Here is a 72,089-nt window from a genome sequence, read left to right on the forward strand (position 1 = left end):
CCATTAATTCTACAAATAAAAGCAAGAATAAGGCTAAATAATAAACACCCAACCATAAACAAGCAATAAATCAAACACCGATTAAGTTTACATACTAGGGCTGGGTCACAACCCTAGTAAAAATCTAGCTACTCATGCTTAAAATGGAAGAAATAGGAGAAGAAATGATAATTAAACCCATATTGCTAATTAAATTGATGAAATCAATGTTCAATTAGCACAAAATAGCAAAAACTACTAAAAAGAGTAAAAGAAACCGTCTACTGTAGCAGATGATGTCAAAAGTTAACCTTAAAAAGTGAAACTCTTCTATTTATACAGGGCTGGAAATTTCGAACAAAAATGCCCTTTCGGAGGTTCTGCGGTCACACAATTCCATGTGTGGTACGCACTTATCTTCAACGTGACAGGATTAGAAATCTGCGGCCACATAATTCTGAATTGCTGCCGTACTGCACTCTTTTTGCGGTCCGCACAATTGTAAGTGCGGTCGCACCTTGCTCTTCTGCGGTCCGCATAATTATAACTGCGGCCGCATAGCTCTTCTTCTGCGGCCGAACAATAATTGTGCGGTCCGCACTTTTGGTAGACTTGAAATGCAGGTTCTCTAAACTTTTTCTTTGACCCAGCTTCTGCGGCCGCACAATTCATGTGCGGACCGCACTTTGCACCAATCTCTGATGGAGTTTTCTTCACAACCTGCGGCCGCAGATGATATTCTGCGGTCTGCACTTCTGAGCTTGTGTGCCTGTTTTTGTCCTTGAGTTCAAATTACTTCTTCTTGAGTTGGATTTCATCTTGGGAGCTCATCTTCCAATATTCGTGCAATTAAACACATTTTATCAGTCTTTGGGAACATAATTAAGCGCTTTTGGACTAAAACGAAAGCTATAGGGCGCTAATAAGTAGTCAAAATCCCCACTTATCAACAGGCCAAGACGCGCGAGTTCTACATGGAAGATGGGTTCCTGAAAGTGAAAGGGAACCGACTTTATGTTCCTAAAGGAGGAGATCTGCGAAGGACTCTTCTGATTGATTTCCATGATACTTTGTGGGTCGACCATCCCGGTGAAGAACGCACCATGGCATTACTTCGCCACCCATATTATTGGCCTCAAATGGCTGATGACGTCGCTCAATATATGAAGACTTGCCTAGTATGCCAGAAGGACAAGTCAGACTGCTTGACATAAGTGGGACTCTTGGAACCACTACCTGTCCCAAAGAGACCTTGGGAAAGCGTTTCTCTGGATTTCATCACCGGGTTGTCCAAGGTCGGAGATCTCAGAACTATCTTGGTTGTGGTGGATCGGTTTTCCAAGTATGCTACATTTATATCAACCACACAATATATATCAGCAGAATATACAGCTAAACTCTTCTTCTCTCATGTCGTCAAATATTGGGGCATGCCTAAAGACATCGTTAGTGATCGCGACTCACACTACACTAGCAATTTTTGGACCCAACTCTTTAAGTACCTCGGGTCAAAATTGAGTCACAACTCAAGTTTTCATCCGCAATTTGGTGGCTAGACGAAGCATTTCAATGGCATGCTGGAGGAATATCTCCACCACTTTGTAACCAGATCGCAGAAGAACTGGGTGAAGCTTCTGGATGCTGCTCAACCGTGTTCAATTCACAAAAGAGCTCTAGTACAAACAAAAGCACTTTTGAAATTGTTACCAGACAAAAACCGCTACTGCCACACACCGTGAATGCACCAAACATGTCAAAATCTCCTTAAACTACTAGTTTCTCAAAAGAATGGAAGCAAAATTTAGAGATAGTGCGAACTTATCTTGTCAAAGCCCAAAAGCGGAAGAAGAGGCATGCTGATCAAAATCGCCGCTTTGCTGAACACCAAGTAGAAGACAAAGTGATCATCAATATCCCAAAGCGGTACTTATTTGTAGGGGGTCCATGATCCTCATTTATTGCATTGGACCTTTGTCCATTGAAAGGCGCATTGGGAAAGTTGCATATCGGGTGAATACCCGGCTTGTTGGAAAATACATCATGTATTCCATGTCATTCTTCTGAAACCTTTTCGGGAAGACATGGAGGACCCTTCACGGAGCCAACTCACAATACCCAGTATTCGAAGCCCCAATTCAACCGGGAAAAGGCATGCTGGAGTTATTCTTGTTGATCAAGTGATTCACGCCTCAAGGAAAGATCACCAAGAATTCTTAGTGAAATGGCAGGGTTGTGATGCAAAGGAGAATACATGGGAGATGGGAACAAACCTCAAAGCCTACAAGAGCTTAATTGAGATTATCTTGCAAGGCATCGAGGACTTTGCCAACTCAGGTGGGGCAGAATGTCATGGGCGGCTTTCCAACCATGCCCCATGACCCCTTGGACGCGCCCAATGGCATCCTAGCAAGCCTTCCAACGCCTAGCGCCATGGTCGGCCTCGTGGTCTTGGCTGCGCCAAGTGACAAGCGCGCATGTGCCTCTATCGCCCCATCAATAGCCCTCGCCAGTGCCCAGCCACAGGCAGATGCCAACAGCGTCGCGCGCACAGACCGTGATGCCAAAGACGAGGTTGCTGACAACGAACCTGTTTATACCTTGTAAAACACTAAGTCCTTTTCATTGTAAATATAGAGTAGTTTTATTTCATGTATTTCCATTATGTTCCTCTAGCTTAGTTAGGTCAAGTCCTGTAACTTGGGTTTATTTTTTTAAGCATTATTAGGGGGATCAAGCAATCAAATATTCTAGCAAACAAGCAATTCTCTCTATTGGTGTCTCTCCCCCTCGACACCGTGTTACTTTTCTGTAATAGCTTTCATTAATGCAATCAAGCTTTCTCTCATTCTCAATTCTCTTTTGTGTTCTCTAAATTGCTCTTGATATTGGTTTTCCTGTACAGCACTGACAATCTAGTCTAACGTACGGAGGGACCCTCAGTTGGCGGATAGTAATTACACGGACATCGATTGCTTAACCTTACGTCGTCCTTCCAAGGAATTTCAGGAAGGCGCCACGTAACAGTAAGTATACTAACTACAAGTCCCGAAATGACCAATTTTCTAACTTCAAACTGTATACGGTCAAAACCGATTTGAGTCAATCGTACGGACTGATCGAGATGATAATGTTTCGATCAAAGGATATCTGCATGATAAGCTCGGTCGAGATCCGAAGTAAGGGCGGCGAGCTTCGAGCTCTAAGACCGATCAATGACAAGCTCAATATCATTATCGAGCCCATATCCAAATCGAACTACGAGGCAAAGCGGAGATTATCGAAGATGCATGGACTGACAAACACTCACCCCAAATACCGAGACCCCAAGTCAGAATCGAGCTCGGGCCAAGGCCGAGGGCTCGATCCAACACCAAGCTCGAGCCAGTATCGAGCTCGCAGACTAGGGCCGTTGCAACTGCATTATGGGACAGCATCTTGGCGGAAATCGAGGAAAAGACAATACATCATGGGTATCTTGGCGGAAATCGAGGAAAAGGCAATACATCATGGGCTCTCCACTAACGTATTTTTTATTGTATATAAAGTAGGATCTCTCTACTATAAAGAGGGACATGGATTGTAAGCAAAAGGGACACACTGTAACAAAATATCACTTCTCATATTGAAAGATATCCCTTTATGCTTGTTTTACTTTATCCTATTCATTCTTTTGCTCATTATTTGCATTCTCATAGTTAAGAATACACATATCTCTATTTCTGTACACGATTTATATCAAATTGTATCGCATATCCTTAGAACCATACACAAATTTAACGTTATCCAATTTTTTCGATAAATAGTTTGGCACCCACCGTGGGGCTAAGGATACAGTGATTGTTTGATATAAATCTACAGTACACACCAGCTTACAACTTCAAATCAGCAATGGCTTTACCTATCGACCACGAAGTCGGCCTTCAAGATGAAACCAACAACTTGGCACCCGGGGCCGGAAGGCCACTCGATGGTGGCACTGGGGCTCGAATCGAAGCAACCAAAATTCGAGCCAAAGTACCATTGGATGTCAATTCACAAATAGCTCTAGAGGCGCATCATCGTTCCGAACCGAAAAGAAGCATTCGGGGTGGTACTCGATCCGTAGCTCGAGGCACTCATAACGTGGAGGAGATCGGAGTCAGCTTACAGATGATCTTCGAGATGTTACAAGCCCAGCAAATAGCGATAGCTCAGTTGCAGAGCCAAACTCAGGAACAAAGCAGGCCAGAGTCCAATCCGCTTCGAGAAATCACCCACAGAACGGAACCAGCCATAGTGAAGTCAAATGAGCAAGAATCGGGGACTACTCCCGAAATTACTAAATTGCTCGAGGAACTCACAAAACGAGTCGAAGCCAACGATAAAAAAAGTAGAAACATATAATTCTAGGGTCGATCAGATCCCGGGAGCTCCACCAATGATAAAAGGGCTAGATTCGAAAAAATTCATTCAAAAGCCTTTTTCCTCGAGTGCAGCCCCAAAACCAATCCCAAAAAAATTCTGTATGCCCGAAATACCCAAATATAACGGAACGACCGACCCTAACGAGCACGTCACTTCTTACACGTGTGCCATCAAGGGCAATGATTTGGAAGATGATGAGATCGAATCTGTATTATTAAATAAATTCGGTGAAACCCTGTCAAATGGGGCAATGGTATGGTATCATAATTTACCATCTAACTCTATTGATTCTTTTGCTATGCTTGCAGATTATTTCGTAAAAGCACATGTCGGAGCCATAAAGGTCGAAATCAGAAAGTCGAACCTGTTCAAGGTAATACAAAAGGATAATGAGATGCTAAGGGAGTTCGTAGCTCATTTTCAAATGGAACGAATAGATCTGCCACCAGTCACAGACGATTGGGCTGTTCAAGCTTTCACTCAAGGTCTAAACGAACGGAGCTCAATGGCTTCACAACGGCTGAAGCAAAATCTGATCGAGTACCCAGCTATTACTTGGACCGATATGCATAACCGATATCAATCCAAAATAAGAGTTGAAGATGACCAGTTGATTTCTAGGTCTGTTACGAAAAAGCAAAAGTCGAACAGAGATCGATACCAGCCATATAGCGGAAACGATACTACTGCTGAGTATCCAAGGCCTCTTTAAAATCAACCTCGTATACAGGGGGGCTTTATCATTGAACACATCTGTGATGATTATCGAGTTCGGTGCAAAAGGAAGTTACTTCGTTATTTCATGACAAACAGTGTCTCAACAGGAAACGTTGTAAGAGCCAAATGGTCAAGGCGAACCATGCTTAAGTAGTTGGCCCGAGCCCTGACGCAAAATATGAACCCATGTATAATGACTTGCAAAGAAAGCCCTCTTCTTTACCGATATTCTATGTTTAAGATTTATTATGCAAACAGGATCGAGTTCGAGCAAGCGCTCACTCGACCATTACGCCTACGGGCTATATTATTTCGAGTTCGAATAATTCACTCGACTGCTAAGCCTACGGGCTATATTATTTCGAGTTCGAATCATTCACTCGACTACTAAGCCTACGGGCTACTTTTATTTTGAGTTCGAGCAAGCAGTCACTCGACTATTACGCCTACGGGCTACATTGCATCGAGTTCGAATCATTCACTCGACTGCTAATCCTACGGGCTACTTTTATTTCGAGTTCGAGCAAGCACTCACTCGACTATTACGCCTACGGGCTACATTATTTCGAGTTTGAATCATTCACTCGACTACTAAGCCTACGAGCTGCTTTTATTTCGAGTTTGAGCAATCACTAACTCGCTATTAAGCCTATGGGTTACTTTGACCATTACGCCTACGGGCTACGTTATTTCGAGTTCGAATCATTCACTCGACCACTAAGCCTACGGGCTACTTTTATTTCGAGTTCGAGCAAGCACTCACTCGACTATTATGCCTACGAGCTACATTGCATCAAGTTCGAATCATTCACTCGACTACTAAGCCTACGAGCTACTTTTATTTCGAGTTCGAGCAAGTACTCACTCGACTATTACACCTACGGGCTACATTGCATCGAGTTCGAATCATTCACTTGACTACTAAGCCTACGGGATGTTTTTATTTCGAGTTCGAGCAATCGCTCACTCGACCACTAAGCCTACGAGCTACTTTTATATCGAGTTCGAGCAAGCACTCACTCGACTATTACGCCTACGGGCTACATTGCATTGAGTTCGAATCATTCACTCGACTACTACGACTACGGGCTACTTTTATTTCGAGTTCGAGCAAGCACTCACTCGACTATTACGCCTACGGGCTACATTGTATCGAGTTCGAATCATTCATTCAACTACTAAGCCTACGGGCTGCTTTTATTTTGAGTTCGAGCAATTGCTCACTCGACTATTAAGACTACGGGTTACTTTAATCATTAAGCCTACGGGCTACATTGCATCGAGTTCGAATCATTCACTCGACTGCTAAGCCTACGGGCTACTTTTATTTCGAGTTCGAGCAAGCACTCACTCGACTATCATGCCTACGGGCTATATTATTTCGAGTTCGAATCATTCACTCGACTACTAAGCCTACGGGCTACTTTTATTTTGAGTTCGAGTAAGCACTCACTCGACTATTATGCCTACGGGCTACATTGCATCGAGTTCGAATCATTCACTCGACTACTAAGCCTACGGGCTGCTTTTATTTCGAGTTCGAGCAATCGCTCACTCGACCATTAAGCCTACGGGTTACTTTAACCATTAAGCCTATGGGCTACATTGCATAGAGTTCGAATCATTCACTCGACTGCTAAGCCTACGGGCTACTTTTATTTCGAGTTCGAGCAAGCACTCACTCGACTATTACGCCTACGGGCTACATTATTTCGAGTTCGAATCATTCACTTGACTACTAAGCCTACGGCTGCTTTTATTTCGAGTTCGAGCAATCGCTCACTCGACCATTAAGCCTATGAGTTACTTTGACCATTACGCCTACGGGCTACGTTATTTCGAGTTCGAATCATTCACTCGACCACTAAACCTACGGGCTACTTTTATTTCGAGTTCGAGCAAGCACTCACTCGACTGTTACGCCTACGGGCTACATTGCATCGAGTTTGAATCATTCACTCGACTACTAAGCCTACGGGCCACTTTTATTTCGAGTTCGAGCAAAACTACTCACAAGGCCCGAAGGCAACAGAGATCTAAATTCAAACTATCTATTTAGTTTGAAAGGCTATTTTTCTTCAAAAACAAGAAAGATTTATATTTATAAATTTTTTGTACAGAGGCGGCTACTCTTCTAAAAGGAGGTTCTTTATACAAAAACCGAAAGCGGTATCAAAAGAACGCAGCGATCGACCTAAGGCCCTAAATGACTCAATCTTCATCGGAGGTCATATTCTCAGCATCGCCCTCGTCTTCAGACTCCCCCGAGTCATCGGAGTCCTCCTAAGGAAATGCCAACCTCCGAGCTTTGTTCTCCTCCGCCCTGGCGACTTCAATCTCGGCCCCAACATCGAAGCCCTGAACTCTGACCATGCTCGCAGCTTTGGATTGATTAACCTCGATATCGATCCTGAACTGAGCCACTTTGGCATCGGCTCTTTTGTTGGCCTCGACCACTTCAGATCTGGCCACTTCGAGTTCTTTGGCCAAATCTGCTTTATCTAAACTGGCCGAACTCAACCGATGCTAGAGTTCTTTCATCTTTTCGATCAACCCCAAAGCATTTTCTTTCGCAGATCGAAGTTGGGCATCTGACAGCTCCAACTGAACTTCGACGGTTTCCTTTTTCGAGGCAAGGTTATCCATACACTTTTTAAATTCTTCTACCTCGGCCAGTAGCGCATCTACCTGTGAGTTAAGCCGTCCAATCTGCTCGATCCTCTGCCGAACCTGCACAATCAGATCGTTAGAGGTTATCTCTTTTTCATCTTCACTATCATGGAACATTCGGAATACCTGCTCAGCTATCTCCTCATGCTCTTCCCGAGCCGCTGTCAAATCTGCTCGAAGTTTTTCACTAAGAAGCTTGTACGAGTCACTCTTCTCAGTGAGGCTCTGAACCTCGGCGTCATGCTCCTCCCTGATTCAAAGAAAGGCCTCGTGATGTAACACCGAAGCCTGCAAATAAAAGGAGAAACATTAGAATTACCTGCAACTGTGTGTAAAAGAAGCGGCGAAAACGCCATCAAGAGTTACCCGATTCAAAGCATGTTGGGCCTCGTTGAAGAGACAGGCGGTCCCCACCGCATTCATCACTGATTGATCTTCTTCGGTCACCAAGGACCGAAGGTAACTGGCAATCCCCATAGGGGAAGGAAAAATTCGGGTATCCACAGGTACGGAGAGCACTATCTTCCGCCTTCGGTCGGGATCGATACTCGGGGCCGGAAATCGGTCCACCAGTTTATGAATCGATGAAGGCTCGGTGGAACCCGACCACGATGCTTTTTTGGGTACCGGCATTCCACCAAAACTGGTAACCTCCTCCGAGGTACCTGACTCGAGCCCCTCCAGAAAATCGTGGATATCGGTCGACTCCTGAATACCCTCATAGGACCGATCCTCCAACATGACGGCCTCTCAAATCATGGCATCCGAAATTTGAGGGGATCCGCCAATGTCAACTATCTTGAACTCATCCCTTGAAATATATTCTACCGCCCGAGAAGATCCACCCTCGGTATCCCTTCCAATCATCTTAGCTCGAGAAGGGATAATCTCGGCTTCTTCTTGTTCTGGGATTATGGCCAAGGTTCCCTGATCTGCTTCCACCAAATTGGAAGACTGTTGAATCACCACATTAGCCCGTACGCACGCTAAATTCTACTCTCCTTCTTCGGGCTCGTCCCTTGAATAGCGGACCGCTTCTGAAGACATAACACTAGAGCCCCCCTTCGGCTTTTGAGATCTCTTAGCCAGTTTCTTCTTTTTCGAGGTCTGGGAGCCCGATACGTCTTTTCTCTTCCTTTTTTTCACCTGCTTGAGGACAGGAACTTCTTCGCCGCCAGATGGTGGCCTCATGACTACATCTTTCCCAAGTCCTACAAAGGGGAAGAGGGAGATTTACCATACAAATCGATGAAGAGACAAAGTCGACAAAAAGATTTACCATGACTGCTGGCCTCCCATCGACCCTTTGATAATTCAATCCAAGCACGTTCGGAGTACGGTCTCTGCAACACCAGGCTTTCGACCCATTGTCTAAGATCCGGGATTGGTTCCGGCATTCGAGCTACGGTTGTGATAAGGAAAAGTGGATCAACAAAATAGAAAGCAATCACAAAATCAAAATGGGCAAAAAGAAACGTTTACTCACAGCTCATATTCCATTTCTCGAGAAATGGCAAGTTATCGGCAGGGATCAGATCCGAGGTTCTGATTCGAACAAAACGGCCCATCCAACCCCGATCCCGGGTCTCATCTATGCTCGAGAATGGCGCTTTGGTTGCTCGACAAGCAAGCTTGATCAGCCCTCATCTATAAAGTCGGGGACTGTAAAGACGCATAAGATGATCGAGGGTGAAGATACGCCCCTCGACCTTGCTCGAGAAAAATAGAAGAAGAATCACTATCCTCCAAAAGGAATGGTGGATTTGGCCGAGGGTCACATCGTACCTCTTACAAAAGGCAACGATGACAGGGTCTAGGGGTCCCAACGTAAAAGGATAAGTATAAATACTTAAGAACCCTTCGACGTAGGTAGTAATTGATTCATCGGGCGATGGGATTACTACGAATTTATTATCCCAGTTGCATTCTTGTATGACTTTATCGAGAACTTTTTCGGTGATTGAACATTGGTACCTCGACATCGGCTTACACCGACCCGGTCTCGAAAAAGGCTTTTCAATTTTAAAATCGCCTACGGTCGAACACCCAACCGGAATGAATTCCTTAGGGCGGGGCTCTTCCACATCCTCGCCATCAGCAGGTTGAGATGAAGAAGCGGTCTCTTTTTGCGGAACAGTTTTTAGACGTTTTTGCCATTTTAAATTTCGTAAACAAAGAACGGAAGTATTTGGTGTTCTAAGGAAGAGTTTGCAGTAAAGCTCACAGGTTTACAGGCAGAAAACTCAGAAAAGACGAAAAGGAACTTGCAAAATTCGGAAGATTGAAAACGTAAAAGTGATGAATAGTGGAAGGAAAGGCTATTTATAGATTAAAACAATGACGGTTCAATATCAGAGGTGGCCGACCGCCGTCTGACACATTAAATGTCTCGGTAAAACCGAACCGATGGGACAGCTATCACATACGCCATGGTCGGGATCGATGAAAACGTTAGTATATATCTGATCGAGCTGTTGGAAAATCATATCGTTTCTCGCCACATCCTTTTCTAAGAAACGAGAGGACTATCTGTATACGGTCAAAACCGATTTGAGTCAATCGTACGGACTGATCGAGACGATAATGTTTCGATCAAAGGATATCTGCATGATAAGCTCGGTCGAGATCCGAAGTAAGGGCGGCGAGCTTCGAGCTCTAAGACCGATCAGTGACAAGCTCGATATTATTATCGAGCCCATATCCAAATCGAACTACGAGGCAAAGCGGAGATTATCAAAGATGCATGGACCGACCAACACTTACCCCGAATACCGAGACCCCAAGTCAGAATCGAGCTCGGGCCAAGGCCGAGGGCTTGATCCAACACCAAGCTCGAGCCAGTATCGAGCTCGCAGACTAGGGCCGTTGCAACCGCATTATGGGACAGCATCTTGGCAGAAATCGAGGAAAAGACAATACATCATAGGCATCTTGGCGGAAATCGAGGAAAAGACAATACATCATGGGCTCTCCACTAACGTATTTTTTATTGTATATAAAGTAGGATCCCTCTACTATAAAAAGGGACATGGATTGTAAGCAAGAGGGACACACTGTAACAAAAGATCACTTCTCATATTGAAAGATATCTCTTTGTGCTTGTTTTACTTTATCCTATTCATTCTTTTGCTCATTATTTGCATTCTCATAGTCAAGAATACACATATTTCTATTTCTCTACACAATTTATATCAAATTGTATCGCATATCCTTAGAATCATACACAAATCTAACGTTATCCGATTTTTCTAGTAAACACAAACCAAAGACCCGAATGCCCAATTTGCTGTTGGTCCAACTTGGATTGATATTGATGCGCTCAAAAGTAACGGAATGAGCATTATATGGTGAAATTCTTTTTCAAAAAATCACACTATATCTTGTACTCATTTTGTTCCGGTTTACGTGAACTTTGTTTCGGTTTGCTTGAACATATTTATTTTTGGTTGTTTAGAAAAGAATCACTTTTTTTTAAATTTAAAAATAATTTAGCTTAAATTTTTTATTTTACTTTTAATAAGAAGGTTTTATAACTACACAAATACTCTGAACTCATTTTTGACTTGTTTAAAATCATAAATTTAAAAAAAAAATTATTTTTCTTAAATTTCGTGCCCAATTAACTAAATTCATTTGGATCGAAACGGCGACAGTATTAGCTTAGTTCCAATTCCAACTCACAGCAAGATTAAGATATAGTCAATAGATTTCCTTTTCCTCTGTATTTTTCATACAATAAAACAAAGGTTACTACAAACAGCACAACACTTTACATGTATCATACATGTAAAGAAAACCCCAAAAATCCAAAGAAAACATTACATCTTACTTATTTTTACAAGCTGAGTTAAGTTAAAATCTCTTACAACCCTAATTATTTAACTCAATAATCAATACTAAAAAAGACAGTCCGGCGCACTAAATTTTCAATATGCGCAAGATTCGGAGAAGTGTCGGACCACAAGTACCTATTGTACGCCGTCTTACCTTGCTGACGCTCGGACCCGTTACCTCCTTGTCAATAATCAATACCATCTTCTTTATTTCTTCTCACAAGTGCAAAATACCCAAGAACAGCACAAATTGCAGCAACTAAATTCCCTTCTCTAATCAACACCTTAATTATAAACCCAATAATCTCAGCAGTCATTTTCTTCCCTTCTAAAACCAAATCCTTTCTCCTTTTTCCAGCAAATGTTAATAAAACCAATATACTAATCCATGTCACAAGTGTAGCTGGAACAACAACAACTAAAGCTGCTACCATTGATAAAACCCCAAAAGCAACTCCTAATACCAAAGATGCATACAAAGCTGATGAAGTTGAGTTAAGGGGTACAGTTGATTCGTACCAAGAAAGTACTGATTTGAGAAAATTCCAAGAAAGTGATAACAAGATTGTGTAAACTGTAATAAAGAGAAAAACCCATGTTCTTCTTTTGCTCATAAGTTTTAAGAAAAACATAGAGGAAGTAGCTGATGGTGGTATTGGTGATGTTGGGAATAGAGGAGGTTCTAATTCTTGTTTAGTTTCAGCCATTGATTCTGTTGCTTTGGATTTGCTCTTTCTATTTCTCTCCTCTTTCCTTTCTTTTGATTTTTGTTGCTTGATGTGGTTTGTGGATATTTTTGGTGAATAGGGTTTTAAGGACATTAGTGTGAAACTTTTTTACTTTATTGAAGTGCTTTTAACATGTTAGACATTGTTAAGTTATCTTTTTTTATTAAGTCACCAATTTAAGTTTAAAATAAAGAGCTATAGCACTTGTTACTTTCTCAGTCTTAATTTATGTAATAGTATTGACCAAGTCAGAGTTTTAATAAAATAGACTTCTAAAATTTATGATTTAAAATAAACCAAAAACAATTATGACAACATATTATTTCACAAACGATAAAATGAAAAGTTTCAGGTATTAATTATAAAAATGTATTCTTATTTTTTTGCAAGTGAAAGAAAAAATATAACATAAATTAGGAAAGAAAAAGTATTACCTTATGATTTTAATTTTCTAACTACAAAATTATTTAAAAGAAAATTAAAGCAAACTTCTTTACTTCTTAAAATAAGTAAATATGTCATGTGATAGATAAAGTATAACATGCTATAAAGGTTCATTGTATTAGTTAAATCATTTTTTTATAAGTTATAAGTGATTTGCTTTAATAAATATTTGTTTTAAAATTGAGCTTTAATAAATATTAACTCGTGTTAGAATGGGATTAGAATTGAAACAGGGTATGACGTGCGTGTTAGGGAGTGGGCTGATATGCCATTATTACGAGTTCAATCTAACCATGTGTGTCTTTTTTTGGTTTTCCATCTGTCTTTGATATCTATTGAGATTCGATTAAATTCGAATTCAGTGCCAAAAAATCTTGCGTTAGTAGCAAAGAGCTTGAATTTGAAATCTCTTGATTAAGAATAAAAAAGTATTTATCATTATTATTGGTGTCTACCATATGAGACAATATCAATAAATTCAATCGTCGTTTACTAAAACTTGACTAGACACGTCTTCATCAGCACAAACTCTTTTATTCCATGTAAGTTTTTTTCAAAGATTCTCCAAATGGACAAGAAATTCGTGGTTTTATTTGTTGGGCTTAACGGGTCCAAATATACTTTTAATATGGTTTAATATTGTTCGTTTTAGACTAAATTGGCAAGATTTTCTTCAAAAGTCTAACACCATTTTTACACCTTATACGTAACTTTTCAATTTTTTAACTATCAATATAGAACTTTATTCGCACACGCAACACATTTTATATACAAGAACACACATAATTAACTATTGGTTAATATTTTTCGCTTGTTTATGGATGGTGTGAGTGTGCAGGGAAGGTGCAAAACACTCAATTTGGAGAGGGGCAAAAAGTAAGAGAGCAACAATCAACATGGTGTGGTGGCATTTTCACTCTTTTTGAAACATTTTCTTCTAAGACTCAGTCTGTGTCGTTCTTTACTTTAGTTGCCTAACTTTACACTCTGCCAGATTCTTTGCTGCTTCATTTCACAATCCAACTTTGAAGACAGCATGCCAATATATCATAGGTCAGTGCCCAGTTGAAAAAGAGAATAAAAAGAAGAGTATGCATTAAGTTGATGACTTAATATTGATCTCTCTTGAACTTCAATTTGGCTTCTTAGTCTGTGTGTTTACTCTAGCTTGCGAAGTCTAAAGGAAGAAAGAAAATTAGTAGACTTATTCCACCCCTTTCTTCATAACAAAGAAATGTATCAAACTGCCCTTGTAAAGGAGGATTTGAGTGAAAGTCTTGTTCTCTATCTAATATGAGGGTGTTTGGATTGGCTTTTAAGCCGGTCAAATCAGCTTTTAAGCTCTTTAGTTTTTTTAGTGTTTGTCAAAAACAACAATAACAACCCAATATAATCTCACTAGTGTGGTCTGAGGAGGGTAGTATGTACGCAAACCTTACCCCTAAATTAGGGTAAAAAAACTGTTTCCGATAAACCCTCGACTCCCTCTCTCCAAAAATTCCCTCTCTTGGTTGGAAGTGGAGGGTGCTCAAAATCAAAAAGTACATAAAATAAGTTTAAAAATGCTTAAAACAACCAAAAGCAAAAAGCAGGTCAATCCCAACTTGTTGCTTTTTGGCTTAAAAGCTATTTCTACTGAAATAGCCTCTCTTTTTTTAAGTCAATCCAAACGGGTCTAGAAATTTAATTTAGAGTATAGCTTAATTAACATCCTCTAAATTCTCCTCAGTGGTGCTGATCCAATGCTATATTGTTTCATCTCAAAGCTGCAGCTGCAGATAATGATAACTTTCCTAATAGTGGCAATATGAACCTGATCCAGATGGGATCTAAAAATCTAAATCGAACATACCTAATCATATTTCCTTTCAGAATCAACAAACACGCGATTGCCAATAGAGGTTCTTTCTCAGCTGAAAAAAGTAGAAAAGAGATGGTATCATTTATACCAATGAATTCTTTGGACAACTCTGTTTGACACTCATTGTGCCAAAACCAAAGAGCAAGCACCAATTTCTGAAAGCAACATTCTATAGACAAACAAGGCAGGAAAGACCATGAATCATGTTTTAAATTTGTCGACAAATCCTTACTCTAAATCTAACCACAATTCAAGGAATATAACATCCATAATACATCTCAAAAATTAATCTAGGAAAAAAGAGGATTTGTGAAATCCACAAACTATAAATAAAACTGCTGCTGACCATAAGTACTTGCTCATTATGATTTGTCTCTAGTTTGACAGATTCAGTGATGTAGTTGAAGTTATGTCAAATTAAAACTAATCCTAGCAGGAAACAGTGAACACAAACAAAGATTGAAAATTTCAAATGTTTTTACGCATCAAGACTTTTAGATCCTAGCCTGAAAATTCATCCTATATAATTGACCTCCACATATAATTGCAATTCTACAGCCCAAAATCAAGAAATGTATCATAAAATGATCTTTACTATGTGCAAACACTAACGTATCAGTTGAGTCAAACATCACAATCTGCAAAGACAAGAATGTAGTACCAATAAAGACAATCCATAATTTCAGACACAAAAGATAGCCAAACATAGAGCAAAAAAGAAAACTGGATTGTTTCTTATAATACTATCACTTTCCTTCACTTTAACAAGATCCTTAAACATTAATCCAACTCACATAACAAAAGGGAAAATACTAATCCTGTACTCAGAATATTTCACTCACTGCGACAAATAATCAAACACCTTCAACGCGACCCATGGTTCGACAATCTAGGCGATGTTCTCGTCACACTTGCTGGTGTCACCAACCCACTCTTCAAACCCTTCTTCAATCTCTTACCCTCAACCTTCCCCTTATTTACTACCTCAACCACCGCCTCTCTATTTCTCCCACTCCTTGTTCTCCCTTTCACTAACCCACTTACAGAAACCCTATCAAAATCAGCATCCAATTTCCTAGCTGGGCCCCTTTTTTCCACTCTCTTCTCAATTTCCTCTTCATTTTCATCCTCCGATTCATCAACCAATCGCATTTTCCGTTTCAAATTCAACGGAGCAGGGGGAGGAGATGGACTTACTGAGCTCGATGATGACAAACAAACCTTTACAGGCGACTTCTTTTGGGGTTTTTTCTCAAACTTTTCGCGCTCAGCTTTGAGTTTTTTAATGTTACCTTCGATCCGGCCTTGTAAACGGAGGCGTTTGAAGCTGAGACCGCCCATTGACCAGTGAGCTTCCTCTGCCCATGACATTAATGGATCCAAAACGGATACCGGTGGATCGACCCGTTGTTCGCCATTCGGGTTGGAGTAAAACCGTGGCCTAGGTAAGCTGCTGCCGTAGAACTTTCCCGGACCTAGGGCTACAACCATGGCGGCGCTGCTAATACTGAATGAAAACTATAAAAAAATTTATGTATAAAATGTTAAAATAAAGACTTTGAGAATTGATGCAAATTGGTGTATTATGTGGGAGTTATAAATAGTGGTTATTGTGTATTAAAATGGAGGGAAACCTTAAGGCGGGAAGATTGGCGCCAAAAATCTACCGCGCTCTTTGCAACTTTGAGTAGTTACGACTTACGAATATTTTCCGCCATTTTGGATCCGTAACTTTTGGCGGGGAACCCTTTAGGTTGGCGAGAGTAGAAACAATAACTTTAACGCATAATTCTTTTAATAAAATAATATAACAATGTTTGTTTCGTCATATAAGAAAAAATTAATTTTTACTTTACTAATGTAAAGTTGGTTGGCAGCTCCAATAATACATGCATTAAATTATGCAGTAATTTTAGACAATTTTATATGAAATAAAATGGGGAATAATGATATAGGAGCATGTGTTAGTAGTTTATAGATAAGTGTGTTCTTATTTAAAGACAAAAGTACATTAAATGTAAGTAACCTTTACATATATTACTACTTCTTCTATCTTATTTTATGTGACAAATTTACTAGAGGAACGTTAATGTGTATATAAGAGCCGCAAAATTGGTAATTGGATATTTAGTTTCTTATATTAAAATTAAGATGTATGCAATGTATGATCTACAATTTGTGAATGTGGTGGTTTTAAATTTGATAAAATGTTGCTTTCAATACTATCTTGGTCTAGATTAGATCATTTTATCCAATCTATTTTATTATCATATGATTAGCATAAGTTAATTTGTGTTATCACCAATTAGCATAACTAATTAAAAATTACATTTAAGTATAAAATTATCAGTTCTAAACATCTCAAATAAAGAACAAAGAGAAAAGTTAAAATAAAGACACTAAGATATGGTATTAACGAATAAATAAATCTTATCTTCCTTGTTTTAGCACTTTTTGTTCATTAATAAAGTCAGACTATAAAATATATTAGTACACAAATAATGTACTAAGTCGAAGTAGTTAGCTGAACAAGTAAATAGTATAAAGGACATCTTTGCGTTTCATGCACTCTAATACATGTTTTGTTCCATATCAATTAGGAACAAAATTCTAAAATAATTACCGCATAACTAATTTGGTATATCTTCAATACAAAAATAAAATACTGCGACCAAACCCAAGTCAAATAAGTTGGAGTCTGTTATATAAATTGGGCAAGACATACATTTGATTAGTCAGCCAAAAATAATTACATTTGTTAGTCAAATATACAAATATATATATATATATATATATATATATATATATATATATATATATAATATGTATATTATACTCTAATAAAAAGAATATTTTACTGATTATTATTTTCTGGAGCAACTATACTGTATAGTTTTCCATATAAAAGGCAAGTCACACTTTTACCATGTTGGTGGACATAGTGTATATACTATATAAAGTACTTAGCTTGCGTTTGGACATAGATTTGGTCGAAACTTAAAAAAATGAGATGCAAAATAATTTTTGAAAGTTGAATTTGTATTTGGACATGCATTATTTTATTTGAAAAGAATTTGAAATTTTATGAGTAGAAAACTTCAAAAACTACTCTTGAGTTATTTTTGGGATTTAAAGATTTTGTTTTCAACACCTGCCAAAAATGGTTAAAATATAGGCAGAATGGCCTAAATGGCACCTAAACTTGTGTCACTTTGTCATGTTGGTCCCCAAACTCAATAATTTGCCGATTGAACTTTTACACTCCTTCAAACCGTGTATAATAAATGCTTATGACATGAGGTTGTCAGTGCGCGTAACACAATCTCTTCCACGTTGGCTGCCACGTCAAAAAATAACAATGTGTAGATGCCATGTCACATGGTAGATTGAAATTAATTAAAATCAAAAAAAAATCAAACATTAATCCCCTAATCCCCTCCCTCAAATGGTGCGACTGCTGTGAACAATAACATAGCAACGGCAGAATGGCCACTGTGCCGTCGTCCGGAGGTGAAAAGCCACCGGACCAGTCCCAAAAGATGCGTCTCACCATTGCGCATAAAACCCACCTAGGCGCCCCTCTCATTTCTTCCCAAGCTGCTGTAGATTTCAACAAAGGTGGATCGAGTACTGCAGCGAAAAATTGCCTAGGCAAAACTGATATTTATCATATCGGCTCTGGTTCGAATCGAGTGATTCCAAGCAATGGATATTGTTCTCCACTTCAAATACCATCAAACCACCAAGTTTCCGACAATTTCAATGCTGGAATAGTCTCTTCCAACCAACTGAATATGGCCGGCGAACACGAGTTGATCGGTCATGGAGCTATAGGTGTCTAAATTGAACAAGACCAATGCCAATTGACTCTAGCTGAGCAAGTGATTGATGCAAAACGATCAAACAACAACTACAATGAACAAATCGTCACAACAATTCAAAAAACAAAATATGCAGAATTGCAGACACCAGGTGTTCGACGAAATGCTAAAGTCTGTTTTAACAAATCTTGCCTTGTTTGATTTTTGAAATTGGGAGTTAAATTTTCTCAAAAATCTCTAATCTTTTTAAAGGATTAATTGGTAAAAGATGTATAATTTGTGCTTCAAAATCCTTTATGGGTTAATTTTGAGGTGTGGTATTTTTTGAGAATTTTTCGGTTGACCTTCTTTTTGGTTTGTTGGTATTTTGATAATTTGATGTGTTTCCCTTCTACACAAAGGGCATATGATTGAATTTTAAAAAAGATCTGAATTATTGGCCAAAGAATTCTAAATTCATGATAAAGTTTCAGATTCGAAGGAAGAAACAAACAAAGAAGATAGGGGAGAGGAGAAAGAATTAGGCAGAAAATGTTGAAGAGAGAGAAAAGAAAGAATTGGACAGAGAAAAGCAATAAAGAAAAGCTCACTTTTGTTCAACAATGGAAGATGAACAATCAGGAAGAAGATGACAGCCAAAAGCTCTTGGTGCCTTTTTAATAGGCCTCACGCTCCTTAAACGAGTGTAGCACACGCACTTTAGTAAAAAAAATGCCACATAGGATGAGCGGGGTTTAAAATGCTCAGTTTTTAAGGGTAGAGAGGTTTGGTTGGCAAACTTGTAAGTACGAACACCGTCATGACAAAACTGGACAAGTACAAGGGCCTCCCAAACTATTTTGCTAAAATATTAAACAAACAGATGTTTGAAAGCAATTTTTTTTTAAAAAGACTCCCAAATTTTATGGCCATACGGGAGGTTAGTTCAAGTCTTGTACATTCAGGATATAATAATACTTTACATAATTAGATCACTTAAAAAGGTTAGTGCAAATAGCTACTTAATAAGCATGAACTAGTGACCTAAAATAAATACTAAATAACTTGCTATATAAAAATAAATTACACACAGATGGTGCAAATATCTTTACATTATTAGTGCAAATAACTTACAAGTTAAAATTCTTACTACTATAACTTGTTTAAATACATATCTAGTGTAAAAAAAAAAAAAAAAAAGAGACTTACGAGCTCATAGTAGGGCCGTGTATAATTTGGTAAATACCGAATTGCCATACCGAAATTGAAAATTTTGATATTCGGTATGGTATTTGATTTACGTTTTAAAAAACATTGGCATTAGGCATGGTATTTGGTATTTTAAAATGAAATACCAAAATATATATTATATTACACAATACATATATTATTAATTATAACATAAATATAAATAATCTAAAATTTTACTTTACTTTATTCTCTAAGTTTATCAATTAACTCTAAGCAAGCCACACGACATTTCTAGTGATCAAATTTATTTCTTTATGTATAGTTTTCTCTCTCTGGGTTGATATTTGTAGATTTTGGATAAAACTTTTGTCAACAAACGTTTTTAGTTTTGTACTTTTTAGTACATTAATTAGGAATATTACAGTCTATTACTCAATGCACTAGTTAATATTCGAACCGAATAAATCGAAGTTACCGAACAGAATAAACCGAAACCGAAAAAAGAAAAGTCGAATCATACTGAATTTAATTAGGTACGGTATTGGTATAGCATTTTAAGAAATCGAATACCAAAAATATCGAACCGAAATATCTAAATACCGTACCGATCGACGAACACCCCTCTCATGGTCTCTCTTTCTTTCATGAAAACCAACATGTGGAGAACTTTGACAGCGAGTCTTCGGAAAATATTTATCTATGTTTGTTGTTTACACCAAATCAAACAATTTAATCATTATTTTGCTATAAATTAAATTGAGAATACTTGTAAATTTTTTTCTCAAAATCTTCTATTGAAGTTGATGGCAATGGAGGGAACAGAAGACTTACCAGGGCCAAGTTGGAAACGCCTGAAACTTCCAGGCTCTCCTTCTCCTGGATTTATTTTGCTAATTTTATCATTATCTCTGTACATTTCCCATGCTTTTTCTGCACGTATGTTAAGCACAATTTCACCTTTCATTGCTTTCATCTCATCTATCTAGATATGGATGAGATATGTACTAAATCTTATTATATATTTCGACGCGAATCTGAATTAATCGAGTTAGTGAGTTTTAATTCAAATATCGAATGTGTAAAGCAAGGGGAAATAAACATCCCAACATATATTCCGTTAAGCCGTGAAAGCAGCCACTAATGTTTGCATTAGGGTAAACTGTCTACTAACACCCCTTGGGGTACGGTCCTTCTCCGAACTCAGTGTGAATGCGAGATACTTTGTGTATCGAGCTACCCTTATATATTCCATCTTTGTGATGCAGAACACCACTGACAAAGTGATTATGAAAGATTTTCTAGAAAAATTTCTGAATTTAAGGGCGATTATCCTAGTATGAATCCAACAACCAATGTAAGAAGGGTAAATTTCACAAATAGTCATATAACTATGACATTTCTTTTTAATCAAAGTCATATAACTTTGTTTTTTCACACAAAAATCATAAAACTTTCACTAGCTCACACAAAAATCATCACAATTTTCCGGTAGTATAAGCTTTAAGGTGATCCATTTCTTCAGTAGCTATAAAAGAATGTCACATAGTATTAGATATAAACTCAGATGCCCTAAAGAGTTTATTCTCCAAAAAGTTGCTTTTCTAACAACTTTAACAGCAACAGAAATCAAATCTAGGAGATAGAGAAAGAAGAGTGAGAAGAGAGAATAAGCATCTTGATTAAATGGTGACCGTCAAAATGAATAACTGCTGCACTCTAGAAAGTGAAAAACAACAGCTAGGAATGTACAGATTGTGAGAATAGTCATACATGGATTGCCAAAGACTATGAGGCAACATGAAGCCATTTAGGTGATTATTGACCAGCGGACCAAGTCAGCTTACTTCCTGCCGATCAGTGTGACTTACTCTACGGGCAAGCTAGCCACAATTCTTTCGTTCCCATTGGTGCCATTAAGGCTTCTTTACCTTCCGACTGTTCTCCAAAGTGCATATAAATTGAAGCAACACTTTGATTCATAGAAAGTACAGTAATTAAGTATAAGTAAAAAGGCGAATACGGCCAAAATATGATTTTTGGTTTACCACTCGGTGTCTGATACCTGCATTGGGGCCCCACTAAATCCTGATTGCGTATATAATGGAACAGCGACCGGATTAAAGCATAGCAAGCAAGGTCATTCCAATAACTCTAATGGGAATTGGGAAAGCCTTGTTATCCCATTGGTTCTGAAGTAATGACAATATCACATATTCTGGTTTTGAACACAGACGTTCAATCTTACAACGTTAACAAGCTAACCCTTTCTATTAAGCTGGGAACAACCACCACTAATCAAAGTATAACAATGAGAGAACATGTACAATCTTAAAAAGAGGTATTCAAAAGATCTTCTACATTGCAATATCTGAAAGCGTGTTGCCTTACGACCAATAAAACTTCAGAAGTAAGACATGGCAAATATACAACGTATAGCACGATAGCGCCATAATACACCACCGTCAAATGCCTACTTATATGACCCTTTATTCAGCAAATAGATAGTATTCAAGTCAAACTGTAGTTTCACCTTTTTAAACTTCTTGATACAATACATGGAACATAATTAGATTAGTTGGGCTGATCCCTACCATCCTCTCTGAGAAGCGCCTGAAGAATGTCCATTCAGCCTATCAAGCACAGCATTGAAATCAACCGTTTGACCACTCTCCTCAAGCCTCTGAATCACATTAACCACGTGATCACCCCTGTAGCCCATGCTTACCATTTTCTCAATTAATTCATTGTAGGGATGAGTACGCACCAACTGCGGCGGACGAACCATAATATTGGGGCTGGGGGTGGACTGCGGGTTCTGGGGAGCGAAGCTGGAGGGAGGATAACCACTTTGTGGGAAATTAGGTGGTTGTGATGCATGTCCCCTTGGGCCTTCACTGTCGTACATCAAATATGCATTTCCTGTAGAAAGGGACGGGTGAGGCCCACTAGCTGCATAGCCATCTCCTGGAGCACCGAACGAAGGCCTGAGATGCTGTGTTGGGGGCTGTGACTGAAGCAGCCGGCCAGACCTATCATACCCGTAGGGCATCGCCTCTGGACGGCTCGCAGCTGGTTGAGGGATTGCAGAAAATGACACTTGCATTGGCATGCTATTGTGGATCGCCTCAGGAGAAGGATTAGGTTGACTGGGTTGATAAGAGGGATAAACAGCAGGCGATGAGGGTCTAGCTTGCTGTTGCGGTTGTTGAACCTGCTGGGGTACCTGCTGCGCCCATTGCTGCTGATATTGGGGCATTGACTGGATCTGTGGAGTCTGATTCCCCTGAGGTGCTGCTGGCTGTGGTGGTACCCTAGACATATCTTGCATTTGAGAAGTTCGATACTGGGAGTCAGAGGGCAGATATTGACCTTGGGACAAGTGAGTTGGAGCTGGTGGATTTGACATCTGCGGTGGGGGTAAATAGTAGCCTTGCGACTGCGTCATACTTTGAGATGGAATTGGTGGTGGAGGTGGCTGTTGTGGCTGCTCCGTGGGTCGGCTAGTAATAGAACCCTGGGGTGCTACTTGATGGGGTAGAGCAAGTGCGAGTTGCTGCCCGTGCATGTCAGGTGAGTTCTCACTTTTTTTGGAATCAGACACAGGTTGAGCATTTCTGTCTTCATTCTGCTGAGAATTGCTGGGTGTAGCTGGTTCTTTCTGCGCAAGCTGAAGCTTAGCCAGCTCCTTCTGAGTTTCAGCAAGTTCTTGCTTATCTCTTAGAATCTGTACAGACCTGTGGACCTGCAGGAAGAATAGTAAAGAAATTAGTCCCTCAATACCTCTAAACTAGGATTTAGGACAAAATGTGAAGGGAAAACTCTGCTTAGCAACTAAAAAATGCAATGGATAAGATGAGTTCACCCCTACTACCTAGGAGCAATAGAAAGCTCTACACGGTATAAGAACATCGATGAGTCAGACACAAACAAACAGAAAAATGCATGTTTTTGCATAGAAAGAGGGACACAAACCATACCAGTGAATCCTTGTGATTGGCGACTCTGTAATAATGTGGTATTAATCTAATCACACTTGGCCTTCCACTCAAAATAGAATTTAACATGATCAAGGTATGAGTAACGTTTCACAACTGTTCATGTGTACCTAGTTTAGGAAATTCTCTAGGATCAGGTTACATGTTAGAGCAGAAAACTTCTCAACTCTTATTACAACACAAAAGTTTCTCCACTACAAGAGAAAATGTTCAAAGAAAATTTTAGCAGACATGAAACAATTCACTGCTAGTACTTAATAAAAAAGATACCGAAACTTGAGACGGGGGGCAGTGCTAAGCTTCGAAGAAAATAACTGTTAATACATATAAACTAAACCCTTACAAAAAACAGTTCTAGTTTATTGTCAAATTTTTTAATCAGAATCTTAGAATATCCAACCACTTGTATATCTGTATTAGTTTTTTCTAATAGTTTAGTTTATATGTATAATCTGTTTTAGTTTTCTTTAGGGTTTAGTTTAGTTTAGGAAACCTATTAGGACTACCCTGCTTTTCTAGGGCTCAGGATGGTGAGAATCTAAAAAGTATATGACATTTTTTAGGGAAAAAAGCAAGAAACTTAGAAAAAATAGGATTATCTTATTATACACCATGTCAAATATAACATGTAAGCAATAGAAACCATATTTTAAAAAAGTCAGACATTAATTTAGCACATACTACAAAGGACTTGGGAGAAGTTAACATTCAATTTCTGCAAGGAGGTACGTCTAAAAGTACAGCATTTAGTTGAAGAAATCACATTTAGACAGAACTCAATATGCATGCATGAAAATCAGTGAATTAACCTCTTGAACATGCTTCTCAAGTGCCTTCAATTTTGAATCTGCCTCCCCATGATCCCGAACTAAATCAGCACGCATTTCACCAATGGACTTGTCAAGATTGTAACAGTATAATTCCAATTGTGACAAGCGTGAACTGATTCCTTCTAGAAATCGCATGAGATTGTCTGCATATTTTTTCATGGTCTTTTCAACAGTACATATCATGTCTTGATTGAAGGAAGATTCTTCTGGTGGACTATACGTCGAAGTGGGAAACATTGATGATCTTGTCATTCTGCTTTTGTGGAACTCCTGCTTAATATAAGAGCATAAATGAGTTAAGAATCCAAACAGCTGCTGGTAGGTGAGATGAATGTAATGTAATTTTTATTTTTATTTTGATAATTATCTTCCTAGAAAGATTTAATAAGCACTACGATAAGATTCTTTCTTGATAAGAACACCAATTGCAAATTTTGTCTATAACTTCCATATAAAGTTGCTAATCTTGATAATTATTTTCAGTGAGCTAGGTCGAAACCATGACTCTATAGCATTTTCTAAAAAGGTTCACACCAAATCTAGAATCCAGATGCAACCCAGAGCTATTGAAAATATTCCTTTTGTGCTACATGGAGATTGACTTTAAGACAGTATTTTCTCCCTGTTCTATTCCTGGTCAAACTTTAACTAACCTATTGTTGTAGTCTCATGTCGTTTATTTATTCATTTACAGAACGAGGAGAAACATGTAAAAAGGAAGGATCTTAATAATTAAAAAAAAACGGTATAGGAAAGGTTAAGGAGCTCAGTCATCATTACTTTTAGGCTACAGCTTGAAACATCACCCTAGTAGCTTGAAAATGAGTGAGTCTATACTAACATCTTAAACTAAATCCCCCACACACCCAAAAAAAAAAAAAAAGAAAAAAAAAAAAAGCAAAATGTAGCTTGATCGCCAAATTTGTCAGTTCAACTGCTGATACTAAAAAGTTATGGAAACTAATAAGCCAACTGTTCTGTGCATTTTCACTCGCTTACAGAGTAATTTAATTCTTGGGATGTTGGCAAATTTCAGGGGCTGCAAATTTTCAAATCTTTGCCTTAACAAGTATTTCTTCTCATATTTCAAGTTTCAATCCTCCTCCAGCTTTCAAGAAGAGAGGCTTTTTCTGCTGATTTTCCTCTCTGTATAAAGTCGTCCAGTCCATGCTTCAAACAGAGCCCGTTCTCAAGATTTTACGATACGAGCAAGAGGGGAAAATACCTATAAAATATTTTGTCTTGATGCTATCAATCAACTCTACCTCTATTCCAAACTAGTTGGGGTTGATTATATGAATCCTCTGCATCAATTCTGCCCTTGATGAAGTGCAGTGCAGTGGAGTGTTGCAGTTCAGAAAAGTTTGCTCGAGGAAATGTAAATTGAAATCTTTCTGACAACTATGCCTCAATCCTAAAGGTAGTTGGACTAAACCTATATGAATCCTCTATGTACAGTGCAATCTAGTTGCCCCTTTTTATTCCAATACAAAGTGTGTGTATACGTTCATCGCGAGTGCGTATAACTAAAGAGTTTTAAGTACTATGCAATGACGGTGTCAAAATTATTTATACAATCAAGTCACTAAGAAGGTAATTGCAAGTAACTCTATTTAATACTCCACTGATTGATAACCTAGAGCAAATGGTAAGTAACTTACTATAACATGTCAAATTAGATTTGACCTGATAATGTAAAAAAATCATTATACTGTCAGGGGTCGTTTAATTGGTGGAATAAGGGATAATAATTCCGGGATTAGATGCGGGATTATTTATACCGCGTTTGATTGAATTTTCGAATCCGGGATTAGCAAATCCCAGGATTAATCTAAACTAAAATGGTGGTATTATTCTATCCCACATTGAGCGTGGGATAATAATGACGGGATTGAGCAATTCTGGGATAAAACACTACAATGACAAGATACCCTTTTCCAAGGCTCTTCCCCCAAAATCCTTTAAAAAATCGAAGGTTAAAATGGAAAATAAAAGTTTTCCCCAACTTATCTAAGTATATAACAAAGACACAGTTTATATTATACCTCGTATATCCCATTCTTAATCCAATGAACCAAACATCTACCAATAAAAATATATTCAATCAATAATTCCGGCACCATTTAATCCCCGTATTATAATCCCGGATAACTTGTTATCCTACCAAATGACCCCTCAGTATATATAACTTAAGTACTAATGTCTCCGAAAGTGTATAAATCAATTTACAGAAAACCCCATATTAACACTCACACAAGAACTTTACCGCGCAATAAATTAATCCAACTGGGGAAATTAAAACAAAAAAACATAGTAGTACCTTAGCAGAATTGTTAGCAGCGGAAGGATCAGAGTGGGAGCCATTAGAGGGATCGTGACGGGGGAAATCTTCATAGGAACAGAGAATATCATCGGACCCAAAATCAAAACCCTTTGAGCCCGATGAATTACTTGGTCTACCTGATGATCCAGATGCCATATTTCACGGATCGAAAAAAAACTAGGGTTTTTCACTTTACTGATCAAACAACGAAATAGGGGGAAAAACAACAACTAGGTTTTGTACATATAAAGGGAGTGGTGCATATAATTCTATATAAAGAGAGAAACTGGAGAAAGGATTACTGTATCTAAGAAATTGTATAGAAAAAAGGTAATCTCTTTTTCTTGGAGAGAGAGTAAGAGGGTTAAATATATCGGGAATAGTGGTTGCTTAGCTCGACTGCAATTAGGAAGGTTCGCTGCACCCCTTTTTTCCCCTAATATAGTTGCTTATTAATCTTGGAAAAAAAATATAAAATTATATTTATCATATTTTTAATTATTGATATTAGCTAGTAATAGCATAAATGTTATGTTAAAATAGTTAGATTAGTTCTTCCATATTGAAGGATATTCTTGTTTATTTCACTAATTTGATATAAATTTGTTTCAGTTCATTAAAAGTGAAGCGTTAGTAGATTCGAATTTGAAACCTCTAATTAAGGATAAAAGAATACACTAAAGTATACAAATAACTCTTAAAGTAAATGATCTTTTTTTTATCCTCACTTGCCTTATGCATAGAATTTTAAATTTATCAAGTATTGTCCTTCGTTTGACCAGCTTAAAATTCTGCCCATGGAACAAGTAGAGGGCAAAAATTAAAGACCAGGTGTCATATTTCTGCAATGTTTTTGGTTATAAACTTGTATTGGCCGTCTGACACTTGTATGGTTTAGGAGTCAAATATTTTTGTTTCCAAACTTGGATATTTAGTCAATTATTTTATTAATATTGTAAAATTAGTACAAGCAAGGGGATCAAATCATACCTGACTAATCATATTTCTTAATATATTTGTTTTTATATAATTTTCGAATATATATTTTACTTTAATACTTAACACTCTATGTGCTCCGTTTCGTGTTTTTTTTTTCATAAAAAAATACGTTCAATTTTGTATGACACTTTTCTATTTTACAAAGTGTCAAAACATTTGAATTTTTCATTAATATTATCATCTCTACAATTTTCATACATTTTAAGAATTCAAGTTGATTTAATTATTCAAATGCCAAACGCGATATTTTATGTTTTAAGCAAATTTTTAGTCATCGTTTGTGTTTTTAGCTATTACTAATATAATGTACATAAGTTGAACTAATATAAGTTCAACATTTAATACTTAAAAAACTGTTCTTTCCTTATCATCCTCTCATCAGTCGTGTCACTTATCCTTTAAACGTGAAAATAATGGGGTTTTGGATGCAGTAAAAACTAAAAAGAATGGGTTGGTAGCTAATACGTCACCTTCAGTTTTTCGTTTCTCTTTTTTTTCCTCTCTTTCATTTCTTACGAAAAGTATTCATTTTATCATGTAAAGAACATATTAACACTTCGCTGAGCACAAAAACAGAATTATTGAAATTAGTTTTCAGTACATCAAGAGAAAAATACAACATGATGATTGTATGTAAAAAAAAATTAAATCATTTTATAGATATTGTTCTAATTTAAAGATCACATAAGATCCGAGTTACAACCATCCATAATGGTCGTCAACTAAGAAAATTGGCACAATCAATCAAACTAAGTGTTTGAATAAAAGGAGCCAGTCTTGTAAACAACCTAATGTTCGCAGCGAATTTTAAGTAAATGGAGGCATTTTTTCTCATTTTTATAGGTGGATTAGATAATAAAATTAAACAACAGCCTTTTGTTATGGTAAATTTTCTATTTAGCTATTTCTAGGAGTTTCCTTTAAGATTTTATCCTATGAATTATTATGCTATCTGCTTTTAAAATCTTAGTATCTGAAATCATGGGCGGATGCAACATAGAACTACTAGGTTCAACTGAACCCAATACTTTCGATAGGGGTGTCAATGGTTCGGTTCGGACGGTTATTTTCTAAAATTTGTACCATACCAATTTTCGGTTATTCTATTATGCATAACCAAAATTAGACTTTTCGAAACCGTCTCAATCATGTCGGTTTCTTTTCGGCATCGGTACTGTTCGGTTAATTTTCTGTATTTTTTTAAATATCATATAAAAGTCACTAGTAGAAGTAGAATGTAATAACATAAATACTTTTATATGTCTTAGCAAACTCTCTAGATATTTTTACTCTTTAAAGGTTGATGAATTAAGAAAATATTAAAGATGACTAGAGTATAGATCCATCAACTATTCTACGACAACATAAAAGAAACTAAACAAAGATATTAACCGAGTGAAAAGATATTAACTAAGTTGGAACTCAAGAATAAAGTCTAAATATTCAAAGAGATAAATCTAAATCATATGAAAGGAAACATATTAAATACATTGCAGTTTGCTACAAATCGCTAGAATAGCTGAATATGTTAGAAATAATTTAGTTTCAATAGGAGTAGCATTATAGATTTGAGAATTAAGATTTTGAGTTTAAATACTTGTTTGCTTGTAACCGTTTTCACAATTTCAAGGTCCAAGAAAATTTTTAATACATTATTATTCTTAAACTTAATATATAAATATATATTTTCACATGTAAATTTATTCGGTACGGTTCGATATTTTTTTTGATTTATTTTTATATAAAAAAAACCTACACTAATTATCGACACAGTTATAGATTTATATAAAAACCTACGGTTTTATTAAAAGAAACCTAGAAATCGGTTCGGTACGCTACGGTACGGTTCGGTCGGTTTTTAAATATCCATTGATACCCCTAACTTTCGAAGCGGAACATAAATTTATGTGTAAAAAATCATTAAAATTGTATAAATAGTAGATATTGAACCCATAACTTTAAATATTGAATACACAGAGCTAAAATCCTAGATCTGCTTCTGTCTGTCGCATATGACACAAGTTATTGAACAACTTAAAAAGTTGCTGCCGCAAATAAATTAAAACATTATCACATGAGGAGCTCGGTATACATGGTTCGATAACTTTAATTTAAATATGATTTATTTATTTCTTTTCAATCATTTTTTTCATTTATTCCAACAATTCCGTTGATTTTAATTTTGATGATCAAAGCTGATATGATAACGCACAAAGTAGAATATTATTTTTAAAAGCTCTTGGTATTGGGCCCTTCTTTAAAATTGTAATAATGAAAGTGAAAAAGCAACTGCTCAGGTCTAATTTAGAAAGGGAAAAAGAAGGTCCATTTAAAAATTATGTAATGTCGAGAGTGGGATTTGAACCCACGCCCTTTCGGACCAGAACCTTAATCTGGCGCCTTAGACCAACTCGGCCATCTCGACAGCTTGTTCATACATTGTCTTCTTATTTATATTAACGTTCCGAATAATATTTCTTTGTGTATTTTAACCTCTTTCCATTTGTATTGTGACTTGTAAGAGTATAATACAATATGAAATTGTCGACTTGAAATATGGATTTTAAGAAAGAAACTATATAAGCAACCGATATTTATTTATTAGTTGCATTATGAATTAATGACAATAACAAGAAATCAAAAGAGCATGTCACAACTAATAAACCTTCACTAATCCCTTTTTAGTGGAACCAAGAAGAGAAGTACTCTTAATAATCAGGACTCCTTGTATGTAATTAATTACAATTAGAAAGCTAATAAACAAGTGTCGGATGTAGCGTATTGGCACAGGTAGCGGAAATAGGTTCGTGTTCCGCTTGCATAGTCAGTCATCTTTGCCCAAGTGTGAATTGCAGACGATTCTCTAGTGGTTCCATTCCTTCTTACTGTACTTCTGGGTCAACCCATCCCGAATGAGAAGATGAGGGTCAGCCAAACTGCGGTCGACTTTGTATGTTCATTGAGCAGACCACTTAGGCATTTTAGAAAAAGGAAGGGAACTTCTCACCCTGAGGGAGGCGGGAAGCGGTAACTTCTAGAATGGAAGCTTCTCTACTTTTTTAGAGTGTATCGCTATTTTGAAATTAAAAAAAAAATATGGGTTAAGATGGTGTTTAGTTTCAACCAAACTCAATATCTTTATATACGAAACAATGAAGATTTTAACAAATACTAAATTTAAAACTCATAATCTATCTATCTATATATATATCTATATCTATTTATCTATCTATATTATTATAAAAATACGAATACTTTAGGCTAAATATCGAACGACTAAAATATTCCCGAAACATTGATTGAATTTTATAACCTTAAATATATGTTTAATTTAAGGATATAATTGTAAATCACCTAACGCTAGAATTCTTTTTTGATCTAAATTGCACATACCGAGCAAAAAGGAAAAAGTGTGAAGGTGAAATACTCCTATCTAAATTGATTTTGGATTCATCTTCCCGCACCAACAATACAATATTTTACCCTCCTCTATGATATTTTACACAATACAATATACAAACCAAAAGAAAACACCAAGAAATAAAAAAACATAAAAAATCTCTCTCTCTATCCAGATTTTTTTGCCTACTTTTTCTTGGACAACAAATGCTTCGTACAATAGCCTTCTTCTTGGATGGCAATATGCTTCGTCCAGTTATTCTTTGTGAGATTTAGATTCATTAATTATAAAAAAGGTTAGAGATTCTTAGAACGTTAAAGTCGCAAAGTCATAGTTTACTTAAAATCCTAATTATCAGTTAATCATCATTTCATCCAAATTAAAATATTTTTTAAAGGGTTAAAGAGTTGATCAATATCTCAATACAATTACACTTGATTTTTAATTTTGTGAATCATTCATATAAAAGAAACTAAATTAAAAAAAAAATCCTCAGTTGCTACTATTATAATAAAATAGCGATACACATATAAAAAAAATTAAAATATAAAATTATGTTCTTAGTACCTAACTAAGAGAAGATGAAAGGAATAGTACGAGCAACTAGATCGTTGTTATATAATCATTTATAATGAGATCGGAAAATTATGAGTTCTCATCTTTGATGAATATAATTTTTTTCCTTTATAATTTATGTGGAACTTGATGGACCAATAAGTTATCACACGTGCCTTTCTCGTCAAAACTTAATTTCTCAAGCCAAAAAATGACTGGTAGTTTTAAAATTATATTTAGTAAATATTTTCAATATGTTATATTTATAATGACATTTAATAAATTATATGGTCGATCAATCCTAATGTTAAATTATTGTCATGACATATTTTTCCAAATGGGTAAGAAGAATAAAGAAATATACCAAGACATCATGTTTAAAGAGGTATTAAGTTGATGTCATCTAATAACATTTTTGTACCTCATAAAATAAATTTAATGGAATTAAAAATAATATTACATAATATCGTTGTTTGTGATGATTGTCTAAGAATAACGTGCAAAGCACGTTCATAGAGACTAGTACTATATTAAAAATACGAAATCCCTATCGAAATGTCGTTCACCTTTTTTACCCTTCATATAAACATTATGTGTTGGATAAAATTGTAAATAGATATTTAGTGTTTGTTTTCTTGTTACAAAAATCAAAATTTTCGTAAGATTTAAAAGGAATTGGAGGAAGAGAATGAGTAAGTTTCAAACTCATTAAGGTCGGTTCATAATCACTTTAGGAGTTTTTTTTCCTTTAAGTACATAGGTTAAAAAAGGAATAAAGAATCACAATTAATATTTTTATTTTTTTACTTAACTAATATTTAGATTTTTGAGATCTACTATAAATTTTTCACTCTGACTTTTTGTTACTCCTATTTTATTTTCAATGCAATTAGATATTACATTCTCCCACGTAAGGAAGGCACTAAAACAAACTCCTAATAGATTTCTAATTTCATAAAAGATTCATATTCATATGAAGCTATATGAATGGCCAATAAAAAAAATTTGGAACAAGTTTTCCATTGAAAATAATCAAGATGAACTACTTCACATAACACTGTATGCGGTTGCATCCAGATGAACTAATTAAGCATTTCGTCTTGCCAAAAAATCAAAAAATAATGTCAAATCTCTATCATCACTATCATTGTATGTGGTTGTATTTAAGTAGTGTTAATTTTGAATTAATGATCTGGGTATGTTTGTATTTTCAATCCCGACCTTCTTTCCTTTATGTATCTATTCTTCTATTGTTTCTCTTCCTCTAAATTATCTATATTATGAGTTTTCATTCACAAGATTTTTTCTAATAAATTTGAGTTGGAAATTTTTATTGCATTGTACTGCCAATATGTATGATGAGTATGGATTAAATTAAGTCTTATTTCTTTCTTTTTTTTTTGTTGATTAAGGAGTACAGTTGATTAAATTTGAGTTGAAATTTTTTATTTTTTACTTTTCAAGGGTAATGACAGGACCAAGCACCTTGATTAATATGTTAGTATATTTTTGTCAATTATCAGACAATTCTTATAGTATGAGAGTATTTGAATTATAAAAGCTCAACGGTGTCTATAGATGAAATGAAATTTAGGAAGCTCCAACTGTTTTTTTTTTTAAATTCCAGTTTTAGTTTAAATGAGGATCAATTTGTTCTGGCATAACATTTAATATTTAGCTCATAATTTTACTTTGCCTTTGCTTTTTTGATTAAATTCTACCTCATTTAGTGCTTTAATTCTATAAATAGTATTTATATAGCGAAGAATATAAGTTTTTAATAATTTTTTTTTTTTATTAACGCAATATTCACGTGCAACACACGTACTCTAAAATCTAGCACCATCGTGGGTCTCATTAAAAGTCGACTAAATAAAATCTTCACTTTGAATTTATTGAAAGAGCTGCATGAACATGAATTGGTTGTTTTGCATCCCTTGATGATTGAATTGATTTTAATTTTAATTTATAGATCTATTGCATTACTTTTTATGTGTATAATTTTCTGGTGTGAGTTTTGCAATATGCAAGTAAAAAACTTTTGTTTCGTGTCCTTTGCATATTCAATATTTTGGTTGTGTTTTTTGTAAAGTAGATCAAGTCCTAATTAGTGCCTTCATCAATATACTTAGGTTTACTTGTGTCTTTTGTTTTTCTTGCCTTTCAATCTAGGATGTGTTAATATTTCTAACTTTTAGATGCTATTGTTGTGAACATATACTCAAATAACAATAATAATAATAACAACAATATCAATAACAACAACAACAACATGATATGATGATACAATTAATAGAAATAAAAAAATAGAGATAGCGGCGATGAGAAGGAAGTCATTAATGAACCTTTGAGTGTATTTGAAAAAGAACTCAATTTGAGATAGAAGTGTGTATGAATGGATATCAATAGGAACCAAATAGACTCATTATGAGATGAGCAACTCGTGAATCATTTAATAACAATGACTGTTAGAACCTCAAAATTAAATCGGTAAAATATGTTAAACTAGGCCAAACAATAAAATTATCTGAGTTTAGCGTAAATGAATTAAGTTGATTGTTTGTCACTTTAATCAAATCTTTGAAGAATCGAAATAAGATATTTTTGTGTTATACTTATTTGTTTTCAGTATTAAATGCTACCGAGCGGAGGGTATTTATTGCATCTTTATGAGCGTTATTCTTTTCGGTGATAGACGAGACAATTGCCTTCGGTTTTAGTTATCCCCCGTCTTAGGTTCCACGTGTCCTTTTTTTAGACGGCCACGTAGCATAACATATTTTACTTTATAAAATTATAGCATCACGAACCGGCCAAAAGGAAAGAGAGTCATACAAGAGTTTATATATATATATATATATATATATATATATATATATATATATATATATATATATATATAGAATATGCAAATAGTATTTCTAAATTGTCGAAAAGTCAAGCATATACTTTTTGGTGGTGTAAATCCATAATATTATACTTTCCTTTGTTCCAATTTTTATGTAGGTATTTGACTCAGCATGAAATTTAAGAAAAAAAAAAAACTTTTGAAACTTATGTCTAAAATAAGCCATAGGAATTTGCAAGCCACCCTATGCCAATGGTGGTCAAGCGGACACCCTTCCTCGAAAAATTATATTACGTATATAAATTAAATATTACTTTATATGGTTATATATTATACTAGTTTCTGATCACGTGCGTTGCACGTGTATTTTATATCAATGAGTACAAACTTTTTAAGAAATCCCTCAAATGTATATGTGCATGAGGTTCAAACAATTATGAAGTTGTACATGCTAATTTTTGAGACATAATCCATGATTGAACAACATATGCCAAGGGCCCAACAGTTATAACTTACATCCATATGCTATAAGATCAATAATCAAACGGTACACTCGAATTTCATGAATTGTCGAGGAAACATATCTAGGCCAATATTCATTCTCCCATATCTAGTAACAATCCGATATTTCATTATTTTGGCAAAAGAAAGTATAGCAGTCTTACGACTTAATTACATAAACTTTTAAAAGGAAAAATAAACCCATGATTGATGTTTTCTTCAATAAAAACTTGAATATTAGATAAATACAGTAAAAGAGATGTATTAAAATCTATGTAGGACTATTGAAACAGAATTAAAGTTCATGCCTTCCAAAAATAGGACTTAAGGAAAAATTTATCTTCCTGTATTTAACAAATCGGTGGAGTGTTGGTAAAAAAATATCCATTTGTACAGGGGAAATTTAAGTGAAGAGGTCTTGATATATGTATAAAAAAAGAAGCTTTAGTTGAACAGAAGATCATAAAAAAGAACGAGATAACTTAGTTATGATAACGGTGTGAGTAAACCAAGAAAAAAAAATGCTTCCGGACAACTTATCATTTATTTTCTAAAACATGTTGTCAAAAACGTCTCTAGATAAATAGATAGTCCCTAATTATTTCTTAAGATTTAAATAACGCAATTGTTATCTGCGTTATTTCATTACTGCAAAAATTTGTTTGACAAAACTAAACGGAGACTACCATGTATGGTTTATTTGATTCTTTTTCGATCTAAAAAATTTCCTAATAAAATAGTTGTTAAAAAGTAAAATTTGTGTAAAAATAAACAACTAATCTTAAAAGTAATTTTTTAATTAAAAGTTATTCCTTAAATAAATTTTATAATTTAAAAGTCAAGCTCTACATATATTTTTTCAACAAAAACTCTCTACAAACTACAAATTCTCTCGACTCTCTCCTTCCGTTGGTTTTATGCTTACTACGCCACTGAAAATTTGTGTGGCTATAAATCATCTCCATGTGACTTATAGATCACGACTTCGAGCCTTGGAAACAGTCAGAAATATTTGAATCTGGGTAGGTTGTCTACATCACACCCTTTGGAGTGTAGCCCTTTTGCGGACCATGTGTAAACGCGAGATGCCTTGTACACCGGACTGCCTTTTATAAATTATCTCATTAAAGATAAAGTAGAAAGTTTAATTAAAGTTAAATTGTTTCTAAATAAGAAAATATGACATTCTTTCTGAGACACACTAAAAAGAAAATATGAAACATAAAATTGAACGAAAGACGTATATTTTTTAGCAGAAGTAGATCCAGGATTTAAAATTAATGAGTTCAAAGTCAGATGCAGTTTATTATAACTAAGAGTGCATATAATAGCAAGATATCCTAGAACATCCATGTTCTTAAGGCCAAGAAATCTAATAAAAATGCAATCTAGTTAATTAGAAGCTATTATGTAATGATCCGGCCGATCGTTTTGAATATTACAACTCCATCTCCCCATTTACTGATCAAATTGTGCTTTTCGGTTGTTATTTGATTTGTCAGAGTAATTGATTCGGGTCCGGTGAGGTTTTGGAATGATTTAAAATACTTAGTTCCAAGGTTTAGAATTAAGTTAAAAAGGGTGATCGGATGTTGACTTATGTGTAACGACCCCGAAAAACTTTAGCTAAGGAAATTAAGGTTTCGTGGTGCTGAACTAGGCTTACGTATTTGAGAATTGTAGAAATTGCTCGCCGCGGCTCGGACCTTTTGGGTTGAACAATGCGTCGATGAGAAAAGAAAAATTTATGCCCGAAAAAGGTCATTTCTGCGGCCCACTATACGGTCGCAGAATCACTTTGCGGACCACATAATGATCGCATAGTGAATCAAAAGTGGGGCAAGATGAGAGGAAGGTCTGCGGCAAATTATGCGACAGCAGACCAGTTCTGCGGTGCATTATGCGAGCAGAACAGGTCTGCGGACCGCATAACGGCCGCAGACTAAAACGGTGTTGCCCAGTTTCGGAGGGCCTTTTTGCGATCCATTGTGAGGGCCACAGGAGCATTATACTCTGCGGACCGCATAATGGATACATAGTGAATCAGAAGTGGGGCAAGATGAGAGGAAGGTCTACGACGAATTATGCGACCACAAACCAATTCTGCGGTGCATTATGCGAACGCAGAACAGGTCTGCGGACCGCATAACGGCCGCAGACTGAAACAATGTTGCCTAGTTCCGGAGGGCCTTTTTGCGACCCATTATACGGGCCGCAGGAGTTTCGGAGTTTTATTTTTTTGGTTTTATAAACCCGATCCCATTCTTATAAAACACTATTAGGGGTCATTTGAAGGGTTTCATATGATATTTTAGAGAGAGGTGAGAGCATCTTAGAGAAAGTGAAGACCTAGCCATTTGCCCATCAATTTTTGTTAAAGGTTTGAAAATTTCACAAGGATCTTGCTAGGGCTTCAAAGAGGTAAGAGTTTCTAACCTTAGTCTTCAATTTCGAGTTTGGGTAAAGATGGGTGATTGAGAGTATGATTCGTAGGTGTAAGAGTATTATTTATACATACACGTACCAATAAGGTTTGTGGAAAGATTATTGAGTTCAAATGGGTAAAGATTGGGTTGAAAATGGTAGAAATCTTCAAAGACTTTAATTGAAAATTTGAGAGTCGAGTTGATTTCGGAATTTGGTGAAATTTATATGGTTGGACTCGTGGTTGGATGGGCGTTCATATATTGTAATTTTTGTCGGGTTCCGAGATGTGGCCCCTACGGACGATTTTTTGGTGCTATTTTGGATTTTGTTGAAAATTTAGTATTTTCATATGGAATTAATTCTTATAATTTGCATTGACTGAATAGAATTAATTATGACTAGATTCGAGGCATTTGGAGACTGATTCGCGAGGCAAAGGTATAGCGGATTAAAGAATTACACGGCTTGAGGTAAGTAACACTTCTAAATTTAGTTATGAGGGTATGAATTCCCGAGTTTGGTATTATATAAATTATTTGGAGGTGACGCACACGATAGTTGACGAGCATGTGGACGTGCACCATTGAAATTGTGACTTGAATAAATCATGTAAAGTTGTGAAAATTAAAGAACCAGGTTATTATCCAAATATTCTCCACGTGATAGGAAATTGTGCTTAGACTCCTATTAAAGATCATGATCGGGCTATGTTTCGATATTTTGGGACCCACAGGGTCGTGTTGCTGTTGAATTTTATTGTTTTAAAATATATATTTCATACTCAGTCATGTTCATCCATTGTGAGAATATTTATGGTATCGGGGCTGCCCGCCGACAGCAGGCCATATTGGCTTTATATATATATATATATATATATATATATATATATTATTCTATGGATCGGGGCTGCCCGCGTGCAGCATGCCTTATAGGCTTTATCATTATATGGATCGGGGCTTCCCGCCTGCAGAAGGTCATATCGGCTTTATATTACGCTTGGGTTGAAGGAGCCCCTCCGGAGTCTGTACACACCCCCAGTGAGCGTAGATGACTATATATTCGGGATGGACTTCCTAGAGCATGGACTTGCCTTACTTAATTATATTGTGATGAATTTCCCTAGATATGGATTTTATTCGTATTATTTACATTTGGGGATAAATTACCCCAGGGATGGATTGGCCTTATACGGTATTGAGTGACTGATTGTCAGTCGATGTATATATATATATATACGAGATGGAATATCCCTGGGCTGGATTGGCTATAAACAGTACCGAGTGACCGAATGATTAGTGACCAGTAGTACATGAGGTCTTTTCACTGAGATGTCATATTCCTCATATCATGCAGTATTGATCTATTTTGCTTGTACTGAGTTTAACTGTTGAACTTGAAAGCATGCCTACATTTCTGTATCATTATTTATATATACTGGACTGTACTTGCGGAGCTCGTCACTACTTTCAGCCCAGAGGTTAGTTTTGTTACTTATTGAGTTGGTTGTACTCATACTACACTCTGCACCTCGTGTGCAGATCCAGGTGCTTTCGGACACGGCGACTGTTAGATCTCAGAGTGCTATCAGTTGGAGACTATCAAGGTAGCTGCCTGGCGTCCGCTGACCTTGATCCTCTTTCCTTCAGTTATTGTACTATTCTATACTTTCAGACAATGTTTTATCAGTCAGACTTTGTATTCATATTAGATACTCATGTACTCATTGACACCGGGCTTTGGGAGTGTCTATATCTGTATTTGTGAGATTTCTTTCGCTGAATTTAAATATTATGTTTTTAAATTTAGAAGATATGGTGGTTTATTGAGATTGTCGGCTTGCCTAGTATTGAGATAGGCGCTATCACGACATGTGAGATTTTGGGTCGTGACATATTACTTACCAAATCAGAGATTAGGACTAATCGTGACAGCGAAGTCTTCCGAGGTAGGAAAAGAACAAGGATACTATAGACACTTCCAATAATGTTTGCGATGAAAAATAAGTTTCTTTTACGTAAGGGAGAAAAACAAAACAGAGAATATATAAGTTTCTTTTACGCTATTTATGGTCATTTAAAAATTATAGGTAACGATAAGTAACAACCCATAATAAGTGATATCATTAACCTAGAAAATAACACTAATAATCTTCTACAATAGATTAAAGTATGATGATATTATAAAAAATTCTTTACATTATCAGCCATATAAGTTAAATCCGTAAATTAATAACCTAGAATTTAAAGAATGCTTACTTGAAGGCTGGGGTGTGACTATATTTGGCTTCAAATGATACAGAAAATATGCTGAAACCGTCGCAAAGATAGCCAGAATTCTTAGAACAACACTGCAAATTCTCTTGGCCTTATACAAGGAGGAGTCCAGAGCTAAAATCATGTTTGAGTATTACTATCAATCTAAAACGAAAATGAAAATGAATTCCTCAAAAAATTAACACAAAACTTTATTAGAAAAATAATTACTTGCTTGTTTATCACGATCTGTGATAGTCTGACCTGTTTTTAACAGCTTTTTCTAGGATTATTAACTTGTATTTACAAGGTATTGTCACACCTCCTTTTTCCTGAGGGTAGGGGTAGGGAGTTTTTCCAATTAAAGTGACATTATTCGAAATGGGATTATTTGTTTCAGTCAGAGTCTCCACTTGGAATAATTTATGGTGTCCCAAGTCACCGGTTTATTTTAAATCCCAAATCGAGAAAATTTGACTTTATTTTTGTGGTCTACGAACACAGAAGACCGGGTAAGGAATTCTATTAACCCAGGAGAAGGTGTGAGGCACTCCCGAGTTCCGTGGTTTTAGCGCGGTCGCTCAACTATTAATGATTGGCCTAATTATCTGATTTAATACATGCTTATAACCTATTGTGCATTTTTAACTTTTAACCGTTTTTAATTATTTATGAAACTTATTTGAGCAAGTCGTGATGTCGCACACTCATTTGTTTTTATACATATTGCGTCACGTGAAATGCACCCGCGATTTACAACATGCTTATTTTTATTATTATTCGAAGTTGAAGTCAAGTCGCGTGAAACGCGCACTTGAGTTGGAGTTTACATATCGTGACTATGTCACGGGAACCGTACCATAGTCACGATGATTTATTAATTACGCCTAAAGCAAGCTGCGAATGTTTATGAGTCTATCTTCCTAAACTAATTTGAGATTATTGTGAAGGCTATTATAGAATTTATTTATGGATGACATGTCTTAATTGCTAATGGATCATTTAGTACTTGATGACCAAAAGGCTCTTTCAATTCATCTTATAATCTATAGAATATGCCCCAAGTGATAGTAATATATTAATTAATCCAATCATTCTTTTGATTAAAAAGTAATTCCTAAAGACCAATCATTTCATGTGAATGTCCAACTCATCTTTCAAGATATTAATGTATGGCCCAATTAGGAAATAATTCATTTACCAATTAAGCTTTAAGCTCATATTCTTAGCACTAACAATCATTCCAAAATAACGACACCGGTGAAGCAAAACTCACGTCTTAACACCAAAAGAATTAACCAAGGACTTCAAGGTATACTAATTAACTAAAACTAAAAACAGTAAGCAATTAGACTAAAATATCCTTAAAAAATAACAAGTGAAACAGTAAACCAATCGCGAATCAATCTTTAAGCAAAACAGAAAAAAACATTCAAACTTATAGCAAACATAATATGAATTGGAATCCGAAAACTGGAGAATAAGAAATGGACCTTTCAATAGCTAAATATTCTTCGGTACAATATGAACAAAGCTCTGATGGACTTTTGTACGAACTAACCACAACCGGAAACGGTATCGAGAACCTCGACGGAGCTTCTAACCTCGACTGAAACTCTTTTGTTTTAGTGTTTGGATAAGTTTCAGCTGGTGGTTCATGGAGGAAGATGAGGTGTTAGGTGTTGGTTTTTTGCTGGAATTTTAGGCTGGATTTTCGAAAAAAAGACGAAGAAAGAATGACACAAGTAGAAATTTTCTTATCCTAAAAGAAGAAAATAAATTTCTCTCAATTCCCTCCTCCCTTTTTTTTTTCTCCTCTTCCTCTTTTTTCCCCCTTACATTTCTCTTCTATTTATAGAGGAAAAAAAATCGGAATTTTCAGATTTTTTTTTAATTTTGTTATTTTATTTTTTATTTTTAATTAAAAAGAATTTTCACTTCCCATTTTTCTTATTTTTTTAAAAAAAATAATTCCACACTTTCCTTTACTTTTATTTTTTAATTTCTTACTTTTTTACTTTATTATATTTAAATTCCCACTTTTATACTTTTCTTTGTTTATTTCCCACTTATTTTACTTTTCTTTTTTTTATTTTCCACTTATTTTACTTTTTTTTAAAAAAAATTCAGCTACACTTACTTTTATTTTTTAATTCCAACTTTCTTTTACTTTTTATTTTTTTAAATTTTCGCATTCTTTTACTTTTATTTTTTTAATTTTCTACTTTATTTTACTTTTTTTATTAAATAATTTCTACCTACTTTTACTTTACTTTTTAATTTTATATTTCTACTTTTCCTATTTTTTAATTCCCATCCGAATTTTTTTTTGTTTTAAAAAATATTTATTTATTTATTTTCGATTTTTAATTCATTTTGTTTAAAAATAAAAATAAAAATAATACTAATAGTAATATTAATAGTAATACTAATATAAAATTGTAACAAAGCTAAAAAAATATATATTAAATTTCTGAAAATATTTACATAGTTGAAGGTGATAAAAATTCAAATATAGTCAAAAATTAGGTGCTCACAGTTGCCCCTCTTTGCTTGAAAACATGAATAGTTTTTAGGCAACGACTAGGTGAGCCATGTGACTAATTTTTGACCAAACCATTATTCAAAAGGAAAAGAAATAAAATATAAGGTGCAACCGAGTCCTGGTTTTGGACAGCCTACGTATCTTGGGTTATAGGGGAATCAGTTCGCGTGTAGTTCAAGGAGAATGGTGGAATGATGAGTTGAGGAGTCAAGTGAGGTTCCGTCAAGGCTCCGGTCCACGGTCCTGCTATTATATCAAAATAAAAAAAGAAACTAAACAAGCATATCAGTTATGAGTTACAAGATTCCTATCTATGAGTCTTCAGAAACTTGATCTTGAGTCTTGACTGGTTTTTCATGCAGACTCTGATCTAAACCTTGATGCTCGCTAGCTGTAGGTTCTAGTTCATTGTTCTATATCTTCTTCGGATCAAAACGGGACTCCAATGCTCGCGGCTTCAGTCATGTCTTGAGCATTCTACATCTTTTCAATTGCTTTTGCATTTTGGATTCACTTATTTTTTTTTTCTTTTATTCTGAATTGAGACTTCTTCTTTTGGTCATCTCGAACACTGTGCCTCGAGTTAAAACCTACTCAAACACCAAAACAAACAATCAAACGAAATTTTTCTGTCCCAGTTTGCACTAGAAAAATTTTATGAGTTATTGTAACAAAATTCTAAACTACTTTATTGAAAGTAATAAAAGGTCAGGAATGGTGTACCCTAAAAAATTCATGTTTTTTTTTGATGGTGTTCTTTTATTGTCAAAAGGATGTCTCAACTAAGAATTGGTGTACCTTATGTTGGGAAAATATGGCCAAGGAATGGGATACCATATATTGGCAAAGATATCAGGAAGTGGTGTACCCTACATTTAAGATCAAATCAACTAGGGAGTGGAGACCTTATGTCTAAAAATATCAACTAGGGAGTGGAGACCCTATGTTGGAAAAACATACTAGGGAATGGAGACCCTATGTCTAAAAACATCAACTAGGGAGTGGAGACCCTATGTTGGAAAAGAGGCTGGGGAGTGGAGACCCTATGTATAAAAATCATCAACTAGGGTGTGGAGACCGTATGTTGGAAAATTATCAACTAGGGAGTGGAGACCCTATGTTGGAAAAAGACTAGGGAGTGGAGACCCTATGTCTAAAAACATCAACTAGGGAGTGGAGACCCTATGTTGGAAAATCATCAACTAGGGAGTGGAGACCCTATGTCTAAAATAAAATCAACTATGGAGTGGAGACCTTATGTCTAAAAATATCAACTAGGGAGTAGAGACCCTATGTTGGAAAAATATACTAGGGAATGGAGACCCTATGTCTAAAAACATCAACTAGGGAGTGTAGACCCTATGTTGGAAAAGAGGCTGGGGAGTGGAGACCCTATGTATAAAAATCATCAACTAGGGAGTTGAGACCCTATGTTGGAAAATTATCAACTAGGGAGTGGAGACCCTATGTTGGAAAAAAGACTAGGGAGTGGAGACCCTATGTCTAAAAACATCAACTAGGGAGTGGAGACCTTATGTTGGAAAATCATCAACTAGGGAGTGGAGACCCTATGTCTAAAATAAAATCAACTATAGAGTGGAGACCCTATGTTGGAAAAGGCGACTAGGGAGTGGAGATCCTATGGCTAAAATAAAATCAACTAGGGAGTGGAGACCCTATGTTGGAAAAGCGACTAGGGAGTGGAGACCCTATGTTGGAAAAGCGACTAGGGAGTGGAGACCCTATGTCTAAAAATCATCAACTAGGGAGTGGAGACCCTATGTTGGAAAAATGACTAGGGAATGGAGACCCTATGTCTAAAAATATCAACTAGGGAGTGGAGACCCTATGTTGGAAAGGCGACTAGGGAGTGGAGACCCTATGTCTAAAATAAAATCAACTAGGGAGTGGAGACCCTATGTTGGAAAAGCGACTAGGGAGTGGAGACCCTATGTCTAAAAATATCAACTAGGGAGTGGAGACCCTATGTTGGAAAAACAGACTAGGGAATGGAGACCCTATGTCTAAAAACATCATCACGGTAGGACATAACCTTTTCAATCTTTGTTTTGCCTTTGTGGGCATTTGACATTCTTTCTTCCAAAGCTTTCAATTTCAGAGCGTTGTGGAACCTTTGGCTTTTTCACACTTTTCCATGATGGTTAGCCACGTGGGACTACACTTTCATTTCGCCCTCATAGGCACTTTAATTTGATTTTCTTCTTTTGAGAGCTTTTTGATTTTGAAGTATCAGCTACTATGGCCAGTCGGGGTCAACTTGATGCCCTTGCCGAGGTTGGGTGCCTTTTGCATATATTAGCTTGTATCAAACGAAGGCCCTATAAATCAGTCTTGCCATCCCTTCTTTGCCTTAGATTTTGAACAGAGTTAGACCGAAAGGGATTCAAAGAAAAATAAACAATGGAATGGATAGATGAATTTAGACAAGAGGTATCTCTTTCGGGGAAAGGGAAGGACTTATCTGGAGTACATGCGGACTTCAATGAACATGACATGCCTTTTGGACTGGATGCCAGATCTGTGTAAACCGTCCGACTCTCAGAAATTAATCACAACTTTTGCCCCGAAATCGAAAACCTTGCCCAGGACTGTGTCGATGCCAGTGAATATAAGGATCCTCTTTTTCGATCAGTGGATCCCTTTGCGGGTTTCCGCTAGCTAACCTCTCTCATTTCTCTTCTCACCATCACCTTATAGTGCTCTTTGCGAGTTTTCACTAACAAGACTCTCTTATTTTTAATTTCTTTGTTTATCGTCGCCTTACGGTGCCCGTGAGGGTTTTCACCAATAAGACTCTCTCATTTTATTTATCTCATTTTTATTATAACAGCTCCAAGCGGTTGTATCCTCCAATTCTTGAATATTCTCGCCGATTGATCGGAAGGACTTGAAAGGATTTGGGTAAAAAGGATTTGGATTGAATTACAACTTTAGAACCTTTCAGACAAAACCATCGCCAAACCATTATAACATCTGCCCCAGTTTCACTTTTGGGAGAATTTGGGTTTTTATTTTGGTGTAACTGAACTCCAGAGAGAGACTGCCTATGTATCCTTTCGGAATCAAGTCGAACGTAGTTCAAGGAACATGAACTTATTTGAATTTTTGTTTTGTTTTCTTTTTCTTTTTCTTTTTCTTTCTCTTTTTTTTCTTTGTTTTGTTTTTCTTCTCTTTTTTCTTTCTTGTTTCTTTTTTTTTATTAATAACATCTTCAGGTTCCAAAGAGGGTAATCAAAGAAAGGTAACTGACTCAAAATGGTTAGCAAAAGGGTTAATGATGTTTGGATAGCGATAATGAAAGCCTTCTTCATCCCAATCAGAGAACATTAATGCCGCATAGAGGGTCAAACATAATACCTTTTCACTACATCTGCGTTGACAGTTGTTTCAGGGATATTTCCTTTGTTGCTTCCTAGGTACAACACTCTCTTTTACAGTACTCTCGTTATAACGTATGGACCTTTCCAATTTGGAGCCAATTTTCCTTTAGCTTCTTCATGAGGTGGGAGGATACGTCTCACAATAAGTTGTTCTATTTCAAATTTCATGGGCCGTACTTTCTTGTTATAGACACAGGCTATTCTTTGTTGGTACAACTGCCTGTGGCTAATAGTTTTTTATCAATTAGTGTCAATTGTTCCAATCGGTTCGTGACCCAATCATTATCCTCAATCTCGGCTTCGACAATGACCCGGAGAGAGGGAATTTCAACTTCTGCAGGTTTCAATCGGGCTTGGCATAGGCTTATTCTCATGCTGTTCCGATTTTTTGTTTTATTTCCTTAACCTCATTTTCATTGCATTCTGCTTCTTGATTCATTATTTCGAAGTCTGACAGAGTTTTAGGATCTAGTCATGAAGTCCGCAAGCATGTCATATTATTAAAATCTGCATGAATCAAAACTGAAAAGAGAATAAGAAAAGTGACAAGATTAAAAATAAAAAATAAAAAAAAAATAGACATTCCTAGACAATGAAATATTAATTTCATTTGATTTTTATTTTTTATTTTTTTTTTAAAATTTGAAGATATAAGGGTTTACATCGAAAAGTAAGACAATAAAGTAAAACATCCGGATCACACCCTGAGATAATCCGGACGCAGAAAGGATAGCAAGACTGGCTACCGAGACTCCTGTCTGATGGGGAACTTTCAGGCTTGGCGACCGTTTTTTAGCTTTTCTTCTATCTCGGCAATGGATGCAATGACCTTCCGTGTCGGATTAAATTCTTCATCTTCACAAATCATTCCGACTAATGGCACATTGGTGTGAGTAGATAGAGGATTGTTCATCATATTAGGGTCCTTTTATTCCACTGCTCTTTTGAGAGTCCAACAATCTTCAGTATCATATCCCACTGTTCCGGAGTGGTATTTACATCTAGCATCAGCTCAGTACAAGAGAAATTCGGGGTTTGGCCTGTTCGGGGCTAATGGCTGTAGTAGACCTAGCCTGACTAGCTTTTAGAATAAGCATGAGAATGATACACCAACAAGGGTGAACTGATTCCATCTTGGGAGACTCTCTTTTCTTTTGATTTTTTTTTGAATTTTTCATATCTTGATTTCTTTTTTTTTTTTCCTTTTTTTTGTCACACTTTTCTTTCTTTTTTACTCAATTTATTTTTTCGGTTTATTTTTTCACTCAATTTGTTTATAGCTCTGACGACTCCACTGGGGAATAAGAACCTAGAATCTTTTTTCAATTAAAGTGACATTATTCGAAATGAGATTATTTTTCCCCAGCAGAGTCGCCAGAGCTGTCACACCTCCTTTTTTCCGAGGGGGTAGGGGTAGGGAGTTTTTCCAATTAAAGTGACATTATTCGAAATGAGATTATTTGTCCCCAGCAGAGTCGCCAGAGCTGTCACACCTCCTTTTTTCCGAGGGGGTAGGGGTAGGGGTAGGGAGTTTTTCCAATTAAAGTGACATTATTCAAAATGGGATTATTTATTTCAGTCAGATTCGCCACTTGGAATAATTTATGGTGTCCCAAGTCACCGGTTTATTTTAAATCCCAAATCGAGGAAATTTGACTTTATTTTTGTGGTCTGCGAACACAAAAGACCGGGTAAGGAATTCTATTAACCCAGGAGAAGGTGTGAGGCACTCCCGAGTTCCGTGATTTTAGCGCGGTCGCTCAACTATTAATGATTGGCCTAATTATCTGATTTAATACATGCTTATAACCTATTGTGTATTTTTAACTTTTAACCGCTTTTAATTATTTATAGAACTTATTTGAGCAAGTCGTGATGTCGCACACTCATTTGTTTTTATACATATTGCGTCACGTGAAATGCACCCGCGATTTACAACATGCTTATTTTTATTATTATTCGAAGTTGAAGTCAAGTCGCGTGAAACGCGCACTTGAGTTGGGGTTTACATATCGTGACTATGTCACGGGAGCCGTACCCATAGTCACGATGATTTATTAATCACGCCTAAAGCAAGCTGCGAATGTTTATGAGTCTATCTTCCTAAACTAATTTGAGATTATTGTGAAGGCTATTATGGAATTTATTTGTGGATGACATGTCTTAATTGCTAATGGATTATTTAGTACTTGATGACCAAAAGGCTCTTTTAATTCACCTTATAATCTATAGAATATGCCCCAAGTGATAGTAATATATTAATTAATCCAATCATTCTTATGATTAAAAAGTAATTCCTAAAGACCAATCATTTCATGTGAATGTCCAACTCATCTTTCAAGATATTAATGTATGGCCCAATTAGAAAATAATTCATTTACCAATTAAGCTTTTAGCCCATATTCTTAGCACTAACAATCATTCCAAAATAACGACACCGGTGAAGCAAAACTCACGTCTTAACACCAAAAGAATTAACCAAGGACTTCAAGGCATGCTAATTAACTAAAACTAAAAACAGTAAGCAATTAGACTAAAATATCCTTAAAAAATAACAAGTGAAACAGTAAACCAATCGCGAATCAATCTTTAAGCAAAACAGAAAAAAACATTCAAACTTATAGCAAACATAATATGAATTGGAATCCGAAAACTGGAGAATAAGAAATGGACCTTTCAATAGCTAAATATTCTTCGGTACAACATGAACAAAGCTCTGATGGACTTTTGTACGAACTAACCACAACCGGAAACGGTATCGAGAACCTCGACGGAGCTTCTAACCTCGACTGAAACTCTTTTGTTTTAGTGTTTGGGTAAGTTTCAGCTGGTGGTTTATGGAGGAAGATGAGGTGTTAGGTGTTGTTTTTTGCTGGAATTTTAGGCTGGATTTTCGAAAGAAAGACGAAGAAAGAATGACACAAGTAGAAATTTTCTTATCCTAAAAGAAGAAAATAAATTTCTCTCAATTCTCTCCTCCCTTTTTTTTCTCCTCTCCCTCTTTTTTTCCCCTCACATTTCTCTTCTATTTATAGAGGAAAAAAAATCGGAATTTTCAGATTTTTTTTTAATTTTGTTATTTTATTTTTTTATTTTTAATTAAAAAGAATTTCCACTTCCCATTTTTCTTATTTTTTTAAAAAAATAATTCCACACTTTCCTTTACTTTTATTTTTTAATTTCTTACTTTTTTACTTTTATTATATTTAAATTCCCACTTTTATACTTTTCTTTTTTTATTTCCCACTTATTTTTTTTATTTCCCACTTATTTTACTTTTTTTTAAAAAAAATTTCAGCTACACTTACTTTTTTTTTTAAATCCAACTTTCTTTTACTTTTCATTTTTTTAAATTTTCACATTCTTTTACTTTTATTTTTTTAATTTTCCACTTTATTTTACTTTATTTATTAAACAATTTCTACCTACTTTTACTTTACTTTTAAATTTTATATTTCTACTTTTCCTATTTTTTAATTTCCATCCGAATTTTTTTTTTTAAAAAAATATTTTTTATTTATTTTCGATTTTTAATTCATTTTGTTTAAAAATAAAAATAAAAATAATACTAATAGTAATACTAATATAGAATTGTAACAAAGCTAAAAATATATATATTAAATTTCTGAAAATATTTACATAGTAGAAGGTGATAAAAATTCAAATATAGTCAAAAATTAGGTGCTCACAAGTATTATGTTGCTTTGAAGAAGTAAAAATGGTGGTTGAATGTTTGTTCCAAAAGGGGCTAAAAGAAATATTTTATCAGTAAGCTGTTTGGCATAAATTCTTAACCAAAGTGCGAGCCTATAGTCCTCAAGTCCTTAATTACTCGAGGACTATAATTAATTACTATTAGCAACAAAAACAAATCCTTAATTACTCCCTTTTGTTTCAATTTATGTAGCAACGTTTGATTGAGCATGAAGTTAACAAAGAAAGAAAGAATTCTGTAGCTTGTAGTTTTAAGCATTCTACGAGATATAATTAATGGTAAAATAAAAAGTATAAAGTTACTAAATTATTTTCGATTATAAAAATGTATCATTTTCTTTTGGAAATTGACGAATAAATGAAATGTTATCACCGAGAATGGACGGAGGGATTATCCATTTAATTTTCAATCTGTTAAATATATCGTGTAATGACTTGCGAAATTTAATCGATCTACTTCATTTACCATAATGTTAAGTTCTTTTCTAATGAAAATTTATTTCTTAATGGCATTAGTAAAATCATGCCAGCAAGGCAGAGGCGAAACCAATATTTGAATTACCGAGTTTTAAATTAATAGTTATATTTAATGAATCTCTTAAGACAAATACTTGACTTAGTTCAAAATTATTGAGTTCGATCAAATCTGTAACCAACACACTAGCTCCGCCCTTGCTGACAATGGGAATATGTGAAACTAAAAGACTACCACTGACAGGGCATTAGCATTATGATTTAGAAGCTTTTTGGTCCTCTACCTTTGTAGCATTCATAAAAAGAGAATTATGGAAATGCATAGTAACAAATCTGGTGTTGTATATGTAAGAAAGAAAAATAGACAAAATAAAAGAGAGAAAAATAAAAAAGAGATGAACTTATGATGTAAGCGCTTACATCGGCATTCTTATGATGTATGCGCTTACATCGGCATTCGTATGATGTACGCAGTTACATCGGTATTCTTATGATGTAAGTGCTTACCTCGGCAGGGCATTCAAATGCCTATAAAAGGGGTATGCATTTTCATTTGCAAATCATCCCTCAACTTCTTCTTTCTCTCTTCAACTAATAAAGAGCTATTCTTTGTGTGGCCGTGGAGTAGGCAAAATTGCCGAACTACGTAAATCTTATCTTGTCTTGTCTTGTGCAATTTATTGCTTTTCTCTTTCAAATATTTTTCTTCTATTAGCCTGATACATTTCCCAACAACTGGTATCAAAGCACAGACAATGTAATTCTGGTAAAAAAGTACGGTACTGGTGCATGTACTATTCATAAAAATAGTGTGACACTATTGATCATCGTTACTATTCAGAGGCATTATTCACATAATTGTTTTTGTGAAAAATGGCATCGGAAGAAGGGAAGGTTAAGATTGACAAGTTAAATGGCAAAGATTATGGATTCTGAAAAATACAAATAGAGGATTATTTGTACCAGAAAAAATTACACTTACCTATGACATTGGTAAAACTAGAGACTATGGCCAAAGCGGATTGGGATCTATTAGATCGCCAAGCTCTTGGTCTGATTTGTTTGACTTTAACACGAAATGTGGCGTTTAACTTCATTAATGAGAAGACCATTGTAGGCCCGATGAAGGCATTATCAAATATGTACGAGAAGCCATCTGCTTCAAATAAAGTGTCACGACCCCAAATTCCCTCTGTAGGATGTCGTGATGGTACCTAGTCTCTAAGATTAGGTAAGCCTATCAATGCGGAATAACAATAGCAATCTGAAATAAATAAATCTGCAATTCACATAATTAAAACTCTCAAACCCGGTAGAAATAAGTCACAAGTTTCTAAGAATCTATCTTCAATGCCTTTATATATCAAGGTCTAAAGAAAATAAGAAAACAACATAATAAGGATAGAAGGGGACTCCGGAGTCTGCGGACGCTGGTAGATATATCTCGAAATCTCCTTGTACGGCTAATTCACTGATACCTGGTATGATAAGATGAACCTGGATCTGCACAAAAAGATGTACAGAAGCGTAGTATGAATACACCACAGCGGTACCCATTAAGTGCTAAGCCTAACCTCGGTAGAGTAGTGACGAGGTCAGGTCAGACCCCACTGGAATAATAAAAGACACGGTGACATGTTTAACAATATAATAACAATAAATGACAATAAATCAAGTAAGTAGTATGTCACCATTAAATTACACATAATAAGGGCAATTAATACATCGCGGCAAGAAAACAAAAATTTACGACTTTAAGAAATAAAATCACGACAATAATCAAAGGCAAATGCAGCCAAAATTAAATAACAATAAGGGCACTCCCGAGGTACCGCCTCGTAGTCCCAAATAATAATTAAATTCACAATATCTCATTTTTCTTATATCACCGCGGGAGCCTTCACATTTAATTTTAAAGAAAATATTTTTCCCAAAATAGCATCCCGCGCTTTAGCCACCCTTATCACAATGCATGATTTCTAGTAGTTCTCCTACTAGCCACGCGTATCAAGCCACCCTTATCTCACCGCATGCGTTTCAACACCCAGACCTTATACCACCGCATGCGTATCAATATCACATTATATCAAAATTTGCACCTCAAGTGCCCAAATATGTCAACTTGCCAAAATAAATTAACAACAAGAATATTTTCCACAATAAGGAGCTCACGACTCAATCACAGTAAGTACAAAGTCTCACAAAATATTCAACAAAATAATATCCATTATTTCCACAATATAGAGCTCACGGCTCAATCACAACAAGTACAAAATCTCATAAAATATTCAGTAAAAATAATATTTCCACAAATTTAACATCTTGAATTAACATCAAATTTTTAAATGTAAAATACTTTATTTTTAATTATATTTAATTTAAAGAAATTCAACCTTCAAATAATGCACAAAATAAAAGAAAACAAAGTTTCAATTAAACAAATAAAATAATTAGTACGAAAAATGTCAAGAAAATTTAAAATATAAAAATAGATCAATGATGATGAATATAACCGGATAAAATAATTTAATTAATGTGTAACAGAGATCTACACAATTTAAAATCAGAGTTTTCCACATTTAGCCCGTGTACACACTCGTCATCTCGTGTACATGACTTTCCATACATCACAATTATCATATTAATACCAATCCTAATGGGGAATTTCCCCTACGCAAGGTTAGACAAGTTACTTACCTCGACCTGTGTAATATTTTACTCTGCTATGCCCTTGCCTCGTGAATTGGCCTCCGAAAGCCTCGTATCTAGTCACAATTAATTCGATTCAGTCAATACAAATCATAGGAATTTATTCCATATGAAAATACTAATTTTCCAACAAAATCCAAACTTTAACTCAAAAATCGCCCGTGGGACCCATGTCTCGGAATCCGACGAAACTCACAAAAACCGACAACCTATTCAATTACGAGTTTATCATACTAATTTCACTAAAATCCGATTCCGAATCGGTATTCAAATCCCAAAAATTTATTTTATGAAATTTTTGTAATTTTCCCCAAATTTCCATCTCAAAATACTGATTAAATAATGAAAATAATGATATATTTATGTATGTTAACCAAATATGAGTTAGAATCACTTACCCCGATGAATTTCTTGAAAATCCTACGAAATATCATCACAAACCGAGCACCCAAAGTCCAAAAATAAAATAATACTCTAACCCTCGGCTATATAGTACCACGTCTGATCTCCCAACGTGCGGTTCGCACATTTTCAAGTGCTGCCGCACATTTTCAAGTTCTGCGGCCGCACAATTTTGAGTGTGGCCGCACTTCGCTGTGACAGCTTACCAGGCTTCAGTAAAATACCCATAACTTTCTGTACAAATGTCCATGATTCGTGCTATATCGTTCTCGAAACTAGATTCAAAGGGCTACAACTTTCGTTTTTGAATCATCTCCAAATTCGTTGTGGATCAAAAGATATAAGCCTCCGAAGTCGGACCCTCGAACCTGCAAATCCCTGAAGTGCGGCCGCACACAAAATTTTACTGTCTGCACTTTTCCTCTGGAGTGCGGCCGCACACAAAATTGTGCGGTATGCACTTGTCCTCTGCTGTCCGCACTTTTCCTCTGAAGTGCGGCCACACACAAAATTGTGCGGTTCGTACTTTTTCAAAAGTTCCAGAACAATATTAGAGTGCCGAAATGCCCGGACATCGCTCAAAACTCACTCCGAAACTCATCGAGCCACTCGGGATCCCGTTCAAATATACCAACAAGTCCTAAAACATCATACGGACTTAGTCGAAACCTCAAATCACATCAAATAACGTTAAAACACGAATCACAACCCAATTCAAGCTAAATGAAACTAAAATTTCCAACTTCTACATTCGATGCCGAAACCTATCAATTCAATTCCGATTGACCTCAAATTTTGCACACAAGCCATAAATGACATAACTGAGCTATGAAAAGTTTTAGAACCGGATTTCAATCCCAATATCAAAAAGTCAACTCTCCGATCAAACTTCCCAAAAATTTAACTTTCGTCATTTCAAGCCTAGTTTCACTACAGACTTCCAAATAATTTTTCGGATACGCTCCTAAGTCTAGAATCACCATACAGAGCTATTAGAATTATCAAAATTCTATTCCGAGTTCGTTTTCACATAAGTCAACATCTGGTCAACCTTTTCAACTTAAGCTTTCAACCTTGAGACTAAGTGTCTCAATTCATTCTGAAATCTCTCCGGCAAGTCACATAACAGTTTTAAAGCACAGAATAAGCAGTAAATAGGGAACGAGGCTACAACTTTTAAAATGACTGGCCGGGTCGTTACATACTCCCACTTTTAAACAAACGTTCGTCCTCGAACGTTTTTAGAATTATACTTGTAATGGTGAAAAGATGAGGATAACAGCTGCGCATATTATGCTTGGTCTCCCAAGTCACCTCTTTGGCCGGATGACCCCTCTACTGTACTTTTACTGAGGCGATGCTCTTCGATCTCAACTTTCTAACATGTCTGTCCAAAAGGGTCACTGGTTCCTCAACATAAGATAGATCCTTGTCCAACTGGACTGAATTGAAGTCTAACACATGAGATGGATCGTCGTGATACTTCCGGAGCATGGAAACATGGAAACATGAAACACTGGATGAACTGCAGAGAGACTAGGTGGTAGTGCAAGTCTGTAAGCCACTTCTCCAACTCTCTCAAGAATCTCAAAAGGTCCAATATACCTCAGGCTCAACTTGCCCTTCTTTCTGAACCTCATAATACCCTCCATAGGTGTAAACCGGAGCAAGACCCGTTCACCAACCATGAATGCAATATCACGAACTTTCCGATCCGAATAACTCTTTTGTCTAGATTGAGTTATACGAAGCCGATCCTAAATCAATTTAACCTTTTCCAAAGCATCTTGAACCAAGTTCGTACCCAATAGCCTAGATTCACCCGGCTCGAACCAACCCACTGGAGACCAGCACCGACTCCCATATAAGGCCTCATACGGAGCCATCTGAATGCTCGACTGGTAGATGTTGTTGTAGGCAAACTCCGCAAGTGGTAAGAATTGGTCCCAAGCACCCCCAAAATCTATCACACACACACACGAAGCATATGCTCCAATATCTGGATAGTGCGTTCTGACTGTCCGTCCGTCTGAGGGTGAAATGTTGTACTCAACTCTACCCGAGTACCCAACTCATGTTGTACGGCTCTTCAAAACCGTGATGTAAACTGCGTACCCCGGTCAGAGATGATAGATACCGGTACACCATGAAGCCTAACAATCTCGCGAATGTAAACCTGAGCCAGCTGCTCCGAAGAGTAAGTAGTAACCATGGGAATGAAATAAGCTGACTTGGTCAATCTATCCACAATCACCTAAACTGCCTTGAACTTCTTCTGAGTCCATGGGAGCCCAACAACGAAATCTATAGTGATCCGCTCCCATTTCCATTCTGGGATCTCTAACTTCTGAAGCCATCCACCCAGTCACTGATGCTCATACTTCACCTGCTGGTAAGTTAGGCACCGAGCTATATATTCCACTATGTCTTTCTTCATCCGCCTCCACCAATAGTGTTGTCTCAAGTCCTGATACATCTTTATAGCACCCGAATGAATGGAGTACCGTGAACTGTGAGCTTCCTAGAGAATCAACTCGCGCAAATCATCTACATTGGGCACACATAGCCTGCCCTGCATCCGTAATACACTGTCATCTCCAATAGTGACTTTCTTGGCATCACCATGTTGAACTGTGTCCTTAAGGACAAGCAAATGCGGGTCATCATATTGACGCTCTCTGATATGATCATAAAGAGAAGACTGAGAAACCACGCAAGCTAAAACTCGACCCGGCTCGGAAACATCCAATCTAACAAACTGGTTGGCCTGAACATCCAAGGCTAAAGGCCTCTCTACTACTGGTAGGTATGCTAAGCTGCCCAAACTCTCCGCCTTCTGACTCAAGGCATCGGCCACCACATTAGCCTTTTCGGGATGATAGATAATGGTGATATCATAATCCTTAAGCAACTCCAACCACCTCCGCTGCCCAAATTAAGATCCTTCTATTTAAACAGATGTTGTAGACTCTGGTGATCGGTATAAACCTCACAATGGACACCGTACAAATAGTGCCGCCAAATCTTCAAGGCATGAGCAATAGCTGCTAACTCAAGGTCATGGACATGATAATTCTTCTCATGTACCTTTAACTGTGTGGACGCAAAGGCAATCACCATACCGTCTTGCATCAACACTGCGCCGAGACCAATGCGCGATGCATCACAATACATAGTATAAGACCCTGAACATGTAGTCAACACCAGTACTGGAGCTGTAGTCAAAGTTGTCTTGAGCTTTTGGAAGCTCTCCTCACATTCCTTGGTCCACCTGAACGGAGCACCCTTCTAGGTCAATTTGGTCATAGGTGCAGCAATAGAAGAGAAACTCTCTACAAATCGGTGATAATACCCTGCCAAACCAAGGAAACTCGGGATCTCCGTAGCTGAGGACGGTTTGGACCAACTTTGCACTGTTTCAATTTTCTTCGGATTTACCTGGATCCCCTCGCACGAAACTATATGACTCAAAAATCCCAGTGACTCAAGCCAGAATTCACACTTCAAAAATTTTGCAAATAATTTCTTTTCTCTCAATGTCTGAAGCACAGTCCTCAGGTGCTGCTCATGATCTTCCCGACTCTGGGAGTGCACCAGAATATTGTCAATAAACACAATGACGAATGAGTCAAGATAGGGCTGAAATACACTGTTCATCAAATGCATAAATGATGATGGGGCATTGGTCAGCCCAAAAGACATCACAAGGAACTCGTAATGACCATACCAAGTTCTGAAAGCAGTCTTCGGGATATCTGGCTCCCGAATCTTCAGCTGGTGATAGCCTGAACGCAAGTCAATTTTAGAGAATACCCTGGCACTCTGAAGCTGATCAAATAGGTCATCAATACGTAGAAATAGATACCTATTCTTCACTGTGACCTTGTTCAATTGGCGGTAATCAATACACATCCGCATAGGACCATCCTTCTTCTTCATAAATAAGACATGAGCGCCCCAAGGCAATATACTAGGCCGAATGAATCCCTTATCAAGCAACTCATGTAACTGCTCTTTTAATTCTTTCAACTCTGTTGGGGCAATACGATATGGTGGAATAAAAATGGGCTGAGTGCCCGGTAATAGATCAATGCAAAAGTCAATACCCCTGTCGGGTGGCATACCCAGAAGATCCGCGAGAAATACATCAGGAAAATCCCTTACTACAGGAACTGACTCTAAAGTAGGAGTATCAACACTAACATCTCTCACATAGGCCAGATATGCATCACACCCCCTTTTAACCATTCGTTGAGCCTTAAGAAATGAAACAACCATGTTAGGAACATAATCCAAGGTACCTGTCAACTCTAACCGCGGTAGACCTAGTATAGCCAATGTCACCGTCTTGGCGTAACAATCAAGGATAGCGTGATAGGGCGACAACCAGTCCATGCCCAAAATAACATTGAAATCCACCATACTGAGCAATAATAAATCAGCTCTAGTCTCAAAACCACTGTTAACAATTAAACATGACCGATACATACGGTCCACAATAATAGATTCACCCACGGGTATAGATACATAAACAGAAGAACTTAAAGAATCACGGGATACGCCTAAATATGGGGCAAAATAAGATGACACATAAGAATAAGTGGATCCTGGATCAAATAAGACTGATGCATCTCTATGACATATCAGAATAATACCTGTGATAACATAATCAGATGCAACGGCCTATGTCCTAGCAAGAAGGGCATAATATCTGGCCTGGGCTCCCCATCTACAACGACCTCTACCTGTCCGACCTCCACCTCTAGCTGACTATGCAGGCGGGGTGGCAACTGGTGCAGTGATCATAGCCTGAGAGCCTTGTGGAATGGGTGGGGCCTGAGAAATCTGTGGAGGTGCATCCCTCATAAGTCTGGGGTAATCCCTCATGATATGACGAGTGTTACCACACTCAAAATAAGCCCTCGGAGGACGTGGATGTTGGGACTGGCTCGGGCCTGATCGACTAGACTGGCCACTAAAATAACGCCATACAAGAGGTACAGTAGACGCTGGCGGCGCATAATATGGAACCTGAGGTCTGGGAGTAGCCGGAATACCACTAGAGCTGGAAGTGCTGAATGAATAGGACGACTCACGTAGTCTATACCATGATAGGCTACAGCTGGGTCACGAGAACTGTTATATATGCCAGACTCTCGAGGCCTCTTAGCTTCCCTCTCTTCTCTCTCCCGAGTCCGTATACCCTCTAATCTCCTAGCAATTAACACCACATGTTGGTATGTGATGTCCATCTCCAGTTCTCGGGCCATACTGAATCTGATACTAGTGTGGAGTCCCTCAATAAATCGACGATCCCGCTCTCGAACAGTAGCAACTAAGGCTGGTGTATGCCTAGCCAAATCACTGAATCAGACCGCATATTCTGACACGGACATAGAACCCTGGCGTAGCTGCTCAAACTCTGCACGCCATGCATCTCTAAGACTCTGAGGAACATACTCCCTCAAGAACATATCTGAAAATTGAGTCCAAGTGACTGAAGCTGCCTCAGCCGGACTATCCAACTCGTATGCCCTCCACCATTGGTAGGCCGATCCTCTAAGCTGGAATGCCGTGAAAGAAACCCCCACTGGAATCCACAATACCCATAGTACGGAGGATACAGTGACATTCCTTAAGAAAACCCCAAGCATCCTCCGAAGCTAAATCGCTGAAAGTGGGAGGGTGGTACTTCTTGTACCTCTCGAGCATGAGCTGCTCCCCCTCTGAAACTATTGCCCTAACCTCGGGCCGAACTGGAACAACTGGCTGTACTGATATAACCTCTGGGGCATGGTCAACTTGGGCCCGTGGCTCTGGGTACGGGCGGCGGGAGTCTGTGCTCCCTCCCGGATCGAGATGTGGTAGGAGCAAGTGGAATTAGACCTGCCTGAGCTAGAGTGACAAACATGCTCCAAAACTGGGCAAGAGTCTCCTAAAGTGCAGGAGTAGTAACAGGAGTCTCAGGTGCCTGTTCTCCAATTGGAGATACTGGTGACTCTGTTGCAGCAGTTCGTGCAGGTGCTCTGGCTGCACCGCGTGGTCTTCCTCGGCCTCTGGCACGACCTCTGCCCCGACCCCGGCCTCTTGCGGCTCCAACATGGGGCATGGGTGTCTGATCATCGGATCCAGTTGTGCGTGTCCTCACCATCTGTGAGAGAATAGAAAGACAATGGTTTAAAATTTCGAAGTCAACAAATGCGCAAGATAAGTAATCAAAGAAGTGAATATTTCCTAATAGTTCCATAGCCTCCCGAAGATAAGTACAAACGTCTCTGTACCGATCCACGAGACTCTACTAAACCTGCTTATGACTCATAACACCTATGAACCTAGAGCTCTGATACTAACTTGTCACGACCCCAAATTCCCTCCGTAAGATGTCGTGATGACACTTAGTCTCTAAGACTAGGTAAGCCTATCAATGCAGAATAACAATAGAAATCTGAAATAAATAAATCTATAATTCACATAATTACAACTCCCAAAACCCAGTAGAAATAAGTCACAAGCTTCTAAGAATCTATCTTCAATGCCTTTATACATCAAGGTCTAAAGAAAATAAGGAAACAATATAATAAGGATAGAAGGGGACTCCGGAGTCTGGGGATGCTGGCAGATATACCTTGAAGTCTCTTCGTATGGCTAATTCATTGATGTCTGGTCTGATAAGATGTACCTCGATCTGCACAAAAAGATGTGCAGAAGCGTAGTATGAGTACACCACAGCGGTACCCAGTAAGTGCCAAGCCTAACCTCGGTAAAGTAGTGTTGAGATCAGGACATGCCATACTGGGACAATAAAAGACATGATGACATGTTTAACAATATAATAACAATAAATGATAATGAAAATGAATCAAGTAAGTAGTATGTCACCATTAAATTACATAGAATAAAGGCAATTAATACCTCGCGGCAAGAAAACAGAAATTTACGACTTTAAGAAAAAATATCACGATAATAATCAAAGACAAATGCAGCCAAAATTAAATATCAACAAGGGCACTCCCGAGGTACCGCCTCGTAGTCCCAAATAATAATTAAATTCACAATATCTCATTTTTCTTATATCACCGCGGGAGCCTTTAGATTTAATTTTAAAGAAAATAGTTTTCCCGAAATAGCATCCGCGTTTTAGCCACCCTTATCACACCGCATGACTTCTAGTAGTTCCCCTACTAGCCACGCGTATCAAGCCACCCTTATCTCACCGCATGCGTTTCAACACCCAGATCTTATACCACCGTATGTGTATCAATATCACATTATATTAAAATTTGCACCTCGAGTGCCCAAATATGTCAACTTGCCAAAATAAATTAACAACAAGAATATTTTCCACAATAAGGAGCTCACGGCTCAATCATAGTAAGTACAAAGTCTCACAAAATATTCAACAAAATAATATCCATTATTTCCACAATACGGAGCTCATGGCTCAATCACAATAAGTATAAAGTCTCACAAAATGTTCAGTAAAACTAATATTTCCATAAATTTAACATCTTGACTTAACATCAAATTTTTAAATGTAAAATACTTCATTTTTAATAATATTTAATTTAAAAAAATCAACCTTCAAATAATGCACAGAATAAAAGAAAATAAAGTTTCAACTAAACAGGTAAAACAATTAGTAGAAAAAATATCAGGCAAATTTAAAATATAAAAATAGATCAATGATGATGAATATAACCGGATAAAATAATTTAATTAATGTGTAACAGAGATCTACACAATTTAAAACCAGAGTTTTCCACATTTAGCCCGTGCACACACTTGTTACCTCACGTACACAACTTTCCACACATCATAATTATCATATCAATACCAATCCTAATGAAAAATTTTCCCACGCAAGGTTAGACAAGTTACTTACCTCGACCTGTGTAATTTTTTACTCTGTTATGCCCTTGCCTTGTGAATTGGCATCAGAAAGCCTCGTATCTAGTCACAATTAATTTGATTCAGTCAATACAAATCATAGGAATTTATTCCATTTAAAAAATACTAATTGACCAACAAAATTCGAATCTTAACTCAAAATCACACGTCTTGGAATCCGACGAAACTCACAAAAATTGACAACCCATTCAATTACGAGTTCAACCGTACTAATTTCACTCAAATCCGACTCCGAATCGGTATTCAAATCTCAAAAATTTATTTTATGAAATTTTTATAATTTCCTCCAAATTTCCATATAAAAATACCGATTAAATGATGAAAACAATGATATATTCATGTATGTTAATCAAATCTGAGTTAGAATCACTTACCCCGATGAATTTCTTGAAAATCCCACAAAAAATCGCCACAAACCGATCTCCCAAAGTCCAAAAATGAAATAATACCCTAACCCTCTGCTATATAGTACCGCGTCTGATCTCCCAATTTGCGGTCCGCAATTTTCAAGTGCTGCCGTACATTTTCAAATTCTACGGTCGCACAATTTTGAGTGCGGCCGCACTTCACTGTGATAGCTTACCAGGCTTCAGTAAAATGCCCATAACTTTCTATAAAAATGTCCAAATTATTCGTGCTATATCTTTCTGGAAAGTAGATTTAAAGGATTACAATGTTTATTTTTGAATCATCTCCAAATTCGTTGTGGATTAAAAGATATAAGCCTCCGAAATCGGACTATCGAACCTGCAGAACCCTTGAAGTGCGACCGCACACAAAATTGTGTTGTTCATACTCTTCCTCTGGAGTGCGGCCGCACAAAAAAATGTACGGTCCGCACTTGTCCTCTGCGGTCCGCACTTTTCCTCTGAAGTTCGGCCGCACTCAAAATTGTGCGGTCTGCACTTTTTCAAAAGTTCCAAAATAACATTAGAGTGCCGAAATGCCTGGACATCGCTCAAAACTCACCCCGAAACTACTGAGCCATCAGGATCCCGTTCAAATATACCAAGAAGTCCTAAAATATCATACGGACTTAGTCAAAACATCAAATCACATCAAATAACGCTAAAAACATGAATCACACTCCAATTCAAGCCTAATGAAACTAAAATTTCCAACTTCTACATTCGATGCCGAAACCTATCAATTCAATTCCGACTGACCTCAAATTTTGCACACAAGTCATAAATGACATTACGGCGCTATGAAAATTTTCAGAACTGGATTTCGACCCAGATATCAAAAAGTCAATTCCCCGGTCAAATTTTCCAAAAATTTAACTTTTGCCATTTCAAGCCTAGTTCCACTACTGACTTCCAAATAATTTTTCGGACATGCTCCTAAGTCTAAAATCACCATACGGGACTATTGAAATCATCAAAATTTTATTCTGCGGTCGTTTTCACATAAGTCAACATTCGGTCAACCTTTTCAACTTAAGCTTTCAACCTTGAGACTAAGTGTCTTAATTCATTCCGAAATCTCTCCGGACCCAAACCAACTACCAAGCAAGTCACATAATATTTATAAAGCACAAAATAAGCAGTAAATTGGGGAATGGGGCTATAACTTTTAAAACGACTGGCCAGGTCATTACATAAAGTCTATTTGATGCGTCGATTGTTCAACTTAAAGATGACAGAAGGTGGATCTGTTATGGAACATATCCATGAGTTTAATGTAATATTAACTCAGTTGAGTTCTGTTAATATAACATTCGATGAAGAAGTCAGGGCATTGATTCTACTATCATCTTTACCGGAGAGTTGGTCTGCAATAGTAACTATAGTTAGCAGTTCATCATGAAATACCAAACTCAAATTGGATGATATTAGAGACTTGGTTCTAAGCGAAGATATTCGCCGGAGAGAATCAAGTAATTCTTCAGGATCTTCTTTGAATACCGAAAGCAGGGAGAGAAACAGCCAAAGAGGACAAAGTCATGGACGTGGCAGATCAAAGTTAAGGAGAAGAGGGTAATTCAAAAATCGCAAAGATATTATGTATTGGAATTGTGATAAAAAGGGTCACTACAATAGTCAGTGTAGAGAGCCAAAGAAGAAGAAGAACGATCAATATAAGGATGATAATTCAGCAAATGCAATTGATGAACAAGTCGGTGATGCACTAATTTGTTGTGCAGAAAGTCCAATCGAATCTTGGATTCTGGACTCAGGTGCATCCTTTCACTCTATATCATGCAAAGAATTATTGCATAATTATATTGTTGGAAAATTTAGGAAAGTTTATCTAGCAGTCGGTAAACCTCTGGACATTGTCGGGAAATGTGAAGTTCATATAAAGACTTCACAAGGCACGCTATGGAAATTGCAAAATGTCCGACATGTTCCTGGCCTTAAGAAAAATCTGATATCAATGGGTCAAATTGACAGTGAAGGATATACAACAAAATTCGATAACGGATCGTGGAAGATAATCAAAGAAAATTTGGTTATGGCACGAGGCTTCAAGAAGGGAACACTGTATGCAACCGCAATAGAGCGAGATACTATAGCAACAGTTGATCATGGTCGTGATACAACATTGTGGCACCGGAGGCTCAGGCATATGAGTAAGAAGGGAATGAAGTTGTTGGCATCCAAAGAAAAGTTGACAAACCTAAAGCATGTTGAATTAGGTTTGTGCGAAGATTGCATTTACGGGAAACAAAAGAGAGTTAGTTTCTCAAAGGTGGGAAGGACGCCAAAGAAAGAGAAACTGGAACTAATGCATACAGATGTGTGGGGACCAGCACCTATAACTTCTCTGGGAGGCTCACGCTATTATGTCACCTTCATTGATGATTCCACAAGAAATGTATGGGTTTATTTTCTGAAAAATAAATCTAAAGTGTTTGTTACCTTTAAAAGATGGAAAGCTGAAGTTGAAAATCAGACAAGTCTAAAGTTAAAATATCTGAAGTCTGACAATGGAGGAGAGTATGATAGTCAAGAGTTTAAAGCATTCTGCTCTGATAATGGGATCAGAATGATCAAGACAGTTCTTGGAACACCGGAATAAATGGCCTTGCTGAGAGGATGAATAGAACCCTGAATGAACGAGCCAGAAGTATGAGAATACATTCTGGATTGCCGAAGTATTTTTGGGTTGAGGCTGTTAACATGACAGCTTACCTCATAAATAGGGGACCCTCTGTACCGCTGAATTTTGAAATTTCCGAGGAGGTATGGACAGGAAAGGAGGTAACTCTCTCACATCTGAAAAGTTTTGGTTGTGTTGCTTATGTGCATGTAAACTCTAATGATCGAGATAAGCTTGATCCTAAGGCCAGGAAATGTTTCTTTTTTGGCTATGGTGATGATAATTTTAGTTATCGATTTTAGGATGATCAGAATAGAAAGATCCTAAGACACAGGAATGTCACATTTAATGAAAATGTGATGTACAAAGACAAGCTTCAAGTAGAACCAACTAGCACCAGTAGACAGATATCTGAAATAGTTGACTTAGAAGAAATCTCACAATATGAAGTGGCTAGAGAGATTATAACTGGATCTGAAATTGAATATGCCGAACCAGAAGCTGAATCTGGATCAGAATCAGAACCAGAACTAGAACCAGAGATAGAATCAGATGGAGAATCAGATCTGGAGTTAGGACTTGAATCAAATTCGGGATCAGTTAATCCTGAACATACATTAAGGAGATCTAAAAAAGTCACGAATACTCCAGATAGGTTAACTCTCTCTCTCCACTATTTACTTCTGACTGATGCTGGAGAACCAGAGCATTTTGTTGAAGCAATGCAGGTGATAAGCTCTAATAAGTGAAAGCTAGCCATGAAAGAAGAGACAAATTCTCTTCAAAAGAATAAAACATGGATACTTACAGAGTTACCAAAAGGAAAGAAGGCATTGCAAAATAAGTGGGTGTACAAGGTCAAGGAAAAGCATGAAGGTAAGAAGAGATACAAAGCACAATTAGTAGTAAAAGGCTTTCAACAGAAGGAAGGGATCGACTACACCGAGATATTCTCTCCTGTAGTCAAATTGACTACTATCAGGTTAGTGCTAAGTATCGTAGCTGCAAAAAATTTGCATTTGGAGCAGCTAGATGTTAAAACTGCTTTCTTGCATGGTGACCTTGAAGAAGACATCTACATGAAGCAACCTGAAGGTTTTCAAGATTCTGGTAAAGAAAACCTTGTGTGTAAGTGGCAGGAGAGTTTGTATGGTTTGAAACAAGCACCCCGACAATGGTACAAGAAATTTGATGGATTCATGCATAATAATGGTTTCACACGATGTGAGATGGACCATTACTTTTATATCAAATATCTTAATAAATCCTATATCATTTTACTATTGTACATTGATGATATGCTAATTGCAAGATCTAGCATAAATGAGATCGATTCGGAAATGAGATCAACAGGGTTAAACAACAACTGGCGGAGGAGTTTCAAATGAAAGACTTAGGACTAGCTAAGCAAATGCTTGGGATGAGTATTAGCAGAAACAGGTTTGAAGGAACCTTAAAGTTGTCTCAAGAAAAGTACATACAGAAGGTACTAAGCAGGTTCAGTCTTCATGATGCAATGACCAGAAATACTCCATTCGGAAGCCATCTTAATCTGTCGAAGGACCAATCACCTAAGACAAATGAAGAAAGGAAGTACATGTCCAAAGTTCCATATGCTTCAGCAGTAGGAAGTTTGATGTATGTTATGGTTTGCACTAGACCTGACATAGCCTATGCAGTTGGTGTTGTCAGTAGATACATGTCAAATCCAGGAAAGGAGCATTGGTAAGGTATAAAATGGATATTGCGATATCTCAAAGGCACCTCAGGTATGACACTTTTTTTTTAAAAAGGAGCAATATTATCTTACAAGGTTTTGCCGATGCAAATTTAGGCGGCGATCTGGATAGTCGAAAAAGTACCACATGTTACGTATTCACCTTGGATGGTACTGCTGTTAGCTGGATGTCTAGAATTCGGAAAAGTGTTGCTCTATCTACCACTAGAGCAGAGTACATGGCAATCTCAGAAGCTGGAAAATAGATGATTTGGCTCAAGAATTTTCTTAAAGAGTTAGGTAAAAAGCAGGACAATTGTGAGCTTTTCAGCTATAGCCAGAGTACAATTCATCTTGTCAAGAATCCAGTGTTTCATGTAAGATCGAAGCATATCCAGTTGAGGTATCATCATATCCGAGAGTTGATAAGTGAAGAAACTTTTTCCCTACAGAAGATACCGGTATCAAAGAACCCGTCAGACATATTGACCAAAGTTTTCGGTGTTGAAAAGCTGAGGCTGTATACTGCCTCAGTTAGCCTTCAAGACTGATAGCATGAAGGCGCCACCAGAGAATAGCAATTTTTTTTTTTAAAATTTCTTTCTTGATGTAACATAGGTTTGAGGGGGAGATTGATAGTAGCAAACCTGTTGTTATATGTGAAAGAAACAAAAATAGACAAAACAAAAGAAAGAAAAATATAAAAGAGATAAACTTATGATGTAAGAGCTTACATCGGCATTCTTATGATGTATGTACTTACATCGACATTCGTATGATGTAAGCGCTTATATCGGCATTTCTATGATGTAAGCGCATACCTCGGTAGGGCATTCAAATGCCTATAAAAGGGGTATATATTTTCATTTGTAAATCATCCCTCAACTTTTTTTTCTCTCTTCAACTAATAAAGAGCTATTCTTTGTGTGACCGTAGAGTAGGCAAAATTTCTGAACCACGTAAATTTATCTTATTTTATCTTGTGCAATTTATTGCTTTTCTCTTTCAAATATTTTTCTTCTATTAGCCTGACACGTTTACCAACATGCACAGATGCTGCAATATTGAATACGAAATTTGTAAAAACTAGTTAAATAACTTTTACAATATGCTGTAGATGTTTTCCTTTTGAAGGGGAAATTGATCATATTTGGTTTCTTTAAGTTGTACTTGTACTAGATCTTGAGATAATCTCCTTTATAGGTGGTCCCACTTTAGCCTCAAACATGTAGAAACATGAGGTCCTATCATGTTTGGACTGTGTCCAAAAGACCAAGAACATTTTGGCCATGTGGAAAAGTTTCTTGCTCTGGATATTTGGTGCGAAAATTGTCTAATGCAAATACGTGACTCTATACAACTATACAAATACCTATACATGGAATACAATGTGCTCCGCGAACCCAAGTTAATTGGCGCATTATTCGCGACATCTGGCCAAGTGACACATCATTGCGTTCGCGAAAATTAGTCCGCCATCGCAAAAATCAAATGGTGTCGTATTCGTAAAGACATGTCCAATATCACGAATCTCTAATGGACATCCAATTTCGTGATCGCAACACATATTCCGCGATCGCAAAATAATCGGCAAAATAACGAGAGCTGGTCAAGTAACACATCACTGCGTTTGCGAAGATTAGTCCGCCATCGCAAAAATCAAATGGTGTCTGATGTCGCCCAAACTCACTCCACAAATATAGGTAATGAGGCGGTCGAAGCAATAATAAAATCCAACGCAAGTCGGGGTCGAATCCTCAGGGAGTTAGAATTGGGATTAGGTATATGCTTAGTGTAATTGTACAATATGCCTTAGATTACACTTCCACATTCTTGTTTGTTGTTCCTACTTATACTTTAAACTATTATTGCAATTATAAAATTATAAGACAATATTTTTGGTTTTGGTTATTTTTCAAATGATAAAAGATCTAGGGTCGTGACTTCCACCTAGCTGGTTACCTAATGGGTTGTAAACTCTAGGGCAAGTTTGATTGGTCGGGGTTGTTATATAGTAATCACACGCAATTGCCCACTCTATATCTCTCGGTAGTTTGAGTGGTTTTGCCCAATTTGGCTTTCTCAAGTCCAAATGGGTATTGCACAAAATAAGTGATAAATGCTAAAGTCAGGTCTTACTATCTCTAGATTCAACCCTTTAATTGGGGCTATCAAGTTCTTGAGTTCACCTCAATTTCTTGTTAGCCAAGTTTTTCTAGACTTAGTCTTTCTTTCTCAAGTAGAGACTAAGTCAATTAGGCATGAATCAATGTTTGCAACCATTAATTCTTAAATTCAAGCAAGAACTAGGCTAAATATCCTAATCCAATCACAAACAAGTCCTAAATCAAACACCCATTAAGTACCCACACTAGGGTTGAGCCACAACCCTAACTAGAAATTTAGCTACTCATTAAAAATGAAGAAATACAAGAAGAAATTAAGATAGAATGCATAATAATTGATTAGGGAAAGAAAATCTAATATTTAGAATCTAATCTAGTACAATATTACTCAAACCAGTAAAGAAAAACGGCTCAGGTACTCTCTCAAAACAAAACTTACCCTAAAAATGATAAAAAGTTCTATTTATACTAAACTGAAAATATCTGACAAAAATGCCCATGCGGAGGTTGTGCGGCCGCATAATTATGTGTGTGCTACGCACAATGAGACTTGGCTTGACAGGTTCCAGTTCTGCGGCCGCACAATTCTAGATTGCGGCCGCACTCCTTCAATTAATGCGGACCGCACATTTGTGAGTGCGACCGCACTCTTGCTTCTGCGGTAGCATAATTATAGTGCGACCTCACTCTTGCTTCTGTAGGGCTCAGAATCATGGCTACCCTCTTCCAAACCTTAAGAAGAACTAGCAGCGGAAGATGATTCATCAACCAAGTGAAATCTACCCGGGACTTGTTGATATTAGGTGTTAGGTGGGGCTTGGTCAGAGTTTTCCTCAGAAACCTCACTAGGCGGGAGATACTCACTGGTGTCTGATGATTTAGGGAATCTGTTGGCCGTAGCCTTCTTGCTTAACACTCTTTGGATGGCTAGTGGTAGGTTACTCTTACTTCATCCTCGGCCTCAGCCTCGGGAGGGTTCTGCCCTCCCTTTTGATGTATCTCCTCCACCACATGATCTAACCATTATCTGCAATTATAACAGTAAGAATCAGTTAGAGTTCAGGTTCATACGACTCAAATACATGCATGATAGTTACAGGCCAGTTATGGATAAATAGTTTCAGGAGAGGCAGTGCGGGCCACACAAAAGTGAATGCGGCCGCAGACTGCCAAGTGCGGAACGCACAAAAGTGAGTGCGGTCGCAGACTGCCAAGCGTGGACCGCACAAAAGTGAGTGCGGCCACAGACTGCCAAGTGCAGACCACACAAAAGTGAGTGCGACCGTACAGCCCCAGGTTTAGAGTACCTTGTCTCTGATCATTTAACAGTGCAGACCGCACAATTTTGACTGCGGACCGCACAATTTCATTGCGGACCGCATATTTTTGAGTGCGGTCCACACAATTCAAGCATACAGATGCCATAACGTAGAGACTACGGACCGCACGAAAGTGTGTGCGGCCGCAAAATTTGGATTAACACGGCACTGCTTTACGATTCATATAAGTTTTGCAAGAATTAGACATGGCCCTAATAATTAAGCATGGTTAGCTATTTACCTAGGCCTCAATTAACAATTATGAAGATACCCACATAATTTTGAGCAAAAATGACTAGCTATTGACATTTTTAAGCATGAAATTAACCCTAGACAAAATAACAAAACTAAGAGAAGATGAAAAATCTAAAGATGAAATGAACATACCGGTAATGAAGGGTGCAAGTGAGAATCTATAGATATGAAATGCTTGAAGTTTGATAGCTAGTGAGGGATGCACAATGTTTGCTTAGGGCTTGAGAGTTCAGAGATTGTAAAGTGTGTAAAGTATTGAAACACCCTATTTATACGTTGACCCGTCGGGTCCAAAACTTACCTGAGTGCGGCCGCATAATTTTGAGTGTAGTCCGCACTCTTTACCTGATCCTTTGAAGAAGTTCTATGGTCCGCACAAACATGAGTGCGGCCTGTCACGCGGGTGACCCGGGTTCGATCCTCGGCAACGGCACCAAAAATTGATGTCGCCCAAACTCACACCACAAATATAGGTAATGAGGCGGTCGAAGCGATAATAAAACCCAACGCAAGTCGGGGTCGAATCCTCAGGGAGTTAAAATTGGGATTAGGTATATGCTTAGTATAATTGTACGATATGCCTTAGATTATACTTCCACATTCTTGTTTGTTGTTTCTACTTATACTTTAAACTATTGATTGCAATTATAAAACTAGAAGATAATATTTTTGATTTTGGTTGTTTTCCAAATGATAAAAGATCTAAGGTCGTGACTTCCACCTAGGTGGTTACCTAATGTGTTGTAAACTCTTGGGCAAGTTTGATTGGTCGGGGTTGTAATATAGCAATCACACGTAATTTCTCACTCTATACCTCTCGGTAGTTTGAGTGGTTTTGCCTAATTTGGCTTTCTCAAGTCCAAATAGGTATTGCACAAAACAAGTGATAGATGCTCAAGTCGGATCTTATTTTCTCTAGATTCAACCCTTTAATTGGGGCTATCAATTTCTTGAGTTCACCCCAATTTTTTATTAGCCAAATTTTTCTAGAATTAGTCTCTGTTTCTCAAGTAGAGACTAAGTCAATTAGGCATGAATCAATATTTGCAACCATTAATTCTTAAATTCAAGAAAGAACTAGGCTAAATATCATAATAATTGATAAGGGAAATAAAATCTAATGTTTAGAAGCTAATCTAGTACAATATTACTCAAACCAGTAAAGAAAAACAGCTCAGGTGCTCTCTCAAAACAAAACTTACCCTAAAAATGACAAAAAGTTTTATTTATACTAAGCTAAAAATATCTGACAAAAATATCCCTGCGGAGGTTGTGCGGCCGTATAATTATGTATGCGGTCCGCACAACGAGACTTGTCTTGACAAGTTCCAGTTCTGCGGACTGCACATTTGTGAGTGTGACTGCACTCTTGCTTCTGCGGCCACACAATTATAGTGCGGTCCGCACTCCTTGATCTGAGGATCTAGTTATGTGAGACTTCTGCGGACCACATAAAAATGAGTACGGCCGCGCTCTTGATTATGCGTCCGCACAAAAATGGTGCGCTCCGCATTTCTTCTTGAACTTGAAATCCCATCTCTTTGATCTTTGTCTTCTGCGGCCGCATCAGAATTGTGCGGTCCTCACTTTACGTGTCATTTCTTGTCAGAGGTTTTCTTCATTATCTGCGGCCGCACTCAATATTGTGCGGTCTGCACAATGCCCTTTAGCCTTGTTTTTGTCCTTCTCCAATATTACTCCTTCTTGAGTTGATTTTCATTTCTTTAACTCATATTCTAACACTCCTGCAAGCAAGCATATTTCGTTAGATTTCGGGAATACCTTTAAGCAATTTTGAGCTAAAATGCAAGTAAAAGAGTGCAAATAAGCAGTCAAAATCCCTACTTATCAATGTTGCATCCGTAAAGATATGCCCAATATCGTGAATCTCTTATGGACATCCAATGTTGCGATCACGCGCGACTCATATTCCACGATCGCAAGGAGAAGGCGCAAGACAGATTTCTGAAGCATTAGCTTAGGGATCGATGTTGTCATTTTTGGCTATCTTCATAATTTACTATAAATAGTTAGGTTTCTTTCTTAATTTTCAAATTTTTGGACAGTTAAAAGAAATTAAAACACCAAAGCTAGCGGAGGGGTGGAGGTCTGTTGCCTCCGTCATTACTCATTAGCTTGTCTTTAAGAATATCACAACCAAAAATTCTAAATGATGACGCCTATTGTGGTACTAGGCAAGCCGATATTTCAAAATATTCCCAATATTTTAAACAGAAAATGAATTAAAGCAGTTTAAACAATGGAAGTTCTCATAACGGGATAGAAACCCAAAAACACAACGCGGAAGTTCCCAACCATCGGGGTGTCACAGAGTACATGAGCATCTATACATTACAAGTCTGGAAAACTATCACAACCTAAAATCCCACCACAGGCGTCGTGATGTCACTTAGTCTCTAAGACTAGGTAAGCCGATTACAATTATAATTCAAGCCATTTTTTTAATAATTGAAACTAACAACGGAAATAATTATAACACCTTTCCAAGACTAATAATACTGAGTCACGAACTCTAACTGAATACATGCAATGATCTCAAAGATCGAATATACAATACTGTTCGAATAAGAGTTGACAGTACAATAAAATAAAAAGACTCCAAGGGACTGCGACGACAAAGCAGCTCTACCTTGAATCCTTGAGATCAACACACTAACTCTGCCCGAGTCCGATATCTCCAATACCTGGCTGTGCAC

At 37.0% G+C, this 72,089-nt stretch overlaps 3 protein-coding genes and 1 non-coding gene across 4 annotated transcripts; all 4 read right to left on the bottom strand.

Annotated features, from left to right (window-relative positions):
• Window positions 1–11,466: 11,466 nt before the first annotated feature.
• Window positions 11,467–12,422, bottom strand: LOC104119217 (uncharacterized). The gene has a single exon (XM_009630662.4). The coding sequence runs from the start codon at window positions 12,308–12,310 to the stop codon at window positions 11,789–11,791; it is 522 nt and encodes a 173-aa protein (XP_009628957.3). The 5' UTR covers window positions 12,311–12,422; the 3' UTR covers window positions 11,467–11,788.
• Window positions 12,423–15,342: 2,920 nt separating this feature from the next.
• LOC104119218 (uncharacterized) lies at window positions 15,343–16,295 on the bottom strand. The gene has a single exon (XM_009630663.4). It carries the CDS (start codon window positions 16,125–16,127, stop codon window positions 15,501–15,503), a length of 627 nt encoding a protein of 208 aa, XP_009628958.1. The 5' UTR covers window positions 16,128–16,295; the 3' UTR covers window positions 15,343–15,500.
• Window positions 16,296–21,936: 5,641 nt separating this feature from the next.
• LOC104119219 (uncharacterized) lies at window positions 21,937–27,182 on the bottom strand. Its single transcript, XM_009630664.4, has 3 exons — window positions 26,773–27,182; window positions 24,432–24,722; window positions 21,937–23,369 (listed from the first exon to the last, which is right to left on the bottom strand). Exons 1-3 carry the CDS (start codon window positions 26,929–26,931, stop codon window positions 22,215–22,217), a joined length of 1,605 nt encoding a protein of 534 aa, XP_009628959.1. The 5' UTR covers window positions 26,932–27,182; the 3' UTR covers window positions 21,937–22,214.
• Window positions 27,183–30,118: 2,936 nt separating this feature from the next.
• On the bottom strand, window positions 30,119–30,199 carry TRNAL-AAG (transfer RNA leucine (anticodon AAG)). The gene has a single exon. It is a non-coding gene; the product is annotated as a tRNA-Leu (tRNA).
• Window positions 30,200–72,089: the final 41,890 nt, after the last annotated feature.

The sequence above is a fragment of the Nicotiana tomentosiformis genome, chromosome 8 (genome assembly GCF_000390325.3).
Source record: "Nicotiana tomentosiformis chromosome 8, ASM39032v3, whole genome shotgun sequence".
NCBI lineage: Eukaryota > Viridiplantae > Streptophyta > Magnoliopsida > Solanales > Solanaceae > Nicotiana > Nicotiana tomentosiformis.

Excerpts from the sequence above, each read along its gene's own strand:
- LOC104119217 (XM_009630662.4), bottom strand. The coding sequence starts at position 12,310 with ATGGCTGAAACTAAACAAGAATTAGAACCTCCTCTATTCCCAACATCA.
- LOC104119218 (XM_009630663.4), bottom strand. The coding sequence starts at position 16,127 with ATGGTTGTAGCCCTAGGTCCGGGAAAGTTCTACGGCAGCAGCTTACCT.
- LOC104119219 (XM_009630664.4), bottom strand. The coding sequence starts at position 26,931 with ATGGCATCTGGATCATCAGGTAGACCAAGTAATTCATCGGGCTCAAAG. Across the intron at positions 24,723-26,772 it reads CTGCTAACAATTCTGCTAAG|GAGTTCCACAAAAGCAGAAT; the intron begins GTACTACTATGT and ends TATATTAAGCAG. Across the intron at positions 23,370-24,431 it reads TTGAGAAGCATGTTCAAGAG|GTCCACAGGTCTGTACAGAT; the intron begins GTTAATTCACTG and ends TTCTTCCTGCAG.